Below are 72,089 nucleotides of genomic sequence, written 5' to 3'. Positions count from 1 at the left end.
GCCTTGGACCTCCAGAAAGTGGTCCGAAGCAGGGGTGATTGATAAGTTTGTGGCCTATGGTAGAAGGACATGAGTTATTAACTTCAAACTTTCTGCATAATCATTGAAAGAGTTGAACTGCACGTACATGTAACAAGAGCTGTATAACCCATCTCCTTGTATAACAAAAGTGGACCTAAACTATCACAGTGCTCTAGACAAAGCTCATCAGTGTCTTGCCTATTTGCAGTAAGACTTATTCCTGCAGCTGCAAAGCACTATACTTGCCCTTACTCCTCCTTCCAAACCACCATTCAGGGCCCTAAAAGGTCCTCCCAGGTAAGGTGAGACTTCACCTGTCAGTCGGGTGTTCCCGGTGTGGCCTTCTCTGCAGTGGGAGCTGCGGACTGAAAAACTGTTTGATAGAGTACCTTTGCTCTGTACACTGCAAATGCTAGGGTCTCATGGTGGCTACCCATTTCAATCCTACTTCCCATTCCCATAATGACACGTCTGTCCACAGCCTCCTCTACCTTCACAATGAAGCCAAATGCCAAAGGCTTCTTGATTTACAGGACGGACTGAACTGACGATTTGGAAAAGACAAAAGTCGAGGTGCTTGTTTCATGATAAACGCTCAGCAGTGCCCTGATGTGGCGGCTTTTTTTGAACTCGTGTTTCCAAGACCTTGAGCACCTAATGGTCAAGTGCCTGCTTTGCGTTCTATTTACCTAGGGTATTCCCCTCCATAATCTTGATCACAATTTGCATACCGACTATAATCAAGTGCTTGAGATATGCATGATGTCATCTCCTGAAAAGAAATAATCCATCTCAATGTATTTCAAATCATAGAGAACTTCAATGAGGTTTGTTTGAAGAAAATCCTGCCACAGTATCATCAGCATATAATCTGTAGCACTAGAGGTCCCAACACACTGCTATATTAAAATAAGGAATGCCTTCTGTTCTCTGTCCAGACTGCATTTCGGTAAATCTGATCACCTGGCAGCCCTTTTCCTGCCTGCATACAGGCAGAAGCTGAAGAACAAAGTTCCAGTGATTAGGACAACATAGGGGTGGTCGTGGAAGGCAGACAAGTAGCTATGGGATTGCTTCGTGTCAGTAGACTGGCCTGTGTTCAAAGACTCATTTGTGCATTTGAATGAATACACCATGCCTGTCACAGACTTCATTAAAACAGTTATAGATTAGTGCGTCACCACAAAATCATTCAAAATTTTCCCCTACCAGAAGCCTTTCATGAACCATGAGATCCAAAATTTGCTGAGGGTTAGATCAGAAGCATTCAAGTCTGGTGACCAAAAATGTTTCAAGAGGCCCAGTTACAATCTGCAGAAAGCCGTCTCAAGGGCGAAGTGGCAATTCCAGACTAAACTTGAATCAATGCAGGATGCTTGACAGTTGTGCCAGGGCTTGAATCCTAAATTCAGGTGACAAAGCTGACAACAGGGCTTCATTCCAGACGAGCTCAATGCTTTTATTCCTGCTTTGACCATCAAAACATGGAGGAACCATCACAAACTCCTACTGCCCCCAAGGACCTATGATTTCAGTCTCTGAGGCTGACATGCAACCAGGTGAACTCACGGAAAACATCTGGCCCAGATGGGAAACCTGGCCAAGTGCTAAAGACTTGTGCTGATCAACTGCTTGGAGTGTTCACTGAGCTCTTTAACTTCCCGCTTCATTAGTCTGATTTACCTACCTGATTCAAGCAGAATTCACTTATACCAGTGTCTAAGAAGAATGTGGTAACCTGCCTTAGGTCCAGTAGCACTTATGTCCACAGTCATGACGTGTTTTGAGAGGCTGGTGTTGAAACATATCAACTCCTGCCTGAGAACTGAATTAGATCTGCTCCAGTTTGCCTACCGGAGCAACAGGTCCATAGCAGATGCCATCTCATTCGCTCTTCACTCAACCCTGGAACATCGGGACAGCAAAGGTGCATATATCAGGATGCTCTTTATCAACAACCACTTAGCATTTAATATCATCACCCCATCAAAACAAATCAATAAGCTTCAAGACCTTCTCGTGCAATTTAATCCTCGTTTTCCTCACTTGCAGGTCCCAGTCAGTTTGGATTGGTAACATCTCCTCCACAATCTCCATCATCACAGGTGCACCACAAGACTGTGTGCTTAGCCCCCTGCTCTACTCCCTTTACACTTATGACTGTGTGGCTAAGCACAGCTCCAATGTAAAATTCAAGTTTGCTGATAACAACACTGTCATAGGCCAAATTAAAGGTGGTGATGAATCAGCATGTAGAAGGGAGATTGAAAATCTGGCTAACCAGTGCCAAAACAACAACATCTTACTCAATGTCAGCAAGACTAAGAAACTGATGATTAACTTTAGGAGGAGGAGACCGGGGTTCCATGAGCCAGTTCTCATCGAAGGATCAGAGGTGGAGAGGGTCAGCAACTTTAAATTCCTTGATGTTGTAACTTTGCAAGACCTGTCCTGGGCCCAGAACACAAGTGCAGTTATGAAGAAGGCATGGCAGAGTCTCTACTTCCCTCAGAGTTTGCCAAGATTTATTATGACATCGAAAACTTTGACAAACTTCTATAGATGTGTGGTAGAGAGCATTTTGACTGGCTGCATCATAACCAGGTATAGAAACACCAATGCCCTTGAAGAGAAAATCCTATAAAAAGTAGTGGATACAGTCTAGACCATCATGGGTAAAGCCCACCCCACCACTGACCACATCTACATGAAGCATTATCACAGGATTGCAGAATTCTTCACCAGGGATCCTCACCACCCAGGTCATGCTTTCTTCTCAATGCAGGAAGAAGGTACAGGAGGCTGAGACCTCACACCACCAGGTTCAGGAACAGGTATTACCCCTCAACTAGCAGGCTTTTGAACCAAAGAGGATAACTTCACTCAACTTCACTTGCCCCTTTCATTGAAATGTTCTTACAACCTATGGACTCACTTTCAAGAACTCTTCATCTCATGTTCTTGATATTTATTGCTTATATATTTGTTATTATTATTTCTTTTTTTTTGTTTTTACAGTTTGTTGTCTTTTGCTCACTGCTTGAATGCCCAAGTTGGTGCGGTCTTTCATTGATTCTATTATGGTTATTTATTAATCCATTATGGATTTATTGAGTATACCTGCAAGAAAATGAATCTCAGGGCTGTATATGGTGACACATATGTACTTTGAACTTTGAACTTTGAAATGCAGGTTGGAGGAGCAACACTTCATATTCTATCTAGGTAGTCTCCATCCTCATGGCATGAATATCAATTTCTGGTAACCACTACCCTTTGTTTCTCTGCCCCCATTTTATTTTCTTTCTGGTAGCCCTTCAACCGTTCTCCTCCTCCAGTCCATCTTCTCCCATTTGTTCACCACCTTCTTCCCTTTATTCCATAGTCAACTGTCCTCTCCTAATGGATTTCTTCTTCGTCAGCTTTTTTAATTTCTTCCCAGCTTCTCTCAGCATGCCCTTTCACCTCCCCCTTCCACCCACCTGAATTCACCTATCACCTGCCGGCTTGTACTCCTCACTCTCCTCCATCTTCTTATTCTGGTTTCTGCCTCTTTCTTTTTGATGCTGATGAAGGGTCTCAGCCTAAAACATCAACTGTTGATTTTCTTCCATATCTGTTGCCTGTCATTGTATTCCTCTGACTTCCCCTTCTGGACGCCATCAATAAATTCCATGATCTTCTGGAGAGTGAGTGCAAAGTTGTTTTTGTGATACCTTTCTTCTCCCCACTCTAAATCATTAGTATATATTTGCTCAACAGCCGCAGTCCAAATAGTGACCCTTGTGCTACACCAATGGACCTAGGTTAATTTGTGCTTTTATTTCCTACTTACTTCTTTGTGCTAGTTATTCAATTCTCCATCAATGGTATTAACTCTAACAACATAAGTTCTGATCACACAAAGTAATCATTTGGTAAATAGATTTATTATTGCCACTTGTGCAACAGTACGGTGAAAATCTTTGGTCTGCATTCCATCGTTAAAGGTAATTTCATTACATCAATGCATTGAAGTATTACAAGACAAAGCATAACATAATGCAGAATAGAGTGCCACAGTTTCAGAGAAAGTGCAGAGCAGGCAGACAATAAGGTAAAAGTTATACGTCTTCCTTGAGCCTGATAGTACATGTTTTTAGGCTTTTGTGTCTTCTACCTGCTGGAAGAGAGGAGAAGAGAGGATGTTCAAGGGGGATATGGTCTTTGATTGTATTGGCTGCTTTATCAAAGCAGTGAGAAGTGTAGGCAGAATCCATGGAGGGGAGGCTGGTTTCCATGGTGTTCAATGATGTCCACATCTCTCTGTAGTTTCACATTTGTCAACCACTATTTTGAAAATGCTAATATATACATCTTCTTGTTGCCCTCTGTCCATTCTAGTTGATACTTCCTCAAAGAACTCTAATAAGTTTGTTCAAGATGATATAACTTTACTAAAGCCAGACTGATTCTGTCAACCAGAAGAGGACTTTACAATTGACAATGATTCCTACACTTTTGCATTTGGCACAGAGCGTGGTGTCTTATTTCAAACTGTTTTATGCAGGTCTATTTATTATTTTTATTATAATCTTACTATTTTTTAAATCTAAGCTTATCAGTTGCATTGACACTCCGTATTATATTATTACTTCTCCCTCATACTACCTTGTAGTGCAGTGACCTTGGCACATGTAACACTGATAAACCAATTTCCAATTTCCTTTTCAAGCATGCAGGTCCAAGACTTACTAGAGTTGCAAGACTGGGTATTTCAACTTATCAAAAATATCTGTGATAGCAAGCAGATGCTCTCTGATGCCCCAGAGTGAAACATCTTGTCTTCTGCCAAGGAAGATCCTATTTGCTATCTTATCTTACTATCCTGCAAGACTCTGTCACTGAGAGCTGCAGCCCTCACGTGGCCAGTATTTTCATGAAATGACCTAGCCAAAAGTCCCACGAGTTGCAACCCTGCCTTTTTAGATTGCAGTCACAACACTTCATAACTTTTTTTGAAGTAATTATTTCTTTTCCAGTTCCTTTCTTTTGAAATTCCAGTTGCATCCACCTTCACTTCACCCAGCTCACCACCTTTTAAATGGATGTAGTGCTTTAAATTATGAAGTTGGTTGATGGCCTTTCTAAATTTTCCAAGAACATCTACTCCACCACAGCCACTTCTTCCTTCCATGGCCAAATATCTGTTTCCCTGGCAGGATTTTTCTCTTAAGCCATCAACTTTACGCAAATTAATTGACCCTGGGATTTCTGAGATTCAGCATCCATAATTTTGGTTGGCATAAGCTCTTCATCACCGTGCTTGTGCTGTTTTTTTTATGTGGTTGCAATCATTTTGTATATGGAACAGTATTTATAGAATTTATACTTATATCAGACAATGTGAACCATGACCAACCTCAGAAGAGGATGAAGGGTCTCAGCCTGAAATATCGACTGTTTATTCATTTCCATAGATGCTGCCTGACCTGCTGTGTTCCTCCAGCATTTTGTGTGATTTGCTCTATCAGAATAAGAATTGCGATAACAGAGGGTGGTTTATGTGGCGGGGGGGGGGGGGGCAGTAGAAATAATTACAGCAACCTAGTAAGGGTGAATGCACTTGACTTAGGGCATGCACTGGAAAAGTCTCTGGTGTCATTGGAAGGTCTGAATTAACACCTCAGTAATGGACAAAATCCTGCAGGAACTCAGCAGGTCAGGCCATATCAATACAGGAGAATAAATAGTTGGTATTTTGGGCCAAGACCATTAATCGGGACTGGAAAAGAATGGGGAAGAAGCCAGAATAAAAAGGTGGGAAGGAGTATAAGAAGGCAGGTGATAGGTGAAGCCAGGTGAGGGGGAATGTGGGTGGGTGGGGTGTGAGAAGCTGGGAAGTAATAGATGGAAAAGGCAGAAGGCTGAAGAAGAAGGAATCTGATTGGAGAAGAGAGAGGACCATGGCAAAAGAAGGAGAAGGGGCACCAAGGGGTAGGGGGTGATGAGCAGATGAGGAAAGAAACAGCATCTTTGAAGTAACACCTCTGAAGAAACAGACATAAATAGTTTCAGAGCTTGTATGTATCTTTCAAATCCTTTTTTAAAATCATACATCCCCCTGAATTTTAAGCTGCACTGACGAAAGCTATTTTTTTCTCAGGACTAATTTGCATTCATTTGAAAATTTAAACCTGGGTGGAGTGCATTGATATAGGAACTTTAAAGTTTCAGTTACTTCTGAATACAACAGAGAGAGTGCATCGGAACCACTGAGATGAAGTAATTATGTTAATGAATTGGTAAACTAAAGGTCTGGACTAAAAATTACAAGACCATGAGCTCAGATTACATCAAGGCTTCTTGAAAAATGTGAATTACAATGTTGCTATGAATAAACACTCTCATGAAACTGTCAGATTATCAAAAAAGTCAAACTTGCACACCAATGTTCTTGAGAGGAGGAATCTATGATATACTATGCAGCCCAGGATATCTATAACTCAAGTTAACAATTTCAACTTGATTGGTTCTATCAAGAGGCCAGAGATGAAGACTCACCAATTCCTTTCCAGCTCAACCAACAAATAGTTAGTAATGTCCACATTCAATGAAGGAATTTTAATCTTTTTTCAGATACATCCAAAGATTGTTTGGATCAAATAACATAAGCATTAATGGACAGATACGCTTTTTTGTACATCAACAGCTGTCCAAGTAATATTTAAAATTACTTCTTCAAAAGTTCAGGAATTGCCTGTTGGCCACTGTCAAAACATATTAAACATTAACATGTTAAACTGACTTCTCAATCGAATATTTTATTATATTTTGGATCATGTTCCTTCTCACATTCTCAGGACTGAATTTTTAACTGTAATAAGAAAATCATCTCATTTGCTGAAAACCATTTTACGTTCTTTGTGGTGGGAAATTCTGCAGTCGCTTCATAACATCACTGACCACACCCTATCAGAACTCCCAAACTGACTTTGTTGCATTTGATAAATAGTAGAAGACTGCCACCAAGTGGCTGTAAATATGTCTAATTTCCCCCCATTTAAAATGAGTGCAAGAGTCAGAGGTTAATGGTTCAAGTCCCAGTCTAGGACATAAGAAGGTTGATGATAAATTAACGTGAGTTACCTTAGAATTTCATAGCATTATGGAGAAAAAAACAAAGGAGTTAATCTCAATGCTTTCCCTCAGATAACATCATTAAAACAGAGTAACTGGTGTAATTCACTTCACAGTGTCATAGAAGCATATAACACAGAAACAAGTCCTTCGATTAGCTGAGTCTGCACGGACCATCTGCTCTCTCTTTACAGTAATCTTTCTATGAGTCATCCAAACACACAAGAGCAACTGATAGTGGCCAATTTACCTGCCAATCCACTTGTCTTTGAGATAAGCAAGGAAACCAAGGTACCAAGAGGATATCATGCACTCACAGAGAGAATACAAAAACTTCTGAGACCTGGTTGAATTTGGTTCCTTAGAGCTGTGAAGCATGGTTATTTTATGCAGCAATGCAAAATTTTTCTTCTCTTTCTATTGAGGGAAGAATGTTCTTAAGTATACCCAGATGCCTTGTTTCTTTAAAGTTGAAAGCTATTGTCATCTAGTCCAATGATAAAATTCAAACAATCCACCATTTTTTACAATCGTACTGAATCTTAAATGCATTGTAATGTGAAGATGGCAAACTCTGAGAGTGAACAAAAGAGGACATTCCCCCTAAGAACATATCCATAGATGCTTCTCACTCCTTCCACCATTACAAAAACTTGGGACAGTTCGGCAACCAGTCTCTTGATGAGCCATATTTTGAGTTCAACCCTACAACTTTTCATGGGTTACAGAAGAGCATGGAAATTGCTGGAAGTCAGAAGTCAAAGGTCTTCATAGTTTTTTTATTCCGACTACATACATGTCATTGGAATAATGATGGAGATATTCAGTAAGCATGCAATCAATCTCAGTTAAGGTAGTTACAGCAAGGAAAATCCAGGAGCTGGAGAGTTCTGTGAGCCTTTGTCAGAAAGTTGCCTGGACCTGACAGGTTTATTACTCCTAAACATGATATGTCTCGAAATTCAGTCCATAATTCAAATGGTTGTCCAGAATGTGATGCATTTACTGCTGATTGCTTTGGTAAATAAACCTTCGAAAATTGTTGACTAGCTAGTGTTGATATGCTGACCAATGGTGATTGATCCTAAGTGACGAGGCTATGTGAATAGGCTCGAAAAAGCCCATCCCACAGGACAGCTAAAAAAAATTGACAGTTTGCTAAGCTGTGACCCCAGGCTTAGCCAATTGTTAAATAACCAAAGGCTATGAATGTTTCTGATACCCTTGTTAATTGGAAACAAAAACAATCATTGAAGTTAAATGAAGTGAATAACTTTTTTGAGAAAGTATTAATCATTTTTATTCCTTTTTTTTCTTATATGAAGATTTCGCTACAATTTTCCCTCTTAAGACAGCCTTCAAAGTATCCCATAGAATGGGAGGTGAAATCTCTCCATTATCGTTGAATTCTAAGTAAAGACCAATTTCTTTTTTAATTTGTTCCTTACAATAGGGATCATTGAGTAGATTTGAAATCAGTTTCCATATAGCATTCTTTGGTTGCAGGTCAAAGTCTGCAGATAAATATACAGGTGCATGGTCACTTAAATCTATTGTCTCAATTCCACAAGTGTTTATTTTGTCTTTATTTTTTCCAAATGTTATGGAATAGTCTATTCTTGCATATAAAGAATGGGGGGCAGAATAGAGAGTGTAATCCCTTCTATCAGGAAAAAGGTCTCTTCATATATCAATTAGACCAACATCCTTTAAAATAGTAAAATCTTCAAAACATTTGAAGAATATTTAAACAATTAAAAACATTGAAATATATTTTTAAAATGTAAATTGCCTACCATGTCCTCTGCAGACATTTGTCTTTATTAAAATGAATAGATTTATTGTTCTTACAGCAGGTCTAACTTGGCACATGTTCAGTAGGCAGATTCCCAACTCTACGTGTAAGTGCACACACCACTGCTGGACTTTATGTGTAATTCAATTTTGCAGAGTACTAAGGGAAACCCCAGCAAAAAAGTAGTCAGCACATTCAGGGCTTTCAAACTTGTGCAGGAATCCCTAGCATGGTGGCCATTACGTGGAGAAATGCTGGCAGTCTGGTGCGTTTCTCAGCAAGTTCCTGACTGCTATTTTTTTGAAATAAATCTATCTAATTTGAATTTGAATGATGTAACTACCTTCTCCTATGGAGTTAGCACCTGGTTCCTGAAATATTGGTCTAAGATTCTATAGTTTTCTCTCAACAGAACTGAGAGACAGAGTGATTTGGCTAGACAAAATGCCTTTCAGCCTTACAGCATGGTGTGTCTCTTCTTTTGTACCAGGTTGCCTGCCCATAGTGGTTTGGGGAATGATTTGGAGAAGCTGATAGTCCAGGAATAATTCCAGAGCATTCAGCTGCCTTTGTGAAAATTCTATGGATTTGTGAATGGGGGCTGTGGACATAAGGCCCAGACCGAGTGGGAAATGGTCAGTCATTCTAACTTGAAAGTGTGACAACGTCTGCGGTAGGGGTGACAGCATTCTGACATCCAGCCCCGGAGTGTGGATACCTAATCTCAAATCCCAGCATGCGTGCTCCCGATGTGAGTGCAGAAGATGCTAAGGGCTTGGCCACACTGATAAATGACCTGGAAATTTGACTCCATGTTCTGGCCTTTGGATGTTGGAACATTTATCTGCTGGTGGGCAAGAAGGCAGGATAAGAGATGAGGTGATATGGTCCCTGGCACTGACTCGTTATTCAATAGGGATCATGGTTGATTTGATCTTCATCATATTTTCACTGTTCAGCCTGTTCTCCTTAAACCCATGATACCAGGAGACCAAAAATCTGCCTCAGCCTTCAATGTATTCACTAATCCAATCACAATCTTTAAGATTGCTGAGTAACCACAATGTTCCAGTGAACATTATCACTTGTAAGAAGATATTTCTACTCATCCAAGTTAAATTGACAGCTCCTAACTCTGAAACCATGATATCTATTTAGAGTGGGTGAGGGGAGCAATGGATGAAGGGTGAAGGGTGAGCGTGTAATCTGTACTCTGGGAGGAAACTATGTTTTGCAGCAAGCAGTCCTCCACCACTTTTAGCTGAGATCATATTATCCAAGGCTTTGGTAGACCTGGAGACAGGCTGAATCTGGTCATGGCTTCTCATTATGATACTTACATGAGCAACATATTTCACCTGCTCACCACTGCAACACACTCATGTCCTGACCCTTGTTCACTGTACACTTCCATCTCCATTAAAACAAACAGTGTGCAGATGGAGGTTTTCACTATTTCCACATCTTACCAGCCCATTTTTTACTAGCGCAAAAGTTTATTTCATCTTTTTCTACTGATTAGCTTTCTAATGATCCCTGTTAAAATAAAGCCCAAGTTGTATGGCTGTGTGCTGCTTACCGTGTCCTGAACAGTTTGACTAAATGTGGGCTACCGTGATGGGGAGAGCTCTGTAGTTGTCCTGGCCTGAAGTATTTCCATGAGACCTTTGAAGTTCACCTGAATGGGTAGACAGTTTGACTTCTAATCCATTAGGCAGTGTCTCTGATGCTCCCTCATTAGAAGCATTTTGGGTCACTTGGCAATGCCTGCACTGCTCTAGATGGAGAGTTAATCTAAGGCTCTGATAAATAAAGTTCACAATGCTGAAGGCTGTTGGCCAGCCCAAACATCCTCATGGTCAGAAGCATCAATTGGCCCTAACATATATGTTGAAAGAGAGAAATTGTATGTCTGGTTTTGCTTTTCATTTCAGTGATGTTATACAGATACATGAAGAGGTTCTTATCGCTGCTCTTACAACAGAGATATTGGTCTGTCTGTTTGCTTAGCCAAATGGATCAACCTTTAGAGCTTTGAATTTTAATAGTTTAAAATATTGATTTTGAAACCTTTCTACAGAGACATGAGAATAGCTTTTGCCTTTGAGAAGTTAATTGAGTAATTTTTATGGAAATATGCTGCACATCGCCATATAATTAACTCATTCTCTGCCAAGAAGACCATAACTATTTAGGCAAAAGATTTAGTTAATAGATTAAATATTTGCATATGTATACACAATTATCATGTCAACCAGTTATGAATTCAATCACATTGCTCATTTTTTTAAACCTTCAAATCTGTGGAGAGAACGTGGAGAGAATAAGAATTGGAATTAACGTTGGATTAGTGAAAATGGGTGTTGATAACTTGCAAGGACAACTGTTTCTGTGCTGAATGTTTCCAAAACTCTATCTCATTAATTTCAAAAGTGATGTCTCTCTCCCATCTTTAACCTCTTCCCATGTGGACTAGTTCTATATGATGACCATGAACGTCCTTCAATACACATGCTTCAACTGTCATCACCACACTTCAGTTGAACTTGGTTCACTGATAGTTCACAGTGTCTTTATCCAAAGGGTGTGACCTCCTCATTCACTCCCATTTCTGAATTACTCAATCCAAACATGGTTAATTCACACTCTGCCTCTATGGAACAACTTTATAGTTGTCTATGGAACAACTTTATATTTGACCATGGAAACTTCTTCTGCTACTGCTGGAAATTTATCATCAACAATCTGCAATTTAAAAACCAGTCCATGCCAAATGAGTTATGGCCTCCTCAAAGTGAGATTGGAAGCACATCAACTTGCAATCAGCTTCAGAGTGCAATATATAACAGAAGGATCCAGTTATAACAACATGATGGTCATACATTGCAATTGCTGTAGTATAGGGTTGTGTTGCTGGAATAAATGACTTGGTCCAAAAATTGCCAGCTGCAGTTTAGGAAATGTAATCAGACTGAAATGTATATTATTTTACTGAGGTATAGCACAGAATAGACCCTTCCAGTCCTTCAATCCACATCACTCGGCAGCCCTCAACTTAACCCTAGCTTAACCATGGGACAATTTACAATGATCAATCAACCTGCTGGTGCATCTTTGGATTGTGGGAGAAAACCAGAACACCTGGGGAAAACCCACACCTTCCACTGGGAGGATGTACAAACTACTTATAGATGACGTCAGAATGAAATTCTGAATTCCGTCGCCTTGAACTGTAACAGTAATAGTGTCGCTCCAACTGCTTCGCTACCATAGCGCCCCAGCTAACCAGAATCTTCTGGAAACTAATAACCACAATAATTATAGATAATGGCTGTTTTTCAACCTGCACAGAGTCTGTACACTGAAGAGGAGGGTATTGTGATTAACCTCAGTTAGCAGGTCTGGCTAAACTGGTAGCATGGCAATGGCTATACCAATCCAGAATCATCTGCTTGCCCCTGACAAGTGCAGATACTGCAGGCAACTCAATTCTAGTGCATTCCTGCAAACATTGATAGCTTTGCACCAGAACATATGAAGTTTCCCAATTTGTTTAGTCACTGGCTACGACCTCTAACTCATTAAATTAATTACACCATCTTTTCCAGCAAAACAGTGATCTTCTTGGAAAAGGGCACATAAATACCTATGAAAATCTAATGCCCGGATTGTTGATCAAAGCATCTACAGCTGTGTGATTCTTTTCACAGAGAGGAAAGTTATTAAAACAAAATATAAGCCACAGAAAGCAAGTCTACATAGCACTGAGTCAAAGTGAAAAATGGAGAATCGGGCATATATAGGAATAAACAATGAGCAACAATGGCAGAAAAGAAAACAACTCCACAACAGAAATGTTGTATGTCAGGTGGGCATTGTACCTTCGTGATCAAGAGATTGCTCAATCATGCACAAATCAGTTTAATCAAGTGCAATAACATTATATCTATGTTGAATGTGCTAGTGTAACTTCAGGTCTGTATAAACCATTTGTGCATGTTCCACCAGCTCCTAGCATCTTACCATGATTCTCCATATTCTATGCATTACCTATGATTAGACTGAGGAACATGAGCACATACAGACCACGAACTTCAAAGTTCAGGAGAAGAGAGAGAGAATAGGAGGCTTCAAATTTTAACTCCTGTTACCTGGTTTGGCTGGAGAATGGATTAATGGGATGGGTGGTGAAAAGGGCAGTGGAGAGAGTTGGGAAGGAAAGAGATACATTCTGGTCCTGCCAATAGCAATTTTAAGTTGGAGATGTCACAGAGGCATGAACCAGATCCAAAGAGTTGGATTCCATTGGTTCTTCAGATGTCAATGATTTGGTCACATCTCGAGTGTATTTGATGAGGAGTTTAGCAACTTTGACTGCAACAACTTCAAGTTCTGATGGCTACCATGATTTGTCTCACAACAACATCCCCCATCTTCTCTTCACTCCAGATGGTGACAATAAGATTTAATGCTTAAAGAGGGCTGTTCAGTGCAGGAACTGAATAATAATCAATGCTGATATTTTTCTACAAAGCTTCCCTTTCAACCAATTCTCTATCCCTTTGATTTTGTCTCTTGCATATCTCAATCACACCTAACAATGCCAATTGCACTTTTAATTACGTCTTCTCCTTGAAGACTCTCATTAAAATCCACCAAGATTAAGGTTTTGGTCAATTCTATTCAGGATCAGAATCAGAATTATTATTAGTAACTTAGATGACGTGAACTATGTTTTCTGGCGGCAGTGCAAGGAAAAGATGTAAAATTACTATAAGTAACAAAATGAAATAAGTAGTGCTAAAAATGAGAAAGTATTCAGGTGTATCTGGACCATTAGGAAGTCTGATGGCAGAGGGGAAGAAACTGTTTCTGAATCACTGAGTGTGGGACTTCAGGCTCCTGTACCTTCTCCCTGATAGTAGTAATAAGAAGAGTGTGTGTTCTGGATGGTGAATGGTGGATACCTCCTTCCCGAGGCAGAACCTCTTGAAGATATCGTCAATGGTGGGGAGGATTATATCCACAGTGGAGATACCTGAGGCCTGTTTTGATCCTGTGCATTGGTACATCCATTCCAGACTGTGATACAACCAGTCAGAATGCCCTCTACGGTACTTCCATAGAATTTTGTAAAAGTGTCTGTTGACATAGCAAACCTCCTCAAGCTCCAAACAAATTTCCTTTTCTTTTTTTTCAAATAAGGTTTTTTTTAATTCCAGTTGCACCTTGTTGAGAAGGCTCTGGCGTATTCTTCTGCTGCTATTTCTGTTGTTGTACCTAGAGTCATATCCTGAAGTGATAGAAGTCAGTTATAATGTCCCTGCCACATTACAAGAGTGCGAAATGTTGCAAGATTGTGAAAGTCAGAATTGAACATAAGTGTTCTTTCATTTTGCTGTCAGTCCAGGGATTCTTTGTGAGATCAAGAGGAAATGATATCTCAGATCAAGAGGATATGATCCAATAGAGCTGATCAGGGCTGACCTGCTGATTTGATATTTTACCTGCTCCTTCTCCACTTTCTTCACAAGATTTCTTTACCATAGTTCTTGATCAGCCAAATTGGATAATACACTGTTGTTCATTTTTATTTTCAAAAAAGCTTGTAATGCTTTTTAGCTTCCAGGGATGTTTTGGCACAAACTGCAAACACAGCTCAGTTGAAAGTAAAAAGCATAGTTGCAAAACCTTACACTTGCAGCTGATAGTAAAGCATTTAAAGAAGTGCAGAGCCACAGCTCTCAAGGACAAGGCACTGACCGAAAAGCTCCAGCCCGAGGATTAGATAAACACTGGAAGTTTCATATTAAACAGAGCATTTTACGATCAAGCATGCTGTTACCTCAGCAAAGAGTCACTTTTGATGTTTGTTTAATTGACTATTCAGTGAAATCTTGTATATTTATTTTAAGTGTAATGATTTTTTTGTAAACGTTGTATATTATATACATGTTGAGCAACAGATATCTCATATCCTGTTGAGTGGGCCAACAGTTCAATAGAGGGTCATTTATACCAAGTAGAAGGGAGTCAAGAAGTAGAAAGAGCTTTGAATGCAAGAATACGCAAGAGTCAAAAGAGGAGAACATTGGTTGACGCTACTCCAACTCCCACCTGAATTTTGATCCCTTAAACTATCCATTGCTCCACACCTATTGACCCCCATTTTCCTACAAGGATTTGTTTAATTCCTGTAAAATCTAATTGGCTAAACATTCAATAATTTTCTGAGAGTTCTGGATTTCCACTGTTCTCAGTGTGAAGATGTTCCCTGTGATTTGGTCAGAGCATTGACTCTGCACAACCGAATTGAAGTAGAAAGCTATCGGTTTAGACTGCTATGCAGGACCACACCCTGTAACCTAAGTTGACACCAGAATGTGGTACTGAATGCCGGATGTTAAATGGTGAAAAGCTGTCTGTCTGTTCTGGTGGTTCAGGTTGGTGTTCAAAATACAGTACTATTCAAATAAAAGGAATTTTCCTGCTGTCTTGGCCAACATTTCCCCATCTTTCATTTTGCTGTCATTCGTAAAATATGACAGATTGTAGTCCTACACTGTAAAAAAACAAATGGACACCACATGCCAAACAACAAAATGCAAAGCAACGCAACCTATATGTTATAACTGCAATAGTTCTGAAATGAGAGAAAAATAATCTGCAAAAGCAAGGAATTTTGCCTACACATCTTCAGTAGTGTCTTTATTTTGGACCCCAGTATGCTGGGGCTTCTGCCGCTGTTCTGATAAATACAGCATATGGCAATACCCTTGGCAGCTATCTGAGAAAAGACATTACTTCTCTAATGTAAATGTTTGCTAAGTCCATTGAAAGTTGAGGTGTCTTCATCAATCTACACAAGGATACTGCCCAGAAAATAAAGACATGAATATTTCCTCTCCATCTCCCATCACCAACCAAGCATTCCTTCCTTCTGAAGCAGCAACAATAATCCACAGCTTCACGACAGAGGAATCTATTAATTATGAATGGATTCCGACTCCAGTGGAACAGAACCTGGCTCAAGGTTTTGGAGAGGTCCTCAAAGGGAGGCCAAAGTTTCCACTCACAGACGATGAACAAGTCTGGCTTTCTTAGATAGAGCCTTAGCCAAGCCCTGCCACATCCCATTAAACTATGATTATTATTAGCCATTTATAGGTTGTTTCCTATTGCCATCTAGACAAGAAAAGCACTGGAAAGAATTGTTCAAAGATAATGGGGGTTATTCTTTTGCAGTCTGAAGATCAGCAGACAAGTTGTTTCCACAGAGATAGTGTACAATCTCCTAAAATGAAACTTTCCATTTCCTGTCAAGTCTTCTTTGTTTTCTTAGATATTAAAGAGAAATACTAGCAAATTTCAGTGATACTTGACTCTAATGCTGTTTATACAAGCAATGTCAAAAACACATGAGAAAAAAAGGGATTATCACATTCAAAGTCTGCACACTAATGACAAGCGGCACAACCCTATGGTCAAGGCTTGGAGAGGGTGCAGAAAAGATTTGGTGGAATGATCCCAGTGATGTAGATCCTCTGTTAATGACAGAGATGACAGTTGCAGGGATGATTTACTGAGAGCAAAGTATTCTAAAGAAGATTTTGCAGAAGCTTACTAAATAAAGTTTGTAGTTTTAGCAGATTACTGATTATGTCTAGGATTTTAAATGACTGTTATATCCACTGGCAAGAATGCTAGGTAACTCAAAGGACAGAGAATTAGGATAATTGGCAGAAGAACCAGAGAACAGATGTAGAAAATATATTCACTGAGGCATTAATATAAATTTCTAATGTAGTAAGATGAGGTACACTACCTAAAAGAGTTGTGGCAGATTCATTATAAGCTTTTAAAGGAATATTGTAAAGAAAGAAAAATGAAAAGGAAAGTAGGGACAGCCTCTGCTTTAAATGAGCCATTATAGGAACGAAAGGCTAAATGCTAGAGCTTTACGTAGCTGTTGTGTTGCAGTTGTGTTGCATTCATTAAGATTCCACGTGCATCTGAATTTCAGAATTGGAATCAGAATCGGAATCAGAATCAGATTTATTATCACTGAGCAGACTCGGATTTATTATCACTAACTTGTATGACCGAAAGTTTGTTTTGCAGCAGCAGTACAGAGCAAAGAAATAATTTTTCTACAAATTACAAAAATAAATAAGTAGAGCAAAATAAAGAAATGTGCAAAAAAAAAGCAAAATGACACGCTGGAAATACTCAGCAATACCTGTGGGGAGAGAACAGGATTCATACTTTGAGATTATTGACATGAACTAGTAATTCTGCTTCCCTCTCCATAGATACTGTCAGACCTCTGAGTATTTCCTTCATTTTATGTTTGCATTTCAAACTTATGGCATTTGCATTTTATCTTTTATTCTTTTGGTTACTGCTGTCTGTATGAAGTTTTTATGTTCTCTCCTGTGACCATATGGGTTTCCTCCAGGTATCTGGTTCCTCCCACATCACACAGGCATATGCGTTAGTAGGACAGTGTGAACTTATAGGACTGGAAGGGACTTTTGCTATGATGTAAATTTAAGTAATAACACTGGACAGCAAACTTTCTCAAAAGTGATGCTTCCTCAGAATTTTTTTTGTTTCTGATAGACCACTTGAAGCTGAACACAACTATAATTCCAGACTACTTGTATCACGTAGGAATTTGGAGAAACAGTAAACTAACTTTTACTGACTATGATGCATTTAATTGCATAACGGTGCTGACACTTTGCCTTGTTCAACTAAGTTAAAAATGTTTTGCTGATGATTTTCATTTGTACTCTGTCTGAGGGTTCTCGCTTAACTGTCCTACAATAATCAGCCAGCATTGATGGATTCCAGTTGCCCTGGTACCGTTTCTCCATGACCGCAATGTCCTGGTGAAACCTCTCTCCATGCTCATCACTGACAGCACCAAGATTTGCAGGGAAGCTGTCTAAATGGGAATGCAGAAAATGAATCTTTAGTGATATGTTGCACATCATGGTTTTGTAAGCTTGAAGAATGTTGTCAACCAGCTGCACATAGTTTGGCACTCTGTAGTTGTCAAGAAAATTTTCAGCAACCTCCTTGAATGGCTTCCATGCAATCTTCTCCAGCTCCATGAGACGTTCTTCAAATTGCTTGTCATTGATGATCCATTTGATTTTTGGACCAACAAAAACCCCTTCCTTAAATTTGGCATCAGTTATTCTGGGAAACATCTGTCTCAAATATCGAAATCCTTCATGTAAGTTCTTGTCTCTGGTAACAGCAATCCATCCTTACAGTCCTGAAGCCAGTAACTCTGCTTTTGTTGTTGACAAACCCAAGTCTCTGACCAGGTCATTTAACTCAGATTGAGTTATCGGATAAGGCTCACTCAACAGAAAGGGTTCAAAATCTCTATCAGTACCAGTGTTGTTTTCCATTCCTGGCTCATGCATCATGGCATCTTCATCTGCCTTCTCTAGACTGCATGTCTCTGGTGGCTTCCATACTGGAAGACTAGCGTCATGCGGCACAGGGAGTTTGGTGAATTCAATAGATTTCTTGTTTTTGGCAGAGAAACCAGACACACTAGTAAGACAGAAGTAGCAGGTTGTCACATGATCCATCAGCTCTCGCCATATCATCAGGGCAGCGATCGGCATTGACATCCGAGTATCTCTGAACCAAACTGTGAGATCAACAGCAGATGTTGCACAACAAAGGTGAGGATCCCAGGCTTTGTCTTGGTCACCAATTTTACACCCAAAGTAGAGCTCATAGGTTTTCTTAAGAAGAGGAGTCATGCTCCAACTTTGAGATGTAAGAATATACTCACCACAAATACTGCATAACAGAAAATTTGACAACTATTGTAACACTGCCGAGACATTTTGCTATCACTCATACTCCTGAAAATACAATTACTTTATCATAATGAGTACACACAACATGCTGTGCACATAGAACTGATTACATATAAGGGCAATGCATAGAATAGTGTTTTCCTGATGCTTTTATAGTCTTTCGAAAACCTGCCCTGCCATGGGGTGTTCATCCTGCCTAAACATGCCCAGGCATGCCTGGACAAGATACAAAACTTTTCAACTAACATTGTGGGCAACATTTTAATTGACTTGAATTATGAATTGAAATGACAAATATAGGCAATTTCAAAAAACTGGTACGTGGTAAAAAAAATTTCAAGGTGGTTTCATGATCAGCAGCCAAAAATCCATAGATACACCCAGCTGTTATGAGACGCTTCCAAACACATCAGCTTCTGAGATTTAAATGCTCTAACTCTCTGGAGTATGGTTAGCTGGTGCAACCTCGTTAAAGGCTCAGGGCATTCCTGTTAATTGATAATCTTGTTTTAGGCACCAAGAATTGAGTATTTAAGGAACACCTGAACATAGGTCAGTGCTCAATCTAAATCTAGCATTTGTTTTGCAATCAATTTCTCGATCCCGGTTGAGACCATGTCTCGGTCCCAGCTGTGGAAAAGAGGCCTCCATTATCTCTCTCCTGACTGGAAGAGCTTTGGCCTGATATGGACCAGATTGTAGGCACTCTGGGAGTCTAATTTTGTGAGTACCCTCTACCCTTGCAGCACCTCAAAAGCCATATTCATAAGAGGAGTGGGGTAGCGATTCTTAGTCATTATGTGGTTTAATCCCCTGTAGCCAATGCATGGCTGCAGGCTCCTATCTTTCTTTTGTATGAAGGAAAAACCTGCGCCAGTGGATGAGGTGGAGGGCTGAATGAAGTCTCTGGCTAGAGATTCCTTTATATACTCATTCACAGCGCTTCTCTCTGGGCCTAAGAGCACATACAAATGACCCCACAGAGGACAAGTACCAGGCAGCAGGTCTGTGGCACAGTCGTAGGGTTGGTGTGGTGGAAGAGTTGAGGCCTTTCCCTTAATAATACCTCCACTAAGTCCTCGTAAATGGAGAGGATTTGACCGGTTTGGGTGATGCTATCTCCTCCGAACCTTCCTCCGAGGATGACTCCTGAGACTTCTTTGCTGACAGGGGTGGTTTGACAGTCCTCTCTCTCAGTTCACAGAATCCATGCGTGGGAACAGTGGTCGAATTGCAGTCTGGCTCCCTGTCTGTATCCAGGGCTAATGGCAGCAAGACCTTACAGAGGGTCCTTGCATTCACACAAATAGGCTTTAAGGATTGGCATAAAGAAGACTTTTGAAGAACTTAATCTGTGGTTTCCTAGAGCTCTCATCTTGGTTTCTTCCATCCTGGACCTTCCCTTCATTGTGGAAGTAGATTGTCAGACATTGGAGTTGGTGCTGTCTTGTCTCAACAATCACCTTCAGACAGTAAACTGCACCCGTGTGTATTCTTCTCTAGGCAGTTATCCTCCGCAGGGAGGAACTATAACGTCGGGAATCAGGAGATTCTTGCAGTTAAGTTTGCTTTTGGAGGAATGGCTTCACTGGCTGGAGGGGGCCAAGAACCCTCTATTGTTTGGACTGACTATAAAACCTACATTCAGGAGGACAAGAGGCTGAATTCCAGGCAGGCCAGGTGGTCTTTGGTTTTTAACTGGTTTAATTTCATCCTGAGCTATCGACTGGGGTTTATGAATAAGAAACCTGATGCCCTGTCCCGCCAGTTTGACAAACCCGAACGAGAGAAGCATCCTACCACCATTTTGCCTCAAGCCAGGGTGGTAGTGTCAATTCATTGGGGAATCGACGAGGCCCAAGACCCAAGCGCAATGAGAGATTCCTGAGAATGGTCCTCCGAGTCAGCTGTTCATCACAAGTTCTGTCTGGTCCCAGGTACTGAATGGGGATATTCGCCAAGACTGACCACACGCCCAGGGATTGCCAGGACCCTTGACTTTATCTAGAGAAGGTATTGATGGCTGGAAATGACAAGAGAAGTTCAGCAGTACGTGCAGGCATGCGAGATGTGCGCTCAGAACAAGGAGCCCTGTACCCAGCCTCAAGTGTTCCTCCAGCCCATACCCATTCTGAAAAAATCTTGGGCCCACGTCTCCATGGATTTTGTCACGGGTCTTCCACCATCCAAGAGGAAGTCAGTCATCATGGTAGTTGTTGATTGGTTTTCGAAAGCCTGCAAGTTTAATGCCTTAGAGAAGCTACCTTCCACAGGGTAGGCGGCCGAGATTGTCCTGGTCCAGCTCTTCAGGGACCATGGACTCCCAGTGGACATTGTCTCGGATCATGGTCCACAATTCTTGTCACATTTCTGGAAGGTTTTCTGTAAACTAACAGAGGCAATAGCAAGCCTTTCCTCTGGGTTTCACCCGCAGTCCAACGGCCAGATGGAGCGGACTAACCAAGATTTAGAATGTACCCTGAGATGCCTGGCCTTGGAAAGGCCTGATTTATGGTGTGACTATCTGATGGGGGCTGAGATCACCCACAGACCTCACAGCACTCGGCATATGGGATGTCACCATTTGGGTGTCAGATTGGTTGTCCTCCATCCCTCAACACAGAACAAGAAGCCAAGGTTGGGGTCTTTGCAGCAGAAGATCGTCTCCAACCCTGCAAGGAGAAATGGATGAAGGCAAGAGAAATTTTGCTGACCTCAACCTGAATTGCAGGAGACCAAGGCGAACCAAACAGAAAAGGCTGGAATCTATGTTTCAGCTTGGGCAACAGGTCTGACCGTCCACTCATGTTTTGCCTCTCTGAGTGGAATGTAGAAATTGGTAACCAAGTTCTTTGGTCCTTTTGAGATCCTAAGAAAAGTAATCATGGTGGCTAACACCTTGCAGCTCCCCAAGACCCTAACGATCAATCCCACCTTCCAGAATCTCTAAGTTAAAACCTGTCTGTACCAGCCCCTTTACCTCACCACTGTCGGTCCCACTGCCACCCAGGCTTATCAAAGGGGAGTAGGTCTCCAGGGTGAAAAGACTTCTGGTCTTGCGTTCTGTTCGAGGTGTTTGGCAGTACCTAGTGGACTGGGAGGGATTCAGACTGTAGGAAAGGTGCTGAGTGCCGGAAAGAGACTTCCTGGATCTAACTCTCATCCACATTTACCATCTCTGCCTCTCCAAGCAGCCAGGGCCACCAGCAGTCGGCTGGAGAGGAGGGGGTCCTGTTACAAGATGCTCCCAACCACGCCAGCTTTTGAGATTTAAACATTCTAACTCTCCAATGTATGGATTGCTGGCACGGCTTCTTTAAGAGCACAGGACGTTCCTGTTAATTGATAATCATGTTTTAGGCACCAAGAATTGAGTACTTAGGGAACACCTGAACAGACGTTCAGTGTTCAGTCATAAGCCTACCAGTGATTTCATCTAGCATTTGTTTTGTGCTCAGTTTCTTGATCCCATTTGAGAGCACATCTCAGTCTCATCCCTGGATACTCCTGCATTTGTGTCCAAGCCACCCTTGTCAAGGAGTATCGTCACATCCCAGTATTCAGGGAGCAATATCTTTGTCATCCATTGTAGTTAATAATTCCATTTACATGCCCTTGTCCCATATTCCTTCATTCCCTCAATGACCACTTCCAGTTTTGAAAGGATAATTCATCCAACAGCCATAAACTAATAGAGAAGAGAACTCAAACTATCTTTACAGTAGACAACTGCAAAAGAGTTCAACAGAGTATTTAATTGTCTGTTTTCTTTTCCCAAAACTGATTGAGGTGCTGTATGTTCCAATGCTTTTGAATGCAAACCAACAAAGGTCTCCTAAGATTGATTCATCCAAATGGAACATGTAATATTCAACGGGTGTGTGATATTGCCTTTGTTTTTGAATATACATGAGCAAAGGGAACAAACAAATCCAGAGTAAAACAATTAATTAAGGCAGCGCTACAGTGAAAAACCAAGAGATGAAAATGAAAAGATATGCATTAAATAGTGATTTTTATGATCTTGGGATATCTCATGAACTTTTCCAAAGGTAAAGAGTATAGAGAATTGATTGCATGCAGTTTAGTGTGATCAACGCACGTTGAATTAAACCTGTCTCTCCTCATGTTTTGCTGAAGCTGATAGGAGACATAACAGGCTTGTAGAGTTATGCTGCTGGTGAAATATAAAGTAAGGCAGAAACTTAAAGCTGTATGGTAGTTAATGGAAGAGAAAGATTCTTAAACATCATTTGGAAGATCATGGAATTATCAATGCCATTTTGGGGATTCTGTTCCAGGTGTCCTCTCACATCAGAAATGCTTCTTGATTTTGCTCCTCAAGATTTTGACTTTAGCTTAGGACTTAGTTCATTCATTCACGTAGTATAACCACCACTGGTAAATCTCTTCATGTTGTCCATTTCTAATTGCTCTTGAGAAAGTGATAGTGCATTACCTACTTGAACTGTTACAGTACATTTCATGGTTTTATTACCTATGGAATTTTACTCAGAAATAGCAATGGATAGACATTATATTTCCATATCAGGATGGTGTGCCTTTCAAGCAATTTTAGAGGTGGTGACATTCCGATACACCGAATGATCATAGAGTTTCCAGTTTATTTTTGAGCTGCCATTGAAAAAGTCTTGGCAAGTTTCTTCAAGGCAGCAAATAGTTGATACAAAATACAAGTCATGATGTACTGATACGAAAGAAAGTGGATGTTTAAGGTGGTGACTTATTCCAGCAGCAGATAAATGCAAGTGGCTTTGAGAGGAGTTAACTAGTTGCCAATAATTCTTGGGAGCCACAGGAGAGTACAACTGGCCTGGGTGGGATACTAAAGAATATAAGACGCAGTAAGCTACTTTGTCTGAATGTTCCATCATCTTAAGAAGAGTCAAAATGTAAATAATTGATTAGATAAACTTTTTGGAATTTGAAAAATATTACATTGGAAGGGCTTAATTCAATGAAAAGAGTAATGAGAAATTCCACAGCAACTGTTTCCACAGACTAGCTATATTTCTGTGATTTTATAGGGAAGGTGACCTGGTATGTGATGGAAAAGAGAGTTTCAGAAAATGCATCTCAATATGGGATATGAGGGTCTGAGAACACCACCTGGACCTCAGGTCCATTTGAGATAAGCACAAGCAGGCCAAAATCTGTGGAACAGAGATCAATGAGGTCAAAACAAGAGCATGGGAATGCTTGCAGAGGATGTAATGGGACATGTTTACGAACCAGGCTGTACCTTTGGGAAATGGCTGGATAGATTCCATAATGCACCTCAGCCTGAGTCACTGAACATATTGCATCACAACCAGTACTTAATGATCCTTTTAAAAACAGAGTATATATTTTCCATCCAGGCTGATTGCAATTCATTGGAGTGCAGCATATCCAGTTCCTTGAAGGAAGGAGTGATATGGAGGTCATGAGCGGGTTTCCACCTGTTTGGTTTTGGCTCGGAGTCTAGATTTTTAAGTTGTGTCTGGAAATATTTAAACTGTGAACTATGCACTGAAAGAATCCAAATTCCTTAAAATAAAAGCCATTCCTCTTCTCAACTGTTTACTCTGTAACTTGTGTTCTAAATGCACCTTATTATTTGTTAATTCATTTGTGGTAATATTACCTTATGTGTTATGTGCATGAATTACATGTACTGTGTTCTGCAACTTGGTCTGGAGGAACATTGTTTTGTTTGGTGGAATACATGTGTATAGTTGAATGACAATAAATTTGAACTTGAACTGCATAAAGGTTTTAGAGGAAGAGGGGCTTGCAGTCTTGAGACAAATTAGGGTGGCTAAATCCTGAGAGCCCGAAAAGGTGTTCCTGCTTAACCTGTGGGAGGCAGTGCAGAAATTACAGGGACCCTCATAGAGGTATTTAAAACATCCTTATTCATTGGTGAAGTGGCGGAGGATTTAATTGTAGGCCAGGGAGCCTGACATCAGTAGTAGACAAGTTATTGGTAGGTATTTGGAGGGACCAGTTATATAGTTCTTATAAAAAGTATTCATATCCCTTGGAAGTTTTCATGTTTTATTGTTTTACAATATTGAATCACAGTGGATTAATTTGGCTTTTTTTGACACTGATCAACAGAAAAAGTCTCTTGTGTCAAAGTAAAAACAGATCTTTACAAAGTGATCAAAATTAATTGCAAATATAAACCCAAAGTAATTGAATACATAAGTACTCACCACCTTCAAGTCAATATTTAGTAGATGCTCCTTTGACAGCAAATATAGCTTTGAGTTTGGGTGGATAAGTTTCTATCAGCTTTGCACATCTAGACGATGCAATTTTTCCCCATTCTTCTTTACAGAACTGCTCAAGCTTTGTCAGATTGCATGGGGATCGTGAGTGAACAGCTCTTTTCAAGTCCAGCTACAAATTCTCAATTTGATCGAGGACTGGACTCTGATTTGTCCACTTCAGGACATTAACTTTATTGTATTTAAGCCATTACAGTGTAGCTTTGGCTTTATGCTGGTGTCATTGTCTTGCTAAAAAAACAAATCTTCTCCCAAGTCACGGTTCTCTTGCAGGCTGTATCAGGTTTTCTTCTAGGATTTCCCTGTATTTTGTTGTATTCATTTAACCCTCTACCTTCACAAGTTCTCCATTGCCTGCTGCAGTGAAGCATCCCCACAGCATGATGCAGCCACCATAATGCTTCATGGCAGGAATGGTATGTTTTTGATGATGTGCAGTGCTTTGCTTAAGCCAAACAAAGAGTTTAGTCTGATGGCCAAAAAGCTCAATTTTAGTTTCATTAGACCATAGAACCTTTTTCCAGCTGACTTCAGAGTTTCCTACATGCCTTCTGACAAACTCTAGCCAAGATTTGATGTGATTTTTTTTCAACAGTGGCTTTCTCTTTGCCACTTTCCCATACAGCTGCGACTGGTGAAGCACCCGGGCAACAGATATTGTATGCGCAGTCTCTCCCATCTCAGTCACTGAAGCTTGTAACACCTCCATAGTTGTCATATCTCTCTTGGTAGCTTCCCTCACTAGTCTCCTTCTTGCACGGTCACCCATTTTTTAAGGATAACCTGCTCTTGGCAGATTTTTAGGCAGATATACAGCTGTGCCATATTCTTTCCACTTCTTGACGTAACTGTACTCCAAGGGATATCAGAGACTTGGAAATTTTCTTAGATCTATCTCCTGACTTGTGCTTTTCAATAACCATTTTGCAAAGTTGCTTGAAGTGCTCTTTTGGCTTCATGGTGTAATTTTAGCCAGGGTACTGACTTACCAGCTGTTTGACCTTCCAGATACAGGTGTATTTTTACTACAATCAACTGAAACACCTTGACTGCACACTGTGATCTCTACTTAACTAACTATATGACTTCTAAAGCAAGTTGGCTGCACCAGTGATGTTTTCATATGTCATATTAAAGGGGGTGAGTACTTATGCAATCAATTATTTTTGTTTTTTATATTTGCAATTAATTTAGACCATTTTATAGAGATTGGTTTTCACTTTGACCCAGAAGAGGCTTTTTCTGTTGTTCAGTGTCAAAAAAGCCAAATTAAATCCACTGTGATTCAATGTTGTAAAACAATAAAACATGAAAACTTCCAGGGTGGGGGGGGGGGGGAATTCTTCTTTATAGGCACTGTATAAGTGGTTGGATAGATAGGGACTGATTAGGGATAGTCAACATGGCTTTATGAGTGGTAGGAATCTGCCTAACCAAACCTATAGAGTTTTTTGAGAAAGTCAACAGGAAAGTTGATGAAGGCAATGTAGTGGATGTTGTCTACATGTACCTTTGTAAGGCCTTTGAAATGATCCCGCATGGGAGGTTGATTAAGAAGGTTCAGTACTTGACATTCAGGATGAGGTAGTAAATTGAACTCACAGGAGAAGCCAACGAGCAGTGGCAGTAGATGGTCGTCCCTCTAACTGGAGGCCTGAGATTAGTGGTGTGCCACAAGGATCGGTGATGAGTCCATTGTTGTTTGTCATCTATATCAATAATCTGGATGATAATCAAGATTAGGGGTGTAGTAGACAGCAAGGAAGGTTATCAAAACTTGTAGCGGGATATGGACCAGCTGGAAAAATGGGCTGAAAAGTGGCAGATGGCATTTAATGCAGGCAAGTATGACCTGCTGCATTTTGGGAGGACAGACTAGGGTAGGACTTCCAATGTGAGCAGGGCACTGAGAAATGCAGTAAAACAGAGGGACCTGAGAATGAAAATCTATAATTCCTTGAAGTTGGCATCACAGGTAGATAGTGTCATAAAGAAAGCTTTTGGAACATTGGCCTTCATGAATCAGAATACTGAGTAGAGCAGTTGAGACTTTATGATAAAATTGTATAAGATGTTGGTGAGGCTTAATCTGGAATATTATGTGCAGTTTTGATCACCTATTTATAGAAAAGATGGCGATAAGATTAAAAGAGTGCAGAGAAAATTTACAAAGATGTTGACAAAACTTGAAGACCTGAGGTATATGGGCAGGTTGAGCAGGTTTGGAATTTATTCCCAAAAGTGTAAGAGAATATAGTAAGATTTGTTAGGGATATTCAAAATTATTAGGGGTATAGATAGGGTAAATGCAAGCAGGCTTTTTCCACTGAGGTTGGGTGAGACTAGAACTAGAGGTCATGGGTTAAGAGCGAAAGGTGAAATGTTTAAGGGGAACATGAGGGAGACCACCTTCACTCAGAATATGATGAGAATGTGGAAAGGGGCGGATGCAGGTTCAATTTCACCATTTAATAGAAATTTGCATAGATACATGGATGGGAGGGGCATGTACAGGCACAGGTCAAGGGGACTAGGCAGATTAACAGTTCAGCATGGACTAGATTGGCTGAAGGGCCTGTTTCTGTACTTTTGTGTTTTATGACTGTATGTATAAACAAGTTCCCAAACTACTATCAGTTTCCTTTCTGTTATTAAACCAGGTGCATGAATCAACCCTGTACAAAAATTACATTGAGTCCTTCTACAAGGAATGTTGCCACAATAAAGCAGCATCCATCATCAAGGACCTCCATCATCCAAGCCCTTTTACCTTCGGACAGGCAGTTCAGGAGCATGGAGTCCCATGCCTCTAGGTTCAGGAACAATTATTAACCTACAACCATTAGGCTTCAGAGCTAGCTTAGGTAACTTCACTTACCTCACTGAAATGACTCCTCAAGTTATAGACTCACTTTCAAAGACTTTACAACTCAGTTATAAAACTACAACTATAGTTTATCTAAATTCTATTGTATTTCATAATTTTCCTGTAAATGCCTGCAAGAAAACATATCTCAAGGTAGTATATGATGAAATATATGTATGTAGATAATACATTTACTTGAAATATGATAATCCTACAAACATGCAGTTATACATCATCATCTTCATCATCATCAGGTATCATGCCCAGTTTGAGCTTTGACTGCCATAGCCCACACACTCCTGTTTCGGATCAAGTGGATCAATTCATTGGTATTCATTTCCAATTCTCTGGCTGCTGTCTCCATCATCATTTGTCTTTGTCTTCCTCTTGCTTTCTTCCCTTCAATCTTTCCCATAATTACCGTGGATTCTAACTCCTCTTTCCTAATCACATGTCTAATGAAGTTACGTTGCCTTTTCATGATCTCATACATTATTTCTCTTTTTGTGTTTGCTCTGTTCATGACATCCTCATGAGATATTTGATTCGTCAATGATATTCTTTGCATTCTCCTCAAAATCCACATCTCTGCTGCTACAATTCGTTTCCTCATGTTACTAGATATTGTCCAATATTCTGAGCCATATAACTGGATAAACGTAACATTTCAGTACTTTGAGGCGGGTTGTCATGCCTAGTTTACGACTGGTCCGTATACTCCTCATCCTCGTAAAGGTGTCTTTTGCCATCCCTATTCTTCTTTTGATGTCCAAGTCGCACCTGCCATCTGATGTCACCCAGTTTCCTAAGTAGCAAAAGTTCTGTACTTAAAAAATAAGAGACATCTTGGGAATCAAAGTTGACGAAAACATCAATAATTTCAGATATGCAGATGACACTGTGTTAATTGCAATTACGGAGGAAGAACTACAAAACTTAATTGATATAATTGTTGAAGAAAGTGCATAAATGGGTCTATCTATCAATTGCAAAAAGACAGAATTTGGTGATATCCAAAAAGAAGGAGAATCTTATCTGCAGGCTGAGAATAAATGAGGAAACATAAAGCAAGTACAGAAATTTTGCAATTATACAGGTTTTGCAAACCTAAAGAAAAATAGATATTTCTGGAAATATTCAGTAGATGGACACAGCAGTAAGAAGAAACTCGGAGCTAACATTTCGGATCATTTTTTTCCGATAAAAAAATTATTGCCCTGCAATGTTAGCTCGTTTTTCCTCTCTATATGTACATCCTAGTCTGCTGAATAATTCCTGTATTTTTCATTTTTATAATTAATTTTATGTATTTTTTATCCATATGTCTACTAAAGTAATTATTTTACATGATAGTTCCAAAGGCAACAATTCCTCCTGGCTAACTTCAGCAAATGCTGGAAGAATAGTTGGTTGCTTCTCTTAATTGCAGACTCGAGAGGCTGCAGATGCAGGAATCTGGAGCAACAAGCTGAACTTGCAAGATTCATCGTTTATGCCATTGGGCTGTCAACTATTCAAGTGGGTCATGATGTGCTGTTCCTCTAATTTACATTGAGCCTCACCCAGGCAGTGGAAAAAGCTGAGAATGGACAGGTTAGTGTGGAAATTAAGGGGAAATGAAATGGGATGCAACTGGTAGAACTAGATAGCTATTACTCTGCAAATCAGTCTGTATTTGGTCTCACCGATGTAAAGGAAGTCAGATCAGGAGCATCGACTGAAAAGTGGTTGAAGATGAAGGGGAGATGGCTAGTGATGCACTCTCAATGCAGCTATTGGATATGATGAATGATGATGTGCTGGGGCCTAGTAGGATGAAAAGTAAGGAGCAGTCGATCCCTATCTCAGTTCCGTGTAAAAGGAGGTGGGATCAGATTAGAAGTCTGAAGGATTGAAGAAGTGTAAGAGAGGGTTTCTTCAACCACAACAGAAGGAAAGCCATGCTTCCTGAAAAAGGAGGATATTTCAAGTGGCCTGAAATAAAAGATCTCATCTTGAGAACAGCTGCAGCAGGGTAGAAAAACTGAAAGAAAGAGATGGCATCCTTACAGGGTACAGGGTGAGAAGAGCTGTAATCCGGGTACATGTAGGAAGGAATTAATGCATTTCTGTGTCTGAGATGGGATTGCAGAGATCCAGAGAAAAAGGGGGTGGGGAGGAGTATCGGAAATGCTCCAAATTAATTTAAAAGCCGTCTGAAAGCTAGTAGCAAAGATTATAAAATTGACAAGTTCCACATAGTGCAAGAAGTATCAGCAGTCCATGTTATTGAGAGTGTTGTGGAGCAATATCAGAGAAGGTTTGGAACAATGACTGTTACCTTGCCCCCCAACAGATGCTGCTTGATCTACTGAGTTCCTGCAGCAGATTGTTTGTTGCTCTCGATTCTATCATATGCTGTCTCTTGTGTCCCCTGATCTTAGATGTCTCCTATCATTCATAACTTGTGCATTGACTTGGTTCACAAAGAATAGGCTTAGCCTTGGGTAAGGCCAATTAAATATCAAATGATACCTTACACTTTGGGCAACAGTGAACATTCCAATAATGGGACTATGTCCAAAATGGCTGAGGGCATGTAATCTTGGAGGAGTCGATGAATATCCAGATTCACCACAGCTGTTGAAATGAAAATGAATGAAAGAAATGTTGGAATCCTGAGAGAATTCTACTGGATTGCTTCACATTTTACAGCCCAAAGATTTGCCCATTTGCCCCAGTAGTCAAGGTTTGTGTTTTTCCTCCAAAAAAGCTCTTTGACACTGTCACATTGAAAGTAATGGAGCCAAAGATGGAATCTTTGTCTCTTTGTCCCACTGCATCTGCATTAACTATTGAACACACATTTACGTTAATCCCACTTTTCCTCGTGCATCCCCTCATTAGTCCAAGTAATACAGAGAAGCAATGGTCTTTAAGAAAAAGACCACAGTTAACATATTGTTTAAATACTATTCCCAAAATGTAAGCAGATCTCAAATTCTGAAAATGATAGAAAGCTAGAGAACAAGAAGGAAAGAGAGAGAGGAAAAGCAAATGTTGTTATAGTAAGGTACTTCAAACAGTCAAAATAAATTATAAGAAAATCTTTAAAAGAATTTATTATTGACTCTGAATTAAAGTTGACCAGAAGCTTGGGTAGAATTTTTTAATTATCTTTGAACTATCTTCCATGTTCTATATCATTATTTGTGTAATACTATCCACAAGACATACAACACAGCAACTTGGCAAGACTTCTTTGGTAGTGAGACCCAAACTCGCAGCCTCTGTCATCCATCAGTCTCAGAACAAAAGCAGTATGGGAATTCTATCACACCCATTTTTTTTTCCTAATTCACATTTCTCTAGAATCATCCCTTCGTTGTCATCAGGTTAAAATTCTGCAACTTAGATCTTAAACAGAATTCCTGAGTTTCAAGGAAAGCATTCATCATTGTCATGACAAAGATAAAACAATGCTAATTTCCACATGCTGGAAATTATTTTAATTAGTATGGATAGAATGCTTAGAGAGATGCCCATGCACACTTAATTCATTTACAATATTATTGACAATATACCAGAAGAAGATTCCCACCTCTTAGCACGACTGTTTACTTTGACTGTACATATCTGCCTTTTAGTATGTATGTACACATTAGACAATATTAATATAAATACACTCGATGGCCACATTAATAGGTATGCCTGTACACCTGCTCACTAATACAATACCTAATCAGTCAATCATCCAGTTCACATGTTATTAATAAGCCAATTTCCAATGATTATTTACTATATGTAAGATTATTTGTAGCAATACACAGGTTGGGAATCTTCTCTCTGGCTACACTATGAGGTGATCTTATAGAGGTGCGTAAAGTCATGAGGAGCCTATATAGGGAGAATTCACTCAGTCTTTTTCCCAGAGTTGGAGAATCAAAAACTAGAAGGCAGAAGTTTAAGATGAGAGGGAAAAGATTTAATAAGAACTTGAGAAGCAATTTTTTTTTTAACACAAGGGGCAGTGGTGGTGGTTGTCTGTTGCATCTGACAATGACTGAAACTTGTGTAGGAGAGTTTTCAAAGTGGAAAAACCATTGCTCTGGGACAGTTCAACTCTCTCGATGTCAGAAGTCCGGGTCCAGTGGTCTGAGTACTCGTCACAAAGTGGGGTCTTCCTTGGTTGCAGTGGATAAACATGTGCCTTGTCATGCCCTTTGCTCTCCACAAAATTTTGCCAAACTGCCTTGAGGCTGGTGCAATACAACTGTTAAAAGACAGCTCAAAAGGCTATGGGCCAGGGGCTGGTAAATGGGACTAAATTGGATGGGACATCTATTGTATGGACCACTTAGGCTGAAGGGCCTGTTACATTGCTGTTTAATCCTATAAATATAATATTCTCAACAATACTAAAAATAAATCAAACACTTATGCAAATCACTAATTTTTGGGCAAGTATATATTGAAAATAATTCTCAAGATTTGAGAATGTTTTGAAATGTTTTATCTTTGAGATGGTAATGATGAGTCTTTCTGTGGAGAGTGAGTACTGCAAATAATCTACAATTCTGTCCAAGAAGCAAGCTGCAAAATTTTGATCCTATCACATTTTAATTGAAGGACATGACAATGGCCTGTCAAGAAGAGCTAGTAGTCATAAAAAAGCACTTTGACATTAGCCTTTAATCTTCTGCTTTTGTGCCTTCATCTGGCAGGACAACATACTGTATTATACTACTATTGTTTTCTCTGTCAAAATATTTTTCTCAAATGTGTAAGTGTAGAGGCCTTCAGTATGGTGACTCACCTGTGGTGTGTGTTTGAGTTGCTTTTGGTTGCTCAGTGCTCTATGTTTGTTGCTTTCCTTCTCCAATATATCACCTTACAACCCCTACTCCTCCACCCCAGATTCTGCCTTGCACTTGGCAGGGCATTTGGAATGATTTCATTGGAGTTCAGTTAATCACTGCAGGGTCAATGTGTGGTTTGTGTGGTTGGAGTTCTCAAGTTCCCATAGGTCAACAGAACCAATGTAATGATGTAAGATTTGAATAAAACACTATAGAATGACTAAGTCTCACTTAAAGTTGTTAGGAAATACTCATACTGCCTTTGAAGAGTCAATTTTCCTCCCAGTTGCTTTACAGACAAATTAAAATGATACATAGCAGAACATTTATGCTGCTGTCAGTAAAGTCATACTCTCTGTCTGAAACAGGCTTGAGTGAATATTTTGATATGAATCAATACCAGACCAGCATATTCATGCTATACTTAATCCTTATTATTTGCTGCATACTTGTTTTAATGAGAATCAAGAGCAGATGCCTGACTATTTCCTTATTTTATTTTATTGCCCCTCTCCAGTAGAGTTAAAGCGTTAATCTCATCCTTTCCTTCTCTGCCCACATACATTTTTTCTCTAGTGAATAACTTAGCCAGTAAACTATTTTAGCAGCATTGGAGAGATAGCTCTTGTATTATTGAAGGCAAAGTGAAACAATTTGCAGGGATGGCAAGTTGAGAATAGATATAAGACCACTAGAAATAATAACGGGCAACAAGGAGTTGACAGATGAACTAAATGAGTATTTTGCATCAGTTTTCACTGTGGAAGACATTAGCAGAGTGCCCAGAGTGACGGAAGAGAGGTAAGTGCAGTTACTTTTACAAGGGAGAAGGTGCTCAAAAAGTTGAGAGACTTCAGGATACATAAGTCACCCAGACCAGATGAACTGCACCCTAGGGTTCGGAAAGAGATAGCGGGAGAGATTGTGGAGGCATCAGTAATGTTCTCTCAGAAAATTATTGGACTCTGGCATAGTGCCAGAGGACTGGAAAATTGTGAATGTCACTCCACTCTTTACGAGAGGAGGAAGGCAGCAGAAAGGAAATTATAGACCAGCGAGCCTGACCTCAGTGGTTGGGAAGATGTTGGAGTCAATTGTTAAGGATGAGGATATGGTGTACTTGGTAACACAGGACAAGGTAGGACAAAGTCAGCATGGTTTTTTTCAGGGAAAATCTTGCCTGACAAACCTGGTGGAATTGTTTATGGAGATTACAAGTACGATAGATAAAGGGGATGCAGTGGATGTTGTATATTTGGACTTTTAGAAGGCCTTTGTTTAGGTGCCACACAAAAGGCTGCTTGCCAAGTTAAGAGCTCATGGTATTACAGGAAAGTTACGCTAGGTTAGAGCATTGGCAGAATAGTAGGAGGGAGTGAGTGGGAATAAAATTATCCTTTTCTGGTTGGCTGTCAGTGACGAGTGGTGTTCCACAAGAGTCGGTGTTGGGACCATTTTTTATATTGCATATAAATAATGGAATTGGCTTGGTTGCCAAGTTTGCAGATGATATGAAGACTGGTGGAGGGGCAGGTAGTGTTGACGAAACAGGTAGGCTACAGAACGACTTGGACAGATTAGGAGAATCGGCAAGAAAGTGGCAAATGAAATATAATGTTGAAAAATGCATGGTCATGCACTTTTGTAGAAGAAATAAGTATGTAGACTATTCTGTAAATGGGTAAAAAATCAAAAAATCTGAGATGCAAAGGGACCTGGGAGTCTTTGTGCAGAATATCCTAAAGGTTAACTTGCAGGTTAGAGTCAATGGTGGGGATTGCAAATGCCATATTAACATTCATTTCAAGAGGTCTAGAATATAAAAGCAGGGAGGTGAAGCTGAGAATTTGTAAGGCACTGGTGAAGCCTCACCTTGAATATTGTGAACAGTTTTGGGCTTCTCATCAAAGAAAAGATATGCTGGCTTTGGAGAGGGTTCAGAGGAAGTTCAAAAGGATGATTCCAGGAATGAAAGGGTTATCATATGAGTAACGTTTGATGGCTCTGGGTCTGTACTCCCTGGAATTTAGATGGTGAGTGGGGAATCTCACAGATACCTTTCAAATGTTAAAAGGCCTAGAAAGAGTAGCTGTGGAAAGGAGGTTTCCAATGGTGGGGGAGTCTAGGACAAGCAGGCACAGCCTCAGGATACAGGGGTGCCCATTTAAAGCAGAGATGCGGATAAATTTCTTAGCCAGAGGGTGGTGAATTTGTGTAATTTATTACCACAGGCAGCTGTGAAGGATACATTATTGGGTGTGTTTAAGGCAGGTTTTGATAGGTTCTTGATTTGACATGGCATCAAAGATTACAGAGAGAAGGCTGGGGTGTGGGGCTGAAGAGGGGAAAAAAGATCAGCCATGTTTGAATGGCGGAGCTGAACTGATGGGCCAAGTGGCCTAATTCTGCTCCTATGTCTTATGGTCTTATGGTTTTCTCACAATCACTGTGTCTGAGGATGGATCAATGGAGGTAGGAGGATTGGAGAGATGAAAATGGATATATGAAAGAACATTATGGTCCAGAAAGCATGGAAACACCAAATTAATGTCAAAGTCAAGTTTATGTCCAATGCAGAAGTACATGTATGCACAGTTGCAATGAACTCTTCTTTGCAATGGCAAAACAGGCATTGAGCATCATTCACTGGATAGAAAAACAAATTAAATATAAAATACACCTAATTTTTACAAGAAAGAACATATTAGAACAAGATGTCCTTTTCAGTGCAAAGTGATTGATGTGATCATGGTGTTGCTATAGTGAAGTAATGATCAGGGTTGGCTTGGTAGGTTCAGAAACTAGATGTTTCAAGGGAAGTAGCTGTTGTGGAAACTGGTGATGTGGTGCCTCAGGCCTCTGCATCTCCTGCCTGACAACTTACCAGGTCATGATGCAACTAGTCAGGATCTTTCAACAGTACAGTATATCTGTAGACTCGCCACTTGATCTTTACAGATGGATCACCCTTGCCTTCCTGACCAACAGAATCAGTTAGTAACCATAGACATCAACACCTCTATCACAATTATCCTTAAAACTGGTACCCCACAAGGCAGCTTCCTCAGCCCCCTATTCTGCTCTTTGTGAACATGGGACTGTGTGGCAAGATTTTGCTCTAACTCTATTCCACCTGCTTACAAGTGACACCAGCACAGTGGGCCACATCTCAAATAACAATGAGTCAGAGTACAGGAAGGTGGGGGGGGGGGATGGGAGGGAGAGGGAGGGAGGGAGGAAGAGAGAGAGAGAGAGAGAGAGAGCACACGCCTAGTGCCATGGTGTCATCACAGCAACCTTTCCCTCAACGTCAGCAACACAAAAGAGCTGGTCATTGACTTCAGGAAGGGGGATGGTGTTCACATGCTGTTTACGTCAACATGTTAACAATACTGAGGATGAGATGGTTTCAAGCTTCAAGTTCCTAGAAATGAAGATTACCAGTAGCCTATCCTGGTCCAACAGCATAGAAACATGGCCAAGGCAGCGGCCCCTCGACTTCTTCAGGGTATTAAAGAGGTTTGGCCTTTACCAACATACCATAGAAAGTACACTGTCTGAATGCACTATGGCTTGGTATGGCAACTGGTTTGCCTGAGACCACAAGAAACAGCAGAGAGTTGTGAATGCAGCTCAGCACAATATGGAAACCAACCTCCCCTGCATGGATTTTGTCTTCATTTCTCACTGCCCTGGAAAAGTAGCCAACATAATCAAACACCCCACCCACAGAGGAATTCTCTCTCCGTCCTCATCACAGAGATGCTACAAAATCCTGCAAGTATATACCACTAAGATCAAGGAATGCTTCTATCCTGCTGTTATAGGGATGTTGAACAGTTTGCTAGTATGATAAGATGCAGTCTTGTCCTCACGGTTTACCTTGTCATGGCCTTGCACCTTATTGTCTGCCTACTCTGTACTTCTCTGTAACTGCAAAACAGTTTTTCCTTGTTCTACCTCAATGTACTGTTGTACTGAAGTGATTTACATAGATAGCATGTAAAACAAATGTGTTCACTGTACCTCAGTGAATGTGACAATACTAAAGCAATTTACAAATTTACCAATAGTTATCCTATTAATTGAGATTTGAAGTTTAGTAAGCTCAGCTTCGTTGGCAATACCCATGATTCAAAATCAGAATGCTCAATTCAGAACAATTCCAGAGTGAAATACTGCCTGAAACAGATCAGAGACTGAACTAAGTCTGCTTTTGCCAATTTAGATGAATGGTTGAAGATTCTGTAGCAACAGGTGAAGATAGCTTTCTTGTTCAATATTCTTCCCTGAACAAGCTCTATCAAAAATAAACTAATCAACAAAGCAAGGATAATACAACTGTTGGAACAATTGATATTTATATCGAACCTTTAATGGATTAAAAATTCCCAACACGCTTTATGGCAGGATTATTGACACAAAGCCAATGAAGGTGATATTAGACCAAAAGAATAGTCAAAGAGTTTAATTTTAAGAAGCGTCAAGAAAGAGGGCAAGGTTGACAAGATATAATTTTGAGGAGAGAATTCAGGGGCTGGACGTCTGAAGGAAATGCCACTTGTGGTGAAAAGGAAGAAGTAGGGGCAGGAATCAGAGGAATGCAGTGTTCTGAGGGAGAGTTGTGCTGGTGCCAACTCTCTGCAAGAGTCATTTATTTTGTTCCATTCCACATCCTTTTCTCCACACACTTTCAATTGTGTTTCACTTTCAAATATTTATTCATTTCCTATTATGGATTTCTCCAGCTCTCCATTCTGTAAGGACATTCCATGGTTTAGGAATCTTTTGCATACATGTTTTTCCAAGCACAGTATAATTTTGGTGATCTTAAATTCATCCCTTTTTGTGAGTGGTTTACTGACCAACAGAATGAGTGTACCTCATCAAAGTCTCTCTTGCTGTCTGTAGAATATGTAAATAGATAGTTAGAGGTCCGTCCAGTAGTGCCATGTAGGTCATCTCATTTTCCTGTCTTTTCCAGTGAAAATTCTATGAGCCCTCCCATTTCTCCTCAAAATTAAGGTTCAGCGACATGCCAGTAGATTTCTTCAGCACTCAACCCACTGACCTTGAATTATTTTGTTTATTTTTATTTTGTTAAGTTCCTGAGTTCCTTTTCATTTATTATCATTGCTCACCAAAATCAAATTTGTTCAGCCATTAAGCAAAGCATCAATTTTAGTTTCTATAGTATTATAGCTAAATTGACAATCACCTGGGTTTTCAAAGGCATTCACTGCTGCCTATATTTTACATTCCAGATCTCTTTTCTGCCCAAGTTGCTAAATACTTTAGCCGCCTGTCCTATATGAGGAAAATTGCAGGGTGAGATCTGATGTACTGTATGCTGCCTATTCTCTGGAAGCTTTTTTTTATGGCTGGGATTGAAAATAACAGGATTAGGGGGAGCTCCTGTTTGCTAGCCATTTTACTCTTCCTCACCATTCCCACACTGACATGTCTGTCCTCTGCTGCCAGGGTGAAGCTAAACACAAACAGGAGGAACAGCACCTCATATTCTTCCTGGGTAGTCTACAACCCAATGATACGAATGTTGGATTCTCCAACTTCCCCCTTTGTTCCTTTTCTCTCCTCTCCCTATTTATCAAGTTTTTCTGACAGTCACCTGAGCCCCCATAATCTTGTTTCTCCCCTCCTCCTCCCATCCATCCATCTGCCATTCACCCATACGTTACACACATTAGTTTCCTTTTCCCCACTGATCCTATCTACCCTACCCAATTCCCTCACTTGATTCCATGCTCCACATTCCTCTCCTACCAGATTCCACCATCTTCAGCCCTTTGTCTCCTCTGTTTATCACCTGCCAGTTTCTGTCACTGTTACCACTCTCCCCTCCTTTATCTGCCTATTTCCAACCCCTCCTCTTCCCAGATCTACCGATTGTTTGTTAGCAATTACTCCACCCTTTTCATCCACTTAGATTTCACCCACACCAGACAAACACTTTTCTCCCTTCTTCCATTAGGCAGAAGGTACAAGGACCTGAATAGATGTACCACCAGGTTCAAGGACTAATTCTATCCCACTGTGTAAGACTATCATATATTTCCTAGAATGACTAAATGGACTCTAGTCCCCACAATCTACCTTGATATCATTGTGTACCTTATTGGTTACCTGCACTGTATATTTGTTGAGCTGTTGCACTTTATTTTTCCTTGTTTTACCTCAATGCACAGTGTAGTGATGTAATCTGTATGAACTGTGTGATCTGCCTGACAGACCTTTCACTGTAGCTCAGTACATGAGACAATATTAAACCAAATGAAATTCCTGTACTTTATACTGGTTATCTCCCATCTATGAAAGGTCTTGATGCAAATTGTTGACTGTCCAGTTCCTTCCATAAATGCGGCCTGACTTGCTAAGTTCCTCCGGACTCATGCAATGGTGCTCTGGAATCCAGCGCCTGCAGTTTCTGGTATTGCTAGGACCATTTGGCCAGATTTTCAGTTTCCCTCCTCTGTGCTGATTTGTCACCACCATTGATTCGGCCAATGGTGACCAGAGTTCCATGAAAGCATGACTGTGGTATTATGGGTCAGAACCAACATGAAAGCAGAGAAAGACACATGGCCCTAAAATAACCTCATTCTGCATGTGGTCCAAGAGGCGCACACGGTAATTGTTTTTCTTAATTTGTTTTATATAATGTTGTTGAGGTGCCTTTATATGAACAGTGTGATATGTTTTAGTGATTTATTTGATTTCAGCACACATCTGATGTGCTAACATGTTTGAACCTGTTTATTGGCGGACACTAGCTTGAGAGACTTTAAAAGACTGAGAGATGTATGTTTCAAACTTTTATGTCCCTTATTTTCTTGTAGTTTTCATGGTGTCTTCTGAAGAAAGAGAGAGGGAAATAAAAATAAATCTTCAAGGACATCTGTATGTTGTGTGGCCATTATTTTATTGGACCGGTGCAGTTACATCAGTCAAAGCTGCATATTCCTTCAATATACAAAAGAAGAGAAAGGCCCCAGCCTTAATAAGCACATACTTATGCCAGCCAAATGGTAGCAGAGATCCTCAAAGATATATTGTTTGATGCAAGAGGTCTGACCGAGTTCATTAAATAAAGTGCTACTTATTAGAAAATAAGGTATTTCTGCTTAATGTAACTCTAGTTACTTCAGTTACGTATGCAATATAAGTAATCAGGCAGGGATTCAGTCAATAAAATGTTATTATCATTGCAGAGTTTTTTGCCATCATCTTGGCTACCTTGTTGATTGTTAACATGCAAAGCTGGTGATGATGACTAGAGTGTAGAAAGGAAAACAAGCTAGTCCTGACGAAGGGTCTCGGCCTGAAACGTCGACTGTACCTCTTCCTAGAGATGTTGCCTGGACTGCTGCGTTCACCAGCAACTTTTATATGTGTTGCAGAATATAATTTTCTAGGCTTCATGAGAGAATCCTGTCATTCTCAAGGGATACTGTACAACCTCTGCAACAGAGTCATAGAGTAACATAGCATGGAATCAGGCCCTTCAGCCCAATTCATCCATGCCAATCAAGGCTAGCCCATCTTTGGCCATATCCTTCCAAAATTTTCCTGTCAGTGTACCTGTCTAAATATACTTTAAAGATTGCAATTGTACTTGCAGTTACACTGAGAGCTCATTCCATACTCACTTCTCTGTGTGAAAGATTTGCCCCTAAGTTACCCATGATATTTTTGCCCAATCACCTTTGCCCTCCAGTTTTGTTCCCCCTACCCTGGGAAAAAGAGCTTCAGACTCCCCTGTGCTATTGTAACAATTTCTCCTCAGGGAGATGAGGTTGTGGATGCTTAGTGTGACTCTGGTAGCCCGTTTATAGTCTAGGTTTTCTTTTTCCTAATGGTTTGTAGGCACAACTCCTGATGCCCCAGCACCTTATTGGCCAGAAAGTAATATAGTTTTCAAATCAGTGAATTCAAATGAAGTAAGGACAGTGGAAGCAGACAGACAAATTTTCTATTTTTCTTGCCAGGCATTTGAAGGAATGGAGGCTGCCATTTTATGGAGCTGCTCTGCATCCTCCATTTTGTGAAGTGAAGTTGCTTGGCTGGATGAGTGTCTTAAACTAGACACAATAATGCTCCATGTAATCTGCTGGACTGGAGATTATTTCCAAATAAGTTATTTATGAGTCCTTCTTTGGTTAGATATAACATGCAGGTTTGTGATTGGTGGGGTCTGTATCTATCCTGAGTGATTCGAGCTGGTTACTTGTTCGATAACTGAATTAGAACAAACAGCCATTGCTGTTTGTGACCAGTTGTCACTTGCAGAAGAAGTCCAATAAATAGATCCTGGCCTGAACTAGAGCCAATAAGATGGTGTTATAGGTCCGTCAGATGACCCATAGCCAATGGCATTGAAATGCAACATTTGAACTAATAAGGAATGAAGATGAAAGCAGAGGCTTTTTTGAAGGAAAGATAGCAATAACTTTGAAGATGAACCATCACAGATACAAGTGTGAATGACCCTACGTGGAGCACATGGAGTGTGGTTTGGGATTATGCGGAATGCTTGGCGAGCGTAGACTCCTTCGCCTGGGTATTACCTTTTCTATTTTTTGACTCTTCAGCAGAATCAGGGAAACCTAGTGAATGTACACACAGGTACTTAGTTTATTAATTCATGTGCTTGTTAGTTTAAACAATAAAGGTACTTGTCAGTAATCACAGATTCTCTACGCGCGTTCCTGATCATTACTACTAAGGAGTGAGCCTTATAGCAACTTTGTCTCATCATCATCATGATCAGGTGCCATGCCCAGTTTGAGATTTGACTACCATGGCCCACACACTCCTGTTTTGGGTCAAGTGGATAAGTTCATTGGTATTCATTTCCAGTTCTCTGGCTGCTGTCTCCATCATCATTTGTCTTTGCTATCTTTGGCTTTCTTCCCTTCAATCTTTCCCATAATTACTGTGCATTCTAATGCCTCTTTCCTAATCACATGTCCAATGAAGTTACGTTGCCTTTTCATGATCTCATACATTATTTCTCTTTTTGTGTTTGCTCTGTTCATGACATCCTCGTTAGATATTTGTTTCGTCCATGATATTCTTTGCATCCTCCTCAAAAACCACATCTCTGCTGCTACAATTCGTTTCTTTATGTTACTAGATATTGTCCAACATTCTGAGCTATATAACATAACTGGATATATATATCTTTAAATATCTGAAAAACCTTTGTATCCTCTTTGATATTATTGACTAGCTTAGCTTCATTTTTCATTTTTTCTCTCCTTATGGTTTTTTAGGTGCCTTCTGTTGACTTTTAAAACCTTCCCATTCCTCCAACTTTCCAACAATTTTTGCTACATAGTGTGCTCTCTCTTTTGCTTTAATGCTGTCTTTGACTTCCCTTGTCAGCTATGGTTGCCTCATCTTTCCTTTAGAATACTTCTTCATCTTTAGGATGTTTCTATCAGCAACTTCCAAGTTGTCCCCAGAAACTTCAGTCATTGCTGTTCAGTCAATATCCCTGATAGTGTCCCCTTCTAACCCTTCTAATCAACTTTGGCCAGCTTCTTTCTTATGCCTCTGTAATTCATTTTACTCCACTGTAATACTGATACATCTGACTTTATCTTCTCCCTCTCAAGCTGCAGGGTGAATTCTGTAATATCATGATCACAGCCTTCTAAGTTGTCCTTTACCTTAAACTCCCAAATAAAATCTGCTTCATTACACAACACCCAATCCAGAATTGCCTTTCCCCTAGTGGACTAACCCGCAAGCTACTCTAAAATGACACTTCCTAGGCATCTACAAGTTCTCTATTTTGGGATCCAGTACCAACCTGATTTTCCCAAAAAAAATATCCAACATCCTCTCTGTAATTCTTTCCAATCACTTAAAAATTGTGTCCTCTCATATTAGCCATTGCCACCTGGGGAAAAGCACTGGCAGTCTACTCCACCTTTGCCTCTTATCATTTTATACACCTCCATCCAATTGCCTTTCACCCTCCTTCACTCCAAAGAGAAAAGCCATAGCTTGAGCAGAAGATTTTTCCACTCAGAGTGCCAGCCTTAACTGTATATACCAAATTTCAGGAATGCATGCATGACCGAATCTTCTTGAGAGAGTCCTAGACTCCCGGCGGTTGGCACTATCCAGAGGGGTGAGTTCAGGGTGACAAGGCTGGCCCTTTGCTTCTGTGGCTGCTCACACTTATAACTTCTTTACAGCACAGGAGAGCAGGCACAAGGGACAAGGATAAGAATGCAGCTTTCCCATTCCTATTCCAACCTGTCGGCCCATGGCATCCTCTACTGCCATGAAGAGGCCACTCTCAGGCTGGAGGAGTAGCACCTCATATTCTGTCTGGGTAGCTTCCAATGGGATGGCATGAACATGAATTTTTCTAATTTCTGGCAGTTTCTCCCCTCCCCAGTCTCTATTTTTCTGTTCCATATTCTGACTCCCTTCTTATCTCTTCTCTTTTTGTCACATGCTTATCACCACCCTTTGGTTCCCCACTTCCTCCTCCTTCTCCCAAGATCTTGTCCTAACACATTCATTCTTCTTCAGCCCATTACCATTTTTACCTATCACCTCTCAGCTTCTTCTACCTTCACCCCTCCCCCACCCACCCACCCACTCCCCATTATCCTTCTGGTCATTTTCATCACCTTCCAGCTTATACCCATTTCCCCCTCCCTCCTTCTTATTCTGGTTTCTTCCCCCTTCCTTTCTGGTCCTGATGAAGTGTCTCGGGACGAAACATTGACTGTTTATTCCTCTCCATAGATGCTGCCTGACATTCTCAGTTCCCCCAGTATATTATGTGTTTTACTCCGGATTTCCAGCATCTGCAAAATCTCTTGTGTTGAGAGTACCACAGAGCTCCTGGAGCTGAGATTCTATAGCTTGTTGAGTAGTGCATAGCATGCTCTAAGCTGCACTGTTTTGCCAGTCATGGACAACAGCCGGAAGAAGAGGAGCAAGGAGCCCCCGGGTCTCAGGGCCACAAGGCAGAGCTGGAGAGCAGCAGGAGAAACACAAGCAGGACTAAAAGGAAGGCCACTGGGGGATGTGTCTGCACAACATCCTCAACCAGATGAGCAGAGGAAACAGGCAATGGCTGCACGGGATATAAGGGACTCCTTAATATGGAGGCATTTCTCAGAAGCATCCTGTAAAATCCCAGTCCCCACTGCAAATCAAATAACCCTCTTCACACTGAAATTCATCAGGAAGCACTCAGCCGGGAAAGCCCAGATAACACATGCTGATTATGTCCACCTGCACTGAATATAACACGTTCGTGAATATTTGCCTGATCCTACATCTTAACTGGCTTGTTATAAAATCCATGCATTTCCTGATGAGTAGCACTTAAAAAAATTGGCATTCCTGTGTAAGATACATTATCCCTGGATCAGCTCCAATTTGCATGTCATAACATTGTTCAAGATGTTGAGCCTTTGCATATTTCCTCAACCAGTCTTGCAACCATGCTAGCCAAGGGGAGTATACATATAACATATTGATCAGATTGGCACTAAATGTGTCAGGAGATACATTGATATTTTAAGCCTAAGAAGTCCACAATAATTTACCAATGGGGGTCTGACTGCGGTTAATTTTAAGCCACTGTAACAACTGAGTCTTCCAAATGATGATGTATTAGTGGTAGAAAGAGGTGCTTCACTCAACTTATAGTAATTTAATTGGATGAATGAAGTGTACGCCTTTCTGCAAAAACGAGCATTTCTCAGCAATAGTCTCTTCATGGTGCTCGGACACAACAGTCTTATCGCACTCTTATTCTTCTGACCTGGAATATCTAATGATTAAGTACAGTCTATTCTACGTGCCAAGAAAATTCTCCACAATGATCCTGACAGCAGCTTACATGCTGCCAAAGATGAGTGCTAAGGAAGCACTCAATGTATTTAGTGCCACGACTAGTAAACAAGAAATAGCCTGCTCCAGTGCCTTTCCAATAATTGCCCAGGACTTCAATCAAGCTTGCTTGGAGAAATCAACATATCGCCTGCAGCACCAGGGGTCTCAACACACTCGACCACTGCTACACTACCATCCATACCTATTCTGTATGCCTACCATTCCATACCTGTTCCGTATTTTGGGAAATTTGATCATCTGGTTGTCTATTCCCTACCTGCAAACAGGCAGAAGCTAAAGATCAAGGTTCCAGAGGTATGGGCAACAAAGAGGTGGTTACAGGAAACAGAGAAGCTGCTAGGGGATTGCTTCAAGTTGGTGGAAAGGGCCATATTCAAGGATTCATCAGAGGTTAGATCAGTCATGATTGGCAGGAACTTCATGAAGTCAGTCATGGATGAGTGTGTCACCACTAAATCATTCCCCAATGAGAAGCCTTGGTTGAATCAAGAGATCTGCAATCTGTTGAGGGCCAGATCAGTGTGTCATGGTCCTGATCATTTATTCCCTAGCTTCCTCTAATTTCCTTTGATTCTGCCATGGTTCCAACCATTAATTTCCCAATTGCTTCTAATTTTCTTTGATGACGACACAATGTAACTACACTGGTCCAATGAAATAATGCCCACGCAACATACAGATGTCCTTGAAGATTTATTTTATTTCTCTTTCTCTCTCTTTCTTCAGTAGACACCATGAACACTACAAGAAAATAATGGACATAGTTTGAAACTTACATCCCTCGGTCTTTTAAAGTCTTTCAAGCTTGTGTCGGCCGATAAACAGGCCCAAACAAATTAGCACATCAGAAGTGTGCTGAAATCAAATTAATCACTAAAACGTATCACACTTTTCATATAAAGACACCTCAACAACATTATATAAAACAAATTAAGAAAAACAATTACCGTGTGCGCCTCTTGGACCAAATGCAGAATGAGGTTATTTTAGGGCCATGTGTCTTTCTCTGCTTTCATGTTGGTTCTGACCCATAATACCACAGTCATGCTTTCATTGAACTCTGGTCAGGTGACCTATTAAACTCTGGTCATGTGACCCGTTAAATAAACCTTACATAAAATATTTTAAGGTGATAAAATAATCATGACTTTATGACAAATACATATAAAATAACCATCTTAATGAAACATGTCCCTGAGACAGTTACAACTGATGCCCTTCAGAAATCCTGCTAGGTCTCTTTCAGTCTTTGATTCTGGATGTAAGCCACTTTAAAGTGCCTTTCCAATATCTTTTTGATCAGTGTTATTTCTTTTTTTTGGGGGAGAGGGGGGGAGAAGTCCTGGTTGTTTGGTGACTTTCAGTGTTTTCCAGCAGCCCAATCAAATAGTAATTCATCAACAAGGGCAAATAAAAATAAGGCAGGGAGAAGTGGAATTGCTTTTGTTGAAGTGGCCATTTGGCCATTGTGTGAGTGGACCAGGGTTAGAGTGCGAAGGCTTTGGCTAATCGGACTTCAACGAGAACAGGCTTGGGCGAGATGCATTTCTGTTAAGTTTCCTCTTCGCCATTCTTCATTCTTCATCTGTTAGGAGATAGTTAGAGAATGGCTCCAGGGGTTGTGTTGTGTTCGTTGTGTGAGATGTGGGAATTCTGGGAGACTTCCAGCTTCCCGGATAACCACTTCTGCACCAGGTGCACTGAGCTGCAGCTCCTCAGAGAACATGTTAATGAACTGGAGCCACAGCTCAATGACCTTTGGCACATATGGGAAACTGAGGAGATGATAGATCGGAGCTGGAGGGAGATAGTCACTCCTAAGTTACAGGAGACAGGTATCTGGGTGACAGTCAGAACGGAAATGGGCAGCCAGTAGAGAGGACATCTGTGGCTGTTCCCCTCAATAATAAGTATACAGTTTTGGAAACTGTTGGAGGGAGGGAGGACCTACCGGGGGAAGCCACAGTGACTGGATCCCTGACACTGGGTCAGGCACTGTGACTCAGAAGGGAAGGAGGAAGAAGAGGACTGCAGTAGTCATAGGAGATTCAATAGTTAGAGGACTAGACATGAGATTCTATGGACACAATAGACACTCGGATGATATGTTGCCTCCCAGGTGCCAGGATCAGAGATGTCACGGATCAGGTTCACAGCATTCTAGAGGGGGAGGGTGAGCAAAAAGAAATCTTGGTGCATATTGGCACCAATGATATAGGTAGAAAAATGGAAGAGGTCCTGAAGAGAGAATTTAGGGAGCTAGATAGAAAGCTGAAAAGCAGGACCTCCAGGGTAGTAATCTCTGGATTGTTGTCTGTACCATGTGGCAGTGAGGGTAAGATTAGGATGATTTGGCAGATGAATGCCTGGATGAGAAACTGGTGTGGGGAGCAGGGCTTCAAATTCCTAGATCACTGGGATTATTTCTGGGGAAGGATTGACTCGTAGAAAAAGGACGAGTTACCTCCTGAACCCAAGGTGGACCAATATCCTTGTGGGCAGATTTGCTAGAACTGTTGGGGAGTGCTTAAACTAATCTGGCGGGGAAATTGAGTGGTAGAGCTGAGAATGGGGCATTTGGTATACAAACAGAGGCAGTGTGTGTTGAGACTGTCAGGAAGGATGGGCAGATGACAGGGCAAAATTGCAGAGAATGTGATGAGTTGAAATATAACAGGGAGACAATATGAAAGGGGTGATGAATACCAGACTGAAGGAATCATATTTGAATGCATGCAGTATACGGAATAAGGTAGATGATTTGTAGCGCAGTTGGAGATTAACAGGTATGACGTTGTGGGCATCATTGAGTTGTGACTGAAGGAAGATTGTAGCTGGGAGCTTAACATCCATGGATACACATTGTATCAAAAGGTCAGGTAGGTATGCAGAGGGGGTGGCATGATAAAAAATGAAGTAAACTCCTTTGGAAGAGGTGGCATAGAATTTTAAGATGTATAATCATTGTGGGTAGAGTTAAGGAAGTACAAAAGTAAAAAAACATGAATGGAGTTATATACAAGCCTCTGAACAGTTGCCAGGGTGTGTGCTATAAAATAGAATGGGAGATAGAAAATTCATGTCAAAAGAGCAATGTTACAATAGTCACGGGGCATTTCATTATGCACATAGACTGGGAAAATCAGATTACTGATTTTGGATTCCAAGAAAGAGAATTTGTATAATGTCTATAAGATGGCTTTTCAGAGCAGCTGTGATTGAGCCCACTAGGGGATCAGCTATTCTGGATTGAGAGTTGTGTAATGAACCAGACTGGATTAGGGAGATTAAGGTAAGGGAACTTGTAGAAATCAGTGATCACAATTTAATGGGATTCACCCTGCAATTTCAGAGGGAGATGCTAAAATCAAAAGTATCAGTATTACAGTAGAGTAAAATGAATTACAGAGGCATGAGGGAAGAGCTGGAGAAAGTGGTTTGGAAGGGGACATTAACAGGGATGACAACAGAGCAGCAAAGGCTTGTGTTTCTGGAAGCAATCTGCAAGGTGCAGAGTAGATACATCCCAAAGAAGAACGAGTATTCTCAAGACAGGATGATGCAACTGTGGCTGACAAGGGGAGTCAAAGCCAACATAAAAGCAAAAGTAAGCAGGAAGTTAGAGATTTGGGCTTTTAAAAGCCAGCAGAAGGCAACTAAAAAGGCCATAAGCAGGGAAAAGATGAAATATAAAGGTAAGCTAACCAGTAATATTAAAAAGAACACATTTTAAATTTCAGGTATGTAAAGAGTAAAAAAAGAGGCAAGAGAAGACCATAAGACCATAAGGCCATAAGACAAAGGAGCAGAAGTAGGCCATTCGGCCCATCGAGTCTGCTCCGCCATTTTATCATGAGCTGATCCATTTTATCCTATTTAGTCCCACTGCCCTGCCTTCTCACCATAACCTTTGATGCCCTGGCTACTCAGATACCTATCAATCTCTGCCTTAAATACGCCTAATGACTTGGCCTCCACTGCTGCTGGTGGCAACAAATTCCATAGATTCACCACCCTCTGACTAAAAAAGTTTCTTCGCATTTCTGTTCTGAAAGGGCTCCCTTCAATCCTGAAGTCATGCCCTCTCGTACTAGACTCCCCCATCATGGGAAACAACTTTGCCACATCCGCTCTGTCCATGCCTTTTAACATTCGAAATGTTTCTATGAGGTCTCCCCTCATTCTTCTAAACTCCAAGGAATACAGTCCAAGAGCGGACAAACATTCCTCATATGTTAACCCTCTCATTCCCGGAATCATTCTCGTGAATCTTCTCTGTACCCTCTCCAACGTCAGCACATCCTTTAAGGAGACCAAAACTGCCCACAGTACTCCAAGTGAGGTCTCACCAGCGCCTTATAGAGCCTCAACATCACGTCCCTGCTCCTATACTCTATTCCTCTAGAAATGAATGCCAATATTGCATTCGCCTTCTTCACTACTGACTCAACCTGGAGGTTAACTTTAAGGGAATCCTGTACGAGGACTCCCAAGTCCCGTTGCATCTCAGAACTTTGAATTCTTTCCCCATTTAAATAATAGTCTGCCTGTTTATTTTTTCTGCCAAAGTGCATAACCATACACTTTCCAACATTGTACTTCATTTGCCACTTCTCTGCCCATTCTTCCAATCTATCCAAGTCTCTCTGCAGACTCCCCGTTTCCTCAGCACTACCGGCCCCTCCACCTATCTTCATATTGTCAGCAAACTTAGCCACAAAGCCATCTATTTCATAATCCAGATCGTTGATGTACAATGTAAAAAGAAGTGGCCCCAACACTGATCCCTGTGGAACACCACTGGTAACCGGCAGTCAACCAGAATAGGATCCCTTTATTCCCACTCTCTGTTTCCTGGCAATCAGCCAACGCTCTATCCACATATGTAACTTTCCTGTAATTCCATGGGCTCTTATCTTGTTAAGTAGCCTTATGTGTGGCACCTTGTCAAAGGCCTTCTGAAAGTCCAAATATACAACATCCACTGCATCTCCCTTGTCTAGCCTACTGGTAATTTCCTCAAAAAATTGTAATAGGTTTGTCAGGCAGGATTTTCCTTTAAGGAATCCATGCTGAGTTCTGCCTATCTTGTCATATGCCTCCAGGTACTCTGTAACCTCATCCTTGACAATCGACTCCAACAACTTCCCAACCACCGACGTCAACCTAACAGGTCTATAATTTCCTTTTTGCTTCCTTGCCCCCTTCTTAAATAGCGGAGTGACATTTGCAATCTTCCAGTCTTCCGGAACCATGGCAGAATCTATCGACTTTTGAAAGATCATCGCTAATGCCTCTGCAATTTCCACAGCTACTTCCTTCAGAACACGAGGGTGCATTCCATCTGGTCCAGGAGATTTATCGACCTTTAGCCTATTCAGCTTCCTGAGTACTTTCTCTGTCATAATTGTGACTGTGCACACTTCTCTTCCTTGCCACCCTTGAGTGTCCGGTATCCTGCTGTCTTCCTCAGTGAAGACTGATGCAAAATACTTGTTCAGTTCCTCTGCCATCTCCTCATCTCCCATTACAATTTCTCCAGTAGCATTTTCTATCGGTCCTATATCTACTCTCACCTGTCTTTTACTCTTTATATACTTGAAAAAGCTTTTAGTATCCTCTTTGATATTATTTGCTAGTTTCCTTTCATAGTTAACCTTTTCTCTCTTAATGACCTTCTTGGTTTCCTTTTGTAAGGTTTTAAAAACTTCCCAATCCTCTGTCTTCCCACTAATTTTTGCTTCCTTGTATGCCCTCTCCTTAGCTTTAACTTTGGCTTTGACTTCTCTTGTCAACCACGGTTGCATCCTTTTTCCACTCGAAAATTTCTTCTTTTTTGGAATATACCTGTCTTGCACATTCCTCATTTTTCGCATAAACTCCAGCCACTGCTGCTCTGCCGTCTTTCCCGCCAGTGTCTCTTTCCAGTCAACTTTGGCCAGTTCCTCTCTCATGCCACTGTAATTTCCTTTACTCCACTGAAACACCGACACATCAGATTTCAGCTTCTCTTTTTCTAATTTCACAGTGAACTCAATCATGTTATGATCACTGCCTCCTAAGGGTTCCTTCACCTCAATCTCTCCAATCACCTCCGGTTCATTACCCAATACCCAATCCAGTACAGCCGATCCCCTCGTGGGCTCAACAACAAGCTGTTCTAAAAAGCCATCTCGCAGACATTCTACAAATTCTCTCTCTTGAGATCCAGTGCTGACCTGATTTTCCCAATCTACTCGCATGTTAAAATACCCCACAATTATCATAACACTGCCCTTCTGACAAGCCTTTTCTATTTCCAGTTGTAATTTGTAGTCCACATCCCTGCAGCTGTTTGGAGGCCTATAAATAACTGCCATCAGGGTCCTTTTACCCCTGCTATTCCTTAGCTCAACCCATAAAGATTCTGCACCTTCCGATCCTATATCACCTCTTTCTAATGATTTAATATTTCTTACCAATAAAGCCACCCCTCCCCCTCTGCTTACCTTCCTATCCTTCCGATACACCGTGTATCCTTGGACGTTCAGCCCCCAGAGACATGCATCCTTTAGCCAGGTCTCAGTGATGGCCACAATATCATACCTGCCAATCTGTAGCTGTACAACAAGATCATCCACCTTATTCCTTATGCTGCGTGCATTTAAGTACAACACCTTAAGACCAATATTTGATACTTTTTGCTTTGATTTCACTGCAACTTTATTGCACTTCAACTCATCCCAATGGCTACACATTTGCCTCATCACCTGCCTGTCTTTCCTGACATCTTTACTGCTCACTATCTTAGATTTATTTCTGTTTTCCCCTTCCTCCGCTCTATCATTCCGGTTCCCATCCCCCTGCCAGATTAGTTTAAACCCTCCCTAACAGCTCTATTAAACTTTCCCGCCAGGATATTGGTCCCCTTCGGGTTCAGGTGTAACCTGTCCTTTTTGAACAGGTCATACTTTCCCCAGAAGAGATCCCAATTATCCAAGAATCTGAAGCCCTGTCCCCTACACCAGTCTCTCAGCCAGGCATTCATCTGCCTGATCCGACGACTCTTGCCCTCGCTAGCACGTGGCACAGGTAGCAATCCTGAGATTACTACCCTGGAAGTCCTGCTTCTCAGCTTCCTTCCTAACTCCTGGAAATCTCTCTTCAAGATCTCCTCCTTTGTCCTATCTATGTCATTGGTACCAACATGTACCAAGACAACTGGCTGCTCACCCTCCCCCTTTAGAATATTCAGGACCCGATCCGAGACATCCCATACCCTGGCACCTGGGAGGCAACACACCATGCAGGTATCTCTGTCAGGCTCATAGAATCTCCTGTCTGTTCCCCTGACTATGGAATCCCCCACGACTACCGCATTTCTCTTATCCCTCCTTCCCTCCTGCACAACAGTGCCAGGCTCAGTGCCAGAAACCCGGTCACCATGGGCATCCCCCGTCAGGTCAAGCAAGCAGCTGGGAAATGATGATGGAGTGGTAGTAACGTGGGACAATGAAATGGTGGATGAACTGAATAAGTATTTTGCATCAGTCTTCACTGTGGAGAACACTAGCAGGATGCCAGAAGTTCGAGAGTGACTGGGGCAGAAGTGAGTGCAGTTGCTGTTACTAGGGAGAAGGTGCCTGGGAACTGAAAGGTCTGAAGGCAGATACATCAGTTGGACCAAATGGTTTACACCCCAGGGTTCTGATAAAGGTGGCTGAAGAGTTTGTGGAGGCATTAGTAATGATATTTCAAGGTTCTGGAAGACTGAAAAATTGCAAATGTCACTCCACTCTTCAAGAAAGGAGAGAGGTAGAAGAAAAGAAAATACAGGCCAGTTAGTCTGACCTAAGTGGTTGGGAACATGGTGAAGTTGATTGGTAAGGATGTGATTTCCAGTTACTTGGAGGCACGTGATAAAATAAGCCATAGTCAGCATGGTTTCCTGAAGGAAAAATGTTGCCTGACAAATTTGTTGGAATTCTTGGAAGAAATGAAAAGCAGGATAGACAATGGAGATTTGGTGGATGTTGTGTACTTGGATTATCAAAAGACCTTTGACAAGCTGGTGCAGATGAGGCTACTTGGCAAGCTAGGAGCCCATGGTATTACAGGAAAGATACTAGCTAGAATAGTGATTTGGCTGATTGGCAGGACGCAAAGAGTGGGAATAAAGGGAACCTTTTCTGATTGGCTGGAAGTGACTAGTGGTATTCTGCAGGGTTCGATGTTGGGACTGCTTCTTTTTACATTGTGTGTCAATGATTTGGATGTTGGAATTGAAGACTTTGTCACCAAGCTTGCCGATGAGACAAAGACAGATGGAGGGGCAGCTAGTGTTGAGGAAGTAGAGAGTCTGCAGGATAGATTAAGAGAATGGGCAAAGAAGTGGCAGATGGAATATATGTCAGGAAGTGTCCAGTCATGCACTTTGGTAGAAGGAATAAAAGCATAAACTATTTCTTAATAGGAAGAAAATTCAAAACTCCAAGGTGCAAAGGGACTTGGGTATCCTTATGCAGGATTCCCTAAAGGTTAATTTGCAGCTTGAGTTGATGGTGAGGAAGACAAATGCGATGTTAGCATTTATTTCAAGAGGACAAGAATATAAAAACAAGGATGTAATGATAAGGCTTTATAAGGCACTGGTGAGGCCTTACTTGGAGTACTGTGAGCAGTTTTGGTCCCCTTATCTAAGAAAGAATTTGCTGACATTGGAGGGGATTCAGAAGAGGTTCACAAAAATGATTCTGGGATTGAAAGGCTTATCATATGAAGAGTGTTTGATGACTCTGATCCCGTACTCACTGGAATTTAGAAGAATGAAGGGGAATTCATTGAAATCTATTGGATGTTGAAAGGCCTTGATGGAGTGGATATGATGAGGATGTTTCCTACAGTGGGTGAGTTTAGGACCAGAGGGCACTTCCTCTGAATGGAGGTATGTCCATTTAGAATGGAGATGAGGAGGAATTTCTTTCGCCAGAGGGTGATAAATCAGTAAAATTGATTTCCATGGATGGCTGTGGAGGCCAAGTCATTGAGTGCATTTAAAGCAAGGTTCTTGAGAATTCAAGGCATGAAGGGTTATGCGAAGAGGGCAGGAGAATGGGTTTGAGAGGGAAATGGATCAGTCATGATAAAATGGCAGAGTAAACTTGATGAGCCGAATGGCCTAATTCTCCTTCTATGTCTTATGGTCTCTTATGATTTTTTAGTGCTATTTTCCCATTGTCTACAATGTCTCTTGTAAGTAGTTTAGCCCTCAGAAGGATGTAGAAAACTTCATAATTCGTGGTGCTACTTGTTAGCAGTGTAAATAGTGGCAGATATGTTGAGTTGGATGCATTGGCTTGCAGTGAGAAGCAATATACTCTGAAGGCATTGATATTTTAGTGAGAAATGGTCTGTTTTTGATTGCTTGAGATGTATGGAAAATATTTTTCAGATTCTTCGTGACAGTTTGCTGAATAAGTCTGCCTCTGCTGCCTTACATTGATCATTATAACTCTTGCTTCTTGTGTTTCATGCAATAGTTTTACAGTACCAATAATACCATTGCCAGGCCCTACCAACAACATTTGGGCCCACAACTTGGTCTGCAAAATCATAAAGTAGATAAAATGACACCACAGTTGCTAAGGATGCACAATACAAGTTTATGGATATCCAAAGGGTGAAATTATCCTTGGAGATTTTCAGTGACATGCCTGTGCTGTATTGTTGCCTTCACTGGAACAGTACTTTGCCATGCTCAAGAGACATCACAAGCCAAGGGAGTAACAAAACCCTGTTTCAATCCTGCTGCCAAGACTGTTCTTTCCCTTGGTGTTGAGAGAGGACTTATTCATGGACAACAAAGCGTAAGATCATCATTACCGCTCTTGGCATATGGTACTTTCATGTGCATAAACTGTTAATGTAACCCTGACAACTAAGATAGGCGTAGCAATTATGAAACATTAGAAGGCTCTTTATGTTATCTGTGGGAGAACAGTCAGAATGTATTAACTGAGCTGCTTGAAAAGATGTGCATTAGTTCCCTAGTTTATAAAGAGTTCAACAAATTAAAGCTGATGTAAGGCCCCCATGGAATGAACTTGCTGCACATAGTTTAATGCTGTGGTCAGTCATTGCATATCTTTTTGGAGCTTCTGCCCCACAGCCTCAGTGCCCTGGACTAATTCTGATCTCTGCTGCTGTTTATGTGTGTACAATCCCTATGTGACCTGATGGGATTCCTCCAGGTGACCTGATTTCCTCCCTACCCCAAAGACATACAGATTGGTATGTTAATTAGCCTCTGTGAATTGCCCTAGTGTGTAGAGATTGGGGGAAGTTGGGTGCAAATTTAGGAAAAATAAAAGTAATTGGGATTAGTGCCAATGTCTTCTGCAATGATTGTCACCTTGTTGTGGTGGAGGCTTGTGAGTTCTTGCGATGCTGAGAGTGATGCTGTCTGGATCATAGTTCCTAGTAGTGTCACCCATGGTGCTAAGGTCAATGAGGGTGTTCCAAACAAAGGTCCATCTAACCAAGACCTCAACATTGGAGTTGGTGGAAGATGATGACTCTCACAAGGACAGTGAAGTCGGAGAAAGGCTATAGCTGAGAAGTGTCCCCGGTGGTCTTACACTCCATGCTGCTGGACCCTGACCCCAACCTGTCAAGGACCGTGTGGTGGCAGCCCCGACATCAGCCTCTCCACGCTAAACAAAGTCACCACAGACATTCTCCTTTAAGGGGATAAACCCTTGGGAGAACATTATACTGGACTTGAGTGTTCGCATTACTACTATAGTGTAAATGTATGCTTAGTAGTGCAGACTCAGAGAAACAAAGAACTTGTTTCCCCACTGCATTATTCTATGAATCCATGAGTTGAAGCTGCTAATATCATGCAACTTAGCTAAAGAACAGCCAGTAACACTGAAAGAGCTTCCTCCAGAGTTTCATAACTAAGGCATTAACACCTGTTAGTTCGGGAATAAGGTCTCAGAAATTGTGCTTGGGTCAGTAGTATCCCATTGACCATTATTAGGTGTTGTTTGTTTGATCTAGTTAAAGATAAAGATTAGCTTTATTTGTCAATTGCACATTGAAATATCGAACCATGCGGTGAAATGTGGCATTTGCATCAACAACAAACAAAGTCTGAGGATGGGATGGGGGCAGCCCTCAAATGTTGCCATGCTTCCAATAACAACGTAGCATGCTCATAACTTACTCGCCCTAACCTGTTCATCATTAGAATGTGGGAGAAAACTGCAGCACTAGGAGGAAACCCAAGTGATGATGGCGAGAATGTACAAACTCCTTACAGGCACCAGCGGAACTGAACCCGGGTCACTGGTGCTATAAAGTGTTACACTAACCTCAATGTGTTACACATGCCACCCCTTTCTTTCAAGCACCTATTACGGCTTTTTTTACAATCTCCTGATATTCCTTCTCTCCTGAGCTATAAGTTTTAAACAGGATTCACATTGACCACACCCAACAGGTTGGACAAAGACCACAGTCAACAGGATAGACAAACAGCCAATATGCAAAAGACAACAAACTGTGCAAATACTGAAGGGAAATAATTATAATTATAATAATAGTAAATAAGTAAGCAATAAGTATTGAGAACATGCGATAAAGAGTCCTTGAAAGTGAGTCTATAGGTTGTAAGATCAGTTCAGTGATGGGGCAAGTGAAGTTGAGTGAAGTTATCTCATCTTGTTCAAGATTCATGGTTGAGGGGTAATAACCACTCCTGAACCTGATGGTGTGAGTCCTGAGGCTCCTGTATGTTCTTCCTGATGGCAGAAGCAAGAAGGGAGCATGGGCTAGGTGGTGGATGTCCTGCTTTCCTGCAACTATACTTCGTGTAGATGTGCTCAATGGTGGAGAGCATTTTATCTGTGATGGACTGAACCACATCCACTACTTTTGTAGGATTTTCTGTTTAAGGGCATTGGTGTTTCCATACCAGGCCATGATGCAACCAGTCAATATACATACCAGTCAATGTGCATCTATGGAAGTTTGTCAAAGCTTAAGATGTCATGCCATATCTTTGCAAAATTCTAAGGAAGTAGAGGCACTGCCATGGTTTTGCACTTACGTGCTGGGCCCAGGACAGATCCTCTGACATGACAACACTGAGGAATTTAAAGTTGCCGATCCTCTCCACCCCTGATGTCATGATGAGGGCTGCCTTGCGGACATCCAATTTCCTCCTCCTGAAGATAATAATCAGCTCCTTGGTCTTGCTGACATTGAGTGAGAGGTTAGTGTTCTGGCATCATTCAGTCAGATTTTCAGTCTCCCTCCTGTATGCTGATTCATCTCCACCTTTGATTCGGTCTACGACAGTCGTAGTGTTAACAAACTTAAATATGGTATTGGTACTGTGCTTAGCAACTCAGTCTTAAGTGTAATGTGAGTAGAGCAGGGGGCTAAACACACAGCCTTGTGGTGCAGTTGTGCTGATAGAGATTGTGGAGGACTGTGGAGTTTGCTAGTGAAATCAAGCTACCACTTTGCTCTGTATCTGATAATTCATTTTGCATCTGTAATGATTTATGTCCGGATGTCCTATAAAATATTTGTATTTTAGCCTGAGAGATGTGATTCATCCACGTAGCATTGCAGCACCTGTAAAAGTGATTGGGAGAGTACAACAGGGATCAAGTCCCTCAGTGTGTCCAACAAAAGGAGAATTGTTTACATCATGACTCACTGACCTGTTCACTCTGCTCCAGGCGTAGAAATTTCTAATAACGAGATTTATGGCACTGCTTATGGAATTGCCTTTGTTGTAGCTACCACAATTAAAGCGCGTTGAGTGATAGAGTGACCAGGCTTTCTAATAATCTTCACTGCAGACTCTCACCATCTCTATGACTGACTTAGATCATAGAGCACTTCAGCTAATCTAGTCCATGCCAAACACTGATTCTGCCAAGTTCCATTGACCTTCACCTGGACTTTGGCCTCCACACTCTTCCCATCCATATGCTTATGAAAATTTCTCTTAAGTGTTGAAATTGAACCCGCATCCATCACTTCTGCTGGCAACAGTTCCACACTCTCACCACCCTCTGAGTGAAGGAGTTCTTCCTCGGGTTCCCCTTGAATATTTCACCTTTCACCCATGACCTCTGGTTCTGGTCTCTTCAAATCTAAGTGGAAAAACTTTGCTTGCATTAACTTCTTTGCATCTTCCCCCTATTTTTGGACTTGGCATCATCAGGTCTTATGCTAATATATGATTTTCTTCCTCATATGGAAAGCTTAAAACAGTGATAGGAATTGAAAAGAAGCTATTAGAAGAGGAAGTTGCCACACTGAATCAATGGGCGATGCATTACTTGCTGTGATAGTGAGCCAAAAGGCTAGTAAGGACCAGATTAGCTGCTTTCAGTGGGACCAACAGTAGAGGTGTTACAGTTGGCATTACTACACCAGACTGGAGAAAAGGAAAATAAATTTTGCAAGATTTCTTGTTCTTGATTTCTATCCAATGAGCTCCTTTTGAAAAGTGTGCATATGTGCTATGCCAAGGTGGTGAGGACCAAAGTGGGTTCATATGCATTGCCTCCTGTAGTTGAGTTGCTGTGAAGTTCAGTGCCTCAGCATATGCAAATAAGGTATGACCATCTGGGCAAAATCATCAAAGGAGCCCACTGATGCCTCCAGAACTGCTGATTAATGGCTTTGAGGAGGGTGAGAGAGAAAACAAAAAAGAAAATGTGGGAAAAAGAACAATTGTTGGAGAAAAGACACCAGCTGGCACCATCCGGCTGACCCACAGATTTAACACAAGTTCCATGACTGGTTCAGCTAATTGTAACTTCCACATGCATAGCACAAAATTCAAGGTGATGACATCGGCTGAACACATGCCTCCTTTCACACTATTTGTAGAATTTGGTGAAAAGAAGTCCAAATACCTTTCTTCACTTGACTTTTGGCCAGGAACGAGAATGCAAGGAAGACAATATTGTTGAACACTTGTCACTTTATCTGCCGCTGTTTTGTATCATTCTTCTGTCAGCTATTTCTGCTTTGTTTCACCTGCTTTATTTCTATGCTCTACTCTCCTTATCTTTGTCTATTAATCACATACAGGTAGGCAGTAAACAGCAAAAAAATATAAACATTTGTCCACAGAACTAGAAAAAGGAGAAAAACAATTCTGAAAATTCTTCCTGATGTCACTCCTGTTTCATGAACCAGAATATCCTCGGTTGAAAAACGGCAGAGTTGCACAGAATGTTTTCTGTCCTTAATGGAATGTGGAGCAATTGTAGTTTACTTCTTGTGAAAGCAAGAGAAAAAAATAATGACCAAGGGTAGCATAGAAGGAGAACAGTCTCCTCCTTGCTTGTCAGCGGTCAAGTTTGAATGCAAAACGGCCAGGCACACAAGGAAGTTTTATGGCAAGTCATGGCCTGTTTGGATCCACAGGCTGAAGAATACTATGCACCTTCCGTGCAAACCCCTTCCCTTGCAGCCTTCCCATGCCCTGTTTATTGATGAAGCTGCATGCTAGAACACTCGTCAGACCAGCTTTATAGACGCTACAAACTTGCATACAACTGTTGTCAATGCATTTACTTGCAGCTGCTTGGAAGCTTTCACCTCCAGCTCCTCCAGTACTTTTGACACGCCACCAAACAAAAAAAAAATGACTTAAGCCAATTCAAACTGACATTGGATTACCACCTGCTTGGCCCATACGCTACTTGATTAGCCAGATGTTCCTGCTTGGCTGTAGGCCACAGTAATGAGTCTTGCTGTTAGTTACATAGCAGGAAGAAAACTCAGAGATGAAGGAACATATGGAACTGGGTGGCACGATATGTTCAATCTTCGTCTTTTCACCTCTCAGCGCAGGGCTTGAATCCAGACCAAACAGTTCAAACGTAGCTCTCTCTTTCCCTCTCTCTTTTCCCAATGGCTGTCAAAAAACTTAACTCAATATTGTAAGTTTGTATAGTCTCATTCCACATCCCAAAGGAGATGATTCTACAGCACATGGCTGCCCTAAATCTGACATTATTTGGCTTTAACTCAGCAATATTACTTAGAAAGGTCATAAGGATAGAAAGTGTGGGAATTAGAAATATCAAAAAAGTGCAACAAGGCAAGTTTAGGCCATGATGGGGTTGAGACTAGAGTGCAGATCAGCGGTAGATGGGCAGTGACATGTTACAGAATACACGAAATGGAAATTCATGTGAATCCATTGGCTCAGGCAATTGCATTGATGTTTACCAGGCAGATAATTATAGTGACTGAGTGCCAGAATTAGAGCTTTTTTGCAGAAGTATGCTTGTCTGATTTGGTTTTCTGAAATTTATCAATTTTCAAGAGGCCACCAGTTGAAAGATTGAATTCATGTTAGGTAATCTGCCAGGTCAGAAGGAAAGGGTGGCAAAGAAGTTAACATAATTTGTCCATTCTCTTTGAATCCCATGAACCAATTAGAAAACAGCATTGTTGGTAACTATTACACTGGCTATTCCTATCTCGAGAGAGGTAGGAAGAGTGATATTATCAATATTTGTTATTGTATAATAGATTACTTTCATAATAAAATGCTTTTTTCTCCAGCACTGAAAATTTTGCTTTACTTAGTGACTTTAGGCTGCATGAAAATCTACGTAAGTTTTGATGTATAGTCAATCATGTAGAAATAACGATACTCCAGCAATTTTGTACAAAGTGCAATGGGACATATAACCAAGTGATGACTGTTTATCAGGACACTGGGAAGAAATAAGAAATTCTTCATTTTGTTTTAAATGGTCCCGCAGAAAGGGTGGAGAAGAAATGAACTTAATGTCTTGTTTGAGTTGAATAAGGTGATGCTCCTATAATTACACTGAAATGGGGATTGCAAAATGCCCTCTTTTTTCATTGTCCAAAGATACTGTTTCTTAAAGGACTGGATGCTTTGTCCATCTAATCCACATAACTCAGCTCCCCAGTGAGGTCAGGTAAACTATGCAAACCTAGGATATAGAAGGTGGCCCTTTGTCTCATTAGATCTATGACTATGTGGTAGGGAAATTCTCAGCAGCTTCTAGAGTAGATGGCATGGTCATCACAACAACAAGGGCCTGTACTGTGCTGTAGTATTCAATGTTCTATGCTCTATGTTCTAAGGTGACTACAGGAGTGAAACCTGATGTAGTCTTCTGCTGCTGTAGCCATTTCTGTGCTATGCATTCAGAAATTCTCTTCTGTACACCATTGTTGGAATGTATGGTTATTTAAGCTACCATTGCCTTCTTGTCAGCTTGAACCTATCTGGCCATTCTCCTCTGATGTATCTCTCTAAGAAGGCATTTTTGCCCACAGAACTGCCACTCACTCAATGTTTTTTTTGTTTCTTACACCATTCCTTGTAAACTCTAGAGACTGTTATGCACAAGAATCCTAGAAGTTCAGCAGTTTCTGAGATACTCAAATCACCCCATCTGGCGCCAACAATCATCCAAGATCAAAGTCACTTTTCTTCCCCATTCTGCATGATTTTATGTATTGAGTTGCTGCCATATGAGTTGAGTGGGCTGAGGAGCAGAAAAAAGGACCTGCCATGATTGAATGGGGGAGCAGACTCAAAGGGCCAAATGGCCTAATTCTGCTCCATGCCTGATGGTCTTATACGATTAGTTGATAAGATATAACAAGCAGATGTATAGGTGTAATAAAATGGCCACTGAGTGTATGTCAAATCTCAGAGAAATTCCTTCAACCCTATTTCCTCACTTATTTTGTCGTTACCTGTTTTCTTACATATGGCTTTTAACAGGCCCACAATCTCTCACCAGTCACCTACATTAGGATAATTCACAGTCGCCAATTAAACTACATACCTGCACATCTTTGGGATTTGGGAAGAGACTGGAGCAACTGGAGCAAACCCATGCAGTCAAAGGAAGAACGTACCTACTCTTTACAGACAGCATCCAGGTTTAGAATTGGACAGGGGCCACTGGAGTTGTGAGACACCTGCGCGACCTGCAGTGCCACTGGGTCACCCTTGGCACACTCCATTAACTGAAATCACTGGTGCTAATATGAGGCTTGTTTATGTACAGGGCTATGCCTCCAGAGATCAAGCATGATATACTGTGAAGGAAAGTCATTATGTACTTGTTTCTTTTTCATAATTTGGGACCAGCCGCTAAGTTCCAAAGATGCACCTATAATGAAATATATTTAGTATAATTTGAATAGTTTGCGCGATTCATTTGAAAATAGTCTCATTCAATAGCCAGCTCCAGACATAAAGAATTCCTATTACATAGGTGCTTTGAGATATCCTTTTTTAATAATCTTAGCAGCTGATTGCTACAACATGAAGAAGACACAATGCAGGCCTTATTTCCAAAAGCACTAATAGATGTCATAAAGAAGAGAAAATCTGCAGATGCTGGAAATCTGAGCAACACACACAAAATGCTGGAGGAACTCAGCAGGCCAGGCAGCATCTATGTAAAAGAGTACAACTGATGTTTCGGGCCAAGACCCTTATGGAGAAAAAAATGTTGAGGAGTCAGGGCTAGAAGGTGGGGGGAGGGGAGGAAGAAACACAAGGTGATAGGTGAAACCGGGAAGGGAAGGGGTGAAGTAAAGAGCTGGGAAGTTGATTGGTGAAAGACATACAGGGCTGGAAAAGGGGGAATCTAATAGGAGAGGACAGAAGGCCATCGAAGAAAGAAAGAGGAGAAGGAGCATGAGACGGAGGCAATGAGCAGGCAAGGAGATAAGGTGAGAGAGGGAAATTGGGATGGGAAATAGAGAAGGAGGAGGGTGCCCATTAACAGAAGTTTGAGAAATTGGCGTTCATGCCATCAGGTTGGAGGCTACCCAGACAGAATACAAGGTGTCGCTCCTCCAACCTGAGTGTGGCCTCATCACAGCAGTAGAGGAGGCCAAGGATAGATATGTCAGAATGGGAATGGGAAGTGGAATTAAAACGGGTAGCCACTGGGAGATAGATGACATATTGTGTTAGATGATTATTGTTAAAATCAACTGGAAAGATAAAAATAAAAATTCCCTTATTCTGTGAAATATTTTGATCTGAAGTGGCTGAAGGAATAGAGGAAACAAGTTTGAAATGAAACTTTCAATAGCAAATTGGTTACTTTATATACTTGAAAACGACAATGTTCAGGGCTATGCCAAAAGAGCAGAAGAGTGAACCTAACTAGGATACCTTTCCAAAGAAGTGGGGAAAATGCCATTGGTTAAGTAGCCTTTTAATGTATGGATGGATGATTCTATTGGTATACAGTGTGGTGCTAGAAAGTTTGTGAACTCTGTAGAATTTTTTCTATTTCTCCATAAATATGACCTAAAATATGCTCAAATCTTCACCTAAGTTCTAAAACTAGATAAAGAGAACCCAATTAAATAAAGGACACAAAAATCATTATACTTGTTCATTTATTTATTGAGAAAAATTATCCAATATTATATGTATTTGTTGGAAAATGTATGTGATTCTCTGGGGTAATGCTTTCTACAAAAGCTATTTGGAGTCAGGAGTTCCAATCAATGAGATGAGATTGGAGGTGTGGGTTGTAGAGGCGCCCTGCCCAATAAAAAACACACACACAAAGTTACGTTACTGACAGAGCCTCCTCTTCTCAAGAAAGATCTGTTTATGTCACCAAGTCTTGATCAAAACAGCTTTCAGAGGGCCTTAGAAGAAGAATTGTAAAGAAGCATGAAGCTGGAAAAGGCTACAAAATCATTTCTGAAGACCTGAGAGTTCATCAGTCCACAGTAAGAATTTGTCTACAAATGGAGGAAATTCAGTACTGTTGCTACTTTCCTTAGGAGTGGGTGTCCTGCAAAGATCATACCAAGAGGACAACGTGCAATTCCAAAGGAGGTGAGAAAGAGCCCAAGGGTAACAGCAAAAGACCTGCAGAAATCTCTAGAACTTGCTAAAGTCTTTGTTCACGTAGCCACCACAAGAAAAACACTGAACAAGAATGGTGCTCATGGAAGGACACCACAGAGAAAACCACTGCTCTAGCACCTGCAGTTTTTCTCTTGTTTGTCACTGCTATCCAAAATTGCTGCACATTTCAAGTTTACAAAAGAGCACCTGGATGTTCTACAATGGTTCTGGGATAATGTTCTGTGCACAGATGAGACAGAAGTTGAACTTCTTGGCAGAAAAGCACCTTGCTATATTTGAAGGAAAATGGGTACTGCACACCAACACCAAAACCTCATCCCAGCTGTGAAGCATGGTGGAAGGAACATCATGGTTTGGGGCTGCTTTGCTGCTTCGGGGACTGGACAGCTTGCAATCATTGAAGGATCAACAAATTCAGAATTGTACCAAAACATTTTACAGGAGAGTATCAGGGTAGTAGTCTGTCATCTGAAACTTAATAGAAGTTGGATAATGCAACAAGCCAATGATCTGAAAAATACAAGTAAATCAACAACAGAATAGTTTAGGAAGAAGAAAATTTGTGTTTTGAAATAGCTGAATCAAGGTCCAGACCTTAATCCTATAGAAATGTTGTGGAACGACCCGAAGCAAGCAGTTCATGCAAAGAAACCCACCAACATCCCAGAGTTGAAGCAATTTCATAACAAAGAATGGCCTAAAATTCCTGTAAGCCGATGTGTAGGATTGATCAACAATTACTGGAAATGTTTGGCTGAAGTTATTGCTGTACAAGAGGGTCACACCAGTTACTGAAACCAAAGGTTCGCATACTTTTTCCAACAAATACATGTAATATTGGATCATTTTTCTCAATAAATAAATTAACAAGTATAATGTTTTTTGAATTATTTATTTAATTGGGTGCTCTTTATCTAGTTTTAGGACTTACATGAAGATATGATTACATTTCTGTCACTATCCCAACCGTTACTTCCTAATATTTTCCTAATTCCCTTTTTCCTGTGTTCTCCTGGGCTCCTTGATTGCAACACCACCTGATTCTCATCTAAACCTGCAGCATAAAAACCCAGGCTTTGCATCCACTCGTCGCCAGATCGTTGTTTTCAGCCAGCGTGGTAATTCACGTTCCAGACCGCTTAGGATTGTGTGTTCTAAATTTTACTTCAGTACTGAGGTTTGCCTCCGTAACTCTGTCTCTCCGTGTCAAGATAAGTATTGTCTGCCGCCTGCTTTTCCTCCTGTTTGCCGTCAAACTCCAGCAACGCTCCGTGTCAAGATAAGTATGGCCTGCCGCCTGCCTTTCCGTTCACCCTCCTGTTTGCTGTTCAGCTCCAGCCACGCTCCCATGCTCATCTGCATCCTAAATCTATCCTCGTGCCAGTGTCCTGCGTTTGGGTTCACCTGTTCTATGCAACAGAACCATCTGGCCACCATGGACCCAGCAGACACAAACTCCATCCAACAAGCCCTCGCGAGCCAGGGTTTCCTACTGGGTCAGCACGACCAACTCCTCCGGGAGGTCATGGAGATCTGCTCACGCCACGCAGATCGATAACCAGGTGGACCGTGTCTCTGCTCATGTCCCTCAATACACTCCTGGAACCCAGTCTAGCCAGCCCAGACAGCCTGTAGGGGCAAACCCCCTAGCTTCACAACATCCTCGCCCAGAGAGCCTTTACGTACCAAAGCCGGAGCACTACACGGAAGATTTGGGGAAGTGTTGGGGTTTCCTCCTTCAGTGCTCCCTGGTGTTTGAACAGCAGTCGTTGACTTACTCCACAGATAAATCTAAAATTGCTTATGTCATGGGGTTGCTATGTTGGAGCACATAAGCGTGGGCCACAGTGGTTTGGGACAACCAACCAGATATCTGCTACTCTTTTGCTAGTTTTATCATGAAGATGAGAAAAATCTTCGATCACCCCGTCCATGGTAAAGACGCCACCAAGCATCTACTCATTCTCCGCCAGGGCTCCCGCAGTGTTGCTGAATATTCAGTGGAGTTCCAGACGTTGGCGACCGACTCAGGGTGGAACGATGAGTCACTCCAGGAGGTTTTTCGGAATGGACTCAGTGACCTGGTTAAGGACGAGTTGGCAGTGAGAGACGACACCGACAGCTTGGATCCCCTGATCTCCCTGGCCACCAGCTTGGACAACCGCCTCTGAGAGTGCCATAGAGAGAGAACTGCTCGTCCAGCATCTTTGGCCACTTCTCGGCTCTTTTTACCGCCTCCCGCCAGAACAAGCCTCTCTCCTCCTCCTGCACTCCGAGTAGCTCCCAACCCCGCCGTTTCCACCGGCCCAGGAGAGGAACCCATGCAGCTGGGACGGGTCTGCCTTTCTCCCACTGAACGACTCCGGAGAATGAAAGCGGGTGTGTGTCTATATTGCAGTCAGTCCAGCCACGTCCTTACCACTTGCCCCCTTTGGCCAAAAAGGGAGGGTTCACCAGTAGCAGGGGGGACCAGGGTGAGCCAGACAACCTTCCCTTTCATCCCCCGACCCCGGATGCAGCTTCAAGCCACTCTGTGTCACAGCCAACAGTCCTTGCCTCTGCTAGCGCCAGTGGACTCCGGTGCAGAGGGAAACTTCGTGGATGAAAACCTAGCCCTCCAAGCCAGAATACCTCGTGAGGCTGTATGTACCCCCCCGGACGCCCAGGCGCTAGACAGTAGACTCCTGGCCCGAGTCACGCTCTGCACGGAACCCCTGCTTCTCCTTCTCTCCAGAAACCATTGGGAACAAGTACGATTTAATCTAATTTCCTCTCCTCAAGCCCCTTTAGTCCTCGGCTACCCTTGGCTAAGCCGTAATAACCCCCACATTGACTGGCCCCCCGGGAAGATAGTCAGCTGGAGCTCGTTCTGCCATTCCTCTTACCTGCAATCAGCTTTTCCCCCAGTGGCGGTCACTGCGACCTCATCTGCCTCTGAGCCCCCTGACTTGTCCACAATTCCTGTAGAATATCACAATCTTGGAGAGGTGTTTATTAAGCAACGGGCCCTTTCTCTGCCTCCACATCGCCCTTACGATTGCGCAATTGAGCTTCTCCCCAGAGCCTCATTACCCACCAGTCGGCTGTATAACCTGTCCCGCCCAGAAAGAGAAGCTATGGAGATGTACGTAAATGACTCCTTCTTGTCTGGCATCATTCGATCCTCATCTTCCCCTGTAGGCGCTGGTTTCTTCTTCGTGAGGAAGAAAGACGACTTGCTATGCCCATGTATCGACTACCGTGGCCTGAACAACATAACCGTAAAGAGTAAGTATGCCCTGCCCCTGATCAACTCAGCATTCGAGCCCCTTCACGGAGCCACAGTATTCTCTAAATTGGACTTGCAGAAGGTCTATCACCTGGTCAGGATACGGGAGGGAGATGAATGGAAGACAGCCTTTAACACCCCCCTTGGCCATATTGAATATCTGGTAATGCCTTTCGGCCTGACCAACGCTCCCGTGGTGTTCCGTGGTGTTCCAGGTTGTTAGGGACTTCATTAACCGATCTGTTTTCATTTATCTGGACAATATCCTAATCTCCTCCCGTAATCTCCAGGAGCACACCTATCATGTCCACCAGGTCTATCAGAGGCTTTTGGAGAACAAGCTATTTGTTAAGGCCGAGAAATGTGAATTCCATGCCCGTTCCATCAGTTTCCTGGGGTACATCATTGAGAGCGGGCGGGTGAGGGCGGATCCTGAAAAGACCCAGGTGGTGGCAGAGTGGACCAAACCCACGATGCTTAAACAACTCCAGCGATTTTTGGGATCCATCAATTTCTACCATCGCTTCATCAGGGACTACAGCCGAGCGGCAGCACCCCTTACTCAACTCACCTGTCCTGTGACCCCCTTCCACTGGACTCCAGAAGTGGACTCAGCCTTCTCAGAGCTGAAGAGGCGTTCCACCTCCGCTCCCATCCTGGTCCAACCTGACCCCTCTCGCCAGTTCATAGTGGAAGTCAACACCTCCGACTCTGGGATGGGAGTGGTCCTCTCTCAACGCTCTGTCCCAGACCAAAAGCTCCATCCCTGCTCCTTCTTCTCTCATTGTCTATCCCCCGCTGAACGGAACTACGACATAGGGAACCGGGAGTTGCTGGCCGTCAAACTTGCCTTGGAGGAGTGGAGGCACTGGCTGGAGGGAGCAGAACACCCATTCATTGTTTGGACAGACCATAAGAACCTGGCATACATCCAGACAGCTAAACGCCTTAACTCCCGTCAAGCCCGTTGGGCACTGTTTTTTGGCCGCTTCAATTTCACCCTCATCTACCGTCCTGTTTCCAAAAGCATGAAGCCTGATGGTCTCTCTCGTCATAATGTCTCCGAGGAGGACCCTTCCAATCCTGCTACCACCCTTTCACCATCCTGTGTTGTGACTGCCCTCACCTGGGAGATCAAGTCTGTAGTTAAAGAGGCCCAACGGACTCAACCTGACCCAGGCGATGGCCCTCTCCAATCGTCTCTTCGTGCCTGATGCTGTCCTTTCTCAGGTTCTCCAGTGAGGGCACACTTCCCTGCCTGCCATCCTGGGAATCGGTCGAACCCTGTCCCTTTTGAAATGATATTTCTGGTGGCCCACCATGGACTCTGACACTCGTTCCTTCGTCTCCGCCTGTTCTGTTTGTGCCCGTGGAAAAGCCTCCCATTGACCACCTGCTGGGCTGCTTCATCCCCTACCTGTCCCTGGCCGCCCTTGGTCCCACATTGCTCTGGATTTCGTTACTGGACTACCCCCTTCAAATGGTAACACTGCTGTACTCACCATGGTGGACCGTTTTACCAAAGCCTTGCACTTCATAGCCCTTCCACTTCATAGCCCTTCCCAAACTCCCTACTGCCCGTGAGACTGCCGACCTCTTTGTCCGACATGTGTTCCGCCTTCATGGAATTCCCTCTGACATTGTTTCCGACCGGGGCCCCCAATTCATCTCTCAAGTCTGGAAATCCTTCTGTCAAGCCCTCGGGGCTTCAGTAAGTCTGTCTTCCAGTTTCCATCCACAGACTAACAGTCAGACGGAGTGAGCAAGTCAGGATTTGGAAGCAGCACTGCTCTACATTTCCGCCAGTAACCCATCATCCTGGAGCACACATCTCATTTGGATTGAGTACGCTCACAACTCCCTGGTCAGCACCGTCACTGGTATGTCCCCTTTCGAATGTTCCCTAGGCTATCAACCCCTTCTGTTTCCTGCCCATGAAGACAACATCGCTGTGCCTTCAGTTCAGGCCCATCTCCACCGGTGCCGCAGGTCTGGAAGGATGCACGCTCGTCCCTGCTCCTCTCCACTGACCGCAAAAGGCATATTGCTGATCACCACCAGATTCCAGCACCCAGCTATCAGCCTGGTCAGAGGGTTTGGCTCTGTTCGAAAGACATCCCCCTCAAAACTGAATCCAAGAAACTCACCCCTCATTACATCGGACCATTCGAAATCGAGAGCATCATCAACCCCTCCGCGGTCAAACTCAAGCTACCCAGATCCATGCGCATTCATCCCACGTTCCACCTTTCCCAACTGAAACCTCTGTCTGTCAGCCCTTTGTGCCCTCCTGCCTAACCTCCTCCATCAGCCCGGGTCATCGACAAGCACCCAGCTTACGCCATCTGGTGAATACGGGATGTGCGCAACTGAGACAGGGGCTTCCAGTACCTCGTCGATTGGGAGGGATATGGCCCTGAGGAGTGCACCTGGATCCCTGCTCCTTCATCTTAGACCCCTCCCTCATCCGAGACTTCCATCGCGACAATCCAGGCAAGCCTGGTGGTTCACCTGGAGACTCCCATTAAGGGTGGGGTGGCGCGGTACTGTCACGGTCCCGACTGTTAATTCCTGATATGTTCTCCTAATTCCCTTTTCCCGTGTTATCCTGTGCTCCTTGATTGCAACACCTGATTCTCATCTAAACCAGCAGCATAAAAACCCCATCTTTGCATCCACTCGTTGTCAGATCGTTGTTTTCAGCCAGTCTGGTAATTCACGTTCCCGACCACTTAGGATTGTGTATTCTAAGTTTTACTTCAGTACTGAGGTTTGCCTGTGTAACTCTGTCTCTCCGTGTCAAGGTAAGTATTGCCTGCCGCCTACCTTTCCGTTCACCCTCCTGTTTGCCGTTCAGCTGCAGCCATGCTCCCGCCCTTGTCTGCATCCTAACTCTATCTCCATGCCAGTGTCCTGCATTTGGGTTCACCCATTCTATGCAACAATTTCAGCTCATATATATGCAGAAATAGTGAAAATTCTATCGGGTTCACAAACTTTCTAGTACCACTGTATGCAGATGGAGTTACTTTACTGTATTTTTATGGGAATAGGGGAATAATAAGGAAAAATGCTATGGTCAATCCCTTTCCCCCAGACATTTTACTATTCACACAACTCAACAATAATGCATAGTACATCAACTCAATGAAGAACAGTGGATGTGACTAATGTACGAATGACATGAATTTCGTTAGCATGTCAAATTTGATGGGTTTTCCACAGTCCCTCACAACTAATGGAATCAATGGCTTTTGTAAGTTTGATAAATGCCATCTGTCATGGCTGGTGCAGCTCCCTACTACAACACACAAACTTTATCAACCTTACTAAAGGGTTTTGCATCTTAGCTTGAGAGGGACTAGGAACCACCTCCCAGAATTTAACTACTCTCACAAACTAGTATCAGAATCACAATCACAATCACAATTAGATCTAGTATCACTGGCATATGTGGTGAAATTTGTTGTTCTGTGGTGGCAGTACAGTACAATACAGAAATATTGCTGTAAGTTACAACAAAAACACATAAAAATAGATGAACAACAGGAATTCTGCAGATGCTGGAAATTCAAGCAACGCACATCAAAGTTGCTGGTGAACACAGCAGGCCAGGCAGCATCTGTAGGAAGAGGTGCAGTCGACGCTTCAGGCCGAGACCCTTCGTCAGGACTGACACAACAACAGACAGATTTCACTTACATCAGTTTGATCACTGAGCTTGTCTACCAGGAAGTCTGGAGTTCAACATAGTTTTTGTTCCAGGGTGCAGCTTGGGAGCTGCGATTCACTTCCTAAACTAGAAGCAGACAATGCTTGCTGAGTATTTGGAAAATTAGTATGTGCAATTCTAAAAGGATTACAATGGTTAGACCACATACAAGTAACTTTTAAGTAAACAACACTTCCACAGACAATGTTTAATTGTTCCAAGCAATGTTGTAGGGTACCAATAGCAGCAAACCTTTGCTTAATAAATATTTTCCAATTTAAGCTGGAACAAAGAAAAATCCTGAACTTCATTTCCTTCATAGCAAGGTTGAGGGTTTCTTACTCCCCTCCACCTATAATCCTCAATGACCCAGCTAATTAATTTTCCAATATGGTCATTAGTTTGTTGGTTTGACTCTTTTGGGCAAAATGTGTACTGCAAAAACAAAATATCCAAACTATCATGTAAACAGACATCTGTGTTTCAATCATGGAAATGGAATATGTCAAAGCTCCTCGGACGAGAAAACAAATCTTACAAAGAAAAATGCACCAAGTGTGAGTGCAAAGTAAGCTTTTAGACTGGGCAAGACAGTTGAAAAGGATAGGGAAACACACTAGAATAAATGAGAACAGAAAAAGTAGGGATAAAAACGAGGAAAAGGTATCTACAACAACCTAGTTAACTTTGTCCTGACGAAGGGTCTCGGCCTGAAACGTCGACTGCACCTCTTCCTAGAGATGCTGCCTGGCCTGCTGCGTTCACCAGCAACTTTGATGTGTGTTGTAAAAATAGATGAAGAGTGCAAGAAGGGTACAGAAGAGCAAAATTCAGGCACTATTCAGAAATCAGAAGGCAGAGGGGAAGAAGCAAGAAATTTCTCCTTCTCTCTGCTCCAAATGGATATCCCTCAGTTCTGAGGATGACTCGCCCACTATAGGAAACATTTTCTCTATATCCACTCTATCTAGGCCTTTCAATATTTGATAGATTTCAATGAGGTCCCCTCTCTTTCTTCTAAACTCTGGTGAGTACAGGCCCAAAGCCATCAAACCTTCCTCACGCATTAACCCTTTTATTTCTGGAAAAATTCTTCTGAACCTCCTCTGGACCCTTTCCAAAGCCAGCAGATCTTTTCCTTAGATAAGGGACCCCAAACCGCTTACAATACTCCAAGTGCAGTCTGCCCAATGCCTTAAAAAGCCGCAGCATTGTATCCTTGCTCTTTCCTTCTTCTTCTTTCAAAATGAATGCCAACATTGCAATAGCCTTCCTCAACCTGCAAGTTAACCTTTAGCGAATCCTGCACAAAGACTCTAATGGGTGAATTTTCTCCTCATTTAGAAATTAGTTCACACCTTTATTCCTTCTACCAAAGTGCATGACCATATACTTCCCTACATTCTATTTGCCGCGTCTTTACGCATTCTTCCAATTTGTGTGAGTCCTTCTGCCAACTCCCTCTGTTCTCAACATTGCCTGCCCCAAATTAAA

Source organism: Mobula birostris, chromosome 1 (genome assembly GCF_030028105.1).
Source record: "Mobula birostris isolate sMobBir1 chromosome 1, sMobBir1.hap1, whole genome shotgun sequence".
Taxonomy (NCBI): domain Eukaryota; kingdom Metazoa; phylum Chordata; class Chondrichthyes; order Myliobatiformes; family Myliobatidae; genus Mobula; species Mobula birostris.
The sequence above is the reverse complement of the archived record's forward strand: the minus strand, read 5'-3'. Positions refer to the sequence as shown.